Below are 72,089 nucleotides of genomic sequence, written 5' to 3'. Positions count from 1 at the left end.
AGAAGAACCTGAAGACCATTGTGCACATTAATAGCAATGTTGTAATGGTGATCAACTGTGAAAGATGTATCTACTTTAATCAATAAAATGATGCAAGATAATTCAAAAGTACTCATGATGAAAAAAATGCTATCCACCTACAGAGAGAGAACTAGTGAACTCTAGGTGCAAACTGAAGTATAATTTTCTCTCTTTATTTTTCTTGCTTTTTTTGAAAATAATGGCTAGCATGGAAATATATGTTATATGATTTCAAATGTATAAATGATATCATATTTTTGTCTTCTCATTAGGTAGGGAAGCGATGGGAGGGAAAGAGCAAATTTAGAACTCAAAATTTCAAAATAATGTTAAAATAAATAATTTTAAAAATATTTAAAATAATAATTAGACTTCCAATAGAGCAGGTTCTTCAGGGTACAGAATGTATTAAAGTTTATGAGATTTTACAATTTATTAATTATTTGCAAATAACAAGTTATGACTGACCATTTTGACATATTACTTTGAATCTCAAATGCCATAATCATGGAAGTTGAGTTAAAGTTGTTCGGCTTGATATCAGTTTTAGATTAAAATGACATCCTAGATATTTATGAAGCAATGTGGCTACAAAAACTAAAAAAAAATATGACCTCAACAATGGCCAATTAGTATTGTGTTAAGAATATGGTTTGCTTAAGATTCAGGGTTTACATGAAAGTACCATATTTAGAAGATATAGATATTTAATTATATAAAAGCTATTGACAAAAAAGAAACTTTTTAAAAATCCTAAAAGTAAAATAAAATATCTACACAGGAATATAAGATAAGCCATTTGTAATACCAAAATAACTAGCATCTTGTTTTTCATTTGAAGAAAATTTACACCAGTTTCATTTTATTATTTCTTCCCCCAAATAACTCCCCATACACACAGGCCATGCAGAGACATTCTCTGCCATGTAAGAGGAGGTGGGTGTGGAGTCAGATTATGGTAATATGTAATTCATCTATAAGAACCCTTTAATTGACTACTAAGGCCCAAGAGTTGATGAGTAAGGGGACCTAAAAGAGATAGTTTCCTATTCATGGTTTCTTAGCTATGGCTCTACAGAAAGCAAGATGCAGTTCCAATGACTGGGGGAAAAAGATGGTTCTTGTCTATCTTATTTTAAGCATTGGGGAGACAACATTCATACAATTGTGAGATATAACATATAAACAATAGCTAGATGGCACAGTGGATAGAGCATTGGCACTAGAGTCAGGAAGACTAACTTTCCTGAATTCAAATCTGGCCTCAGATACTTACTAGCTGTGTGAACCCAGGCAAATCACTTAAGACTATTTGCCTTAGTTTCCTCACTTGTAAAATGACTTAGAGAAAGAAATGGCAAAGCAGCTAGTATCTTGGCCAAGAAAATCCCAAACGGAGTCTTAAAGTGTAAGACATGACTGAATCAACCGGACAACATCAACAAGATTTAAACAGTCTAAATGGAAGGTAACATAAGAGGAAAGGCATCTAAATGAGGTTTTGGTATTCATACTTTCTATATGTATTTGCATGTATTCTATGCCCTAGTGCACAGTCTATTTTTATGAAGGTACCATCTGGTGCTAAGAAATATTTAACGCTACTATTAAAAACATAAATCTACATGTTCTAAATTTTCCAAAAGTTTTGTTCAGTTCTACATTCTCCCTTTTGTTTATTTTCAATCTGACCACATCTTAGACAAAGACTCTTTTATTAGGAGGTTACTATCTTTTTTAAAATTAAAATTCATTTTTTCCTTTAAGATTTTTTATCTGCCCTTTGGAATAAATATATTTAATATTGATGTTGGCTTCTCATATATGGTTCCTTCTTTTTCTCTATTGGAAATTGTTTTTAAATTTATTCATTTGTAATCTTGCCCTCCTATACCGAATGCAACTGAACAACATAATCTTTCTCTCCCCACCAAATTATCATAATAAATATGTAAAATCCAGCAAAACAAATTTTCACATTGAACATGCTTGAAAACCTGTCTCCCTCAGCATTTCAAAAACATCACCACTCTGGTGCAAAGAGAGAGATGTGCTTCATTTTCAGTCCTTTTGATTTATGGCTTATCATTGCATCAGTCAAAGTACTAAATACTTACAAAAATTTTTCTTATATATGTTTACTATTTTACAAATTGTTTTCCTAGTTCTCATTTAGTGATGCATCAGTTCATAAAGATTTTCCTTGTTTATGTGTTATACAATCACATTTTATTATATTAATCTACTGTAATTGATTCAGCAAATCCCCAATAGCAAGATAATCTCTTCATTTCTAACTTCTGGCTACCATAAAAAGACCTACTATCATTATATTTGGAGATAGAGATCCTTATGCATTTTCTTTAATTTTTTTTAATTCTCATTCTTTTACATCCAATGACTTCATATTATCAACAGTGTTGCATATACAACTTACTGTTTGACTTCTAAAACCTTTCCTAACTAGGCTCTCTCTCACCTTTCCAGTATTCCCTTACTCCCCTCCATCTATTTTATGACTCAATAACACTGGCCTCCTTGCAGATCCTCCCATACAGAACTCCATATTCCAAATATGAGTACTATCCCTGCTGTCCTCCATTCCTAGAGCTCTCTATTCTTCATCTCCAGCTCTGGCTTCCCCTGGCTTCCTTAAGGTATCAGTTCAAGGCATACCTTCTACAAGAAACCGTTCTCACTACTCTTTAATCGTAGAACTTCCCTCTGATTATATGCAATTTGTCTGTTCTTACACAATTGGTTTTTATACAGTTGTTTACATGTTGTCTCCCTCATTAGGGTGTGAGCTCCCTGAGAGTAGAGACTTTGGTTGTTTTGTTTTGTATCTTCACCACCACATCTAACACATAGTAGGTGTGTAATAAATACTTTATTAATGAGTGGCCAATGGAGGAAAGATGCTGAATGAGATGCTTTAAAGATTAGCATTCTCCAATTTTGCCTTCCTGAATTCTTTCAGTGGTTTCAACCGTAACTATTCTATACCTAGAACATAATTCTTATTTGGGTTCTTTTTTTCTTTTTTTTTTAGATAAAGTGTCTAGCCTGACAACTAAAGGTCATTTTATTGACATGCTAGCATAGGTTTATACTAATTGTAACTTTTAATTGTTTATTTAAAAACTTTCAGTGGATTTGTGATATCACTGGTATAAGCACCCTTTCAATAGTTAATGATGACTGCATAACCCTATCTTAATTATTGTCCCTGTCCTTCCAAAACTTCTCTATACTTTACTTTGTAAATATATATATGATGCTCTATAAGTGATAATCATGACCTGTCTACATCAGTCTTATTCCTATGACTTATTCATATTGCTCCATAGATACTGCACAGAAGATATACACAAAATGCAAGAGGACTTTCAATATATGTTTTTGTGTTTTCCCCCATGGGTACTGGTATAGTACAAAAGATGCCCAAATGGTTTCCCTTCTTGCCATACATAAACTCACTCACTTTTTCAATCACCTATGTGCTTGGTTGTACATGAGCAAGCCATTGTTAGTAATTCTAAACCATATTTACTATTTTTTTAATTGTCTTTTGTATCACCTGCAATTTTGTTTTTTCTGACACAGACATCTGGCATAGAAAAGGTTGCAATCTGAATTAGTGTAGTGAATGTGTACATTTAATAAAGCTTAGATTGTTTTTGAGCATTGCAAATACATAGAATATATACCTTAACATTTGGAGGCAGAAGCATATAATGGTGTATCATTTTTTTTAAGATCAATTGATTGTTTAGCTTCTGTCTTATCAGTTTTATATCATTCTGATAGTGCTGCTAGAAAATGTAATTTTTGCTTTTTACAGAAAATTTATAGCAGTGAAGCAAAACAAACATTTGGCTACAGTTTAGTAGACCTTGTAAGGCTATCATATTTTCATTGAAATGTGATTTATGGTATTGATTTTTTTAACCTTGTAGAAGATCTCCTAAAAAATAGATATAATTTTAGTTCAACAAACTACACCAATTATCTGCTTGTCCACAACTGACAAATCTTGTATTTTTCTTGGTTCAATGTGATAGCCAGTAAAATATAAAAATGACTGAGACCATAATCAAAGTGTATTTCTGTATATCATTCAATGACAATCTGAGGCAATTTTCAATTACTCTCAGGACAGATTTTTTGCAATTGACTAGACAGAAAATGGCAAGAAAGATTTAAGAAACATCTTGTATATGCTGAGCTTAGAACTTAGCACCAAATATCATCAATCTGCAACCTAGTGAGACTAAAAGGTTTAGAAAAGAGCTATATTGAACTTTCATAAGTATTGTGTTAGAGAATCAAATGTTGGTTAATGCAACATCCTGAGATTTCTTAAGTTATATATATAGTAAATGGTTTCAGATTTTGACATAGCTTTCATTAACCATCTGCTTCATTAGACCAAAAGCTGATTGCTTAAAGGCAGATACCCTTTTGTCACTTGGCAAAAATGCATTTTAGTCAGTGAAAAGTAGCATTAGAATCCCAAAATCAGAATATCTCTAGCACTGCAAAAATGAGCGTATGTGACAGTGAAGACATAAAATGTAAAATATTTAAATAGCTTATGGACTCACAAACATCACCAATGTTGGGCAAATCTTGGAAAATTCTTCAAATATTACCCACACTTAATTTAGTAGGTTTACTAATACCACTAATTTAAAGATAACTTTGTTGGAATTCAAATGTGAATTATGTTGTTATGTCCTTTGCTTTCATCTTTCTGTTTTACTTGAAAAAGCAGATTGGAGAATATGCTTATTACTAAAATCATTTTCTTTTGACAAAATTATAATGAGTTGGTTATTTCCTTTTCCTAGAAATATGTTTTGTTTTATTTTTGTAAATACTTTCAATCTGTGACAAAACTCTAGTTTCCTACAAAACTACTCAACCAAGTTATCCTCAAGATAACAGACAAAATAATTACTGGTGGTTCAGGGACCTAGAGATATGGAGAATGAGAGAGAACACCAAATGCTATAACTAAAATACTGATTTCTGATTGCACAAATACATGGAATACAGTGGTTAATTTTTAGTTTTAAACAACCACAAACGTTTGCATGTAAGTTCAGAGCCTACTTCATATGAAAATAGAGTAAATGGCCAGTCACGTAGTTTGATCTTAGAGCAAGTATCCCCTGGGCCAAAATATATTTCTTACCTGTCCTCTAAGGCTTGAAATCTTCCTACAATATGACATAAAACATACAAAAATAATGCCCCTGGAAGAAGTAACACAACACTTTTAATTCATACTTATATTTAAATGAAAAATTTAAATTTTCAAGAAAGTGGGTTTTGAAGAAGAGTGATACTAGTAGAATGAGAAGATGCCATTAGTGGGAAAAGGCTATATATACAGGGTGCTGTAATTGTGGTGACAGCAGGTATGCCTTATAAACCTCAATATCCAGGTCTCTTTCATAGAGAAAAAAGGAGGATTTCTGTTTCTTTAGACAAGTTATGGCACAGAGGAAAGAGTATTGGATTTTGAGCCAAAGGACTTAGTTGTGAATCCTGGTTCTGCTACTGAACACCTATGATGCCTTGGCCAACTTATTAACTTCTTCAAGACTCAGTTCCTCATTTGGAAATTAAAGAGATTGGAAGCAATGATTTCTAAATGCTTTTTTTAGTTCTAAATTTATCGTCCTCTGATCCCTGATCCTTGATAATGAAACACCATTTGAAAAATGTTTTTTTTCTTCCTCAGACATTGCATAGTACTCTGTGCTTATCTTATGCACCCCAGTTCTTCTAACTAATTTCCTGGTGAAACTAGAAAAAGGTTAATTTTTCTTTTGCTTTAGCCATTTAAAAAAAAACTTCAACCTACATTACATGGGCTCTTGGTTCACTGAGCAGAGGATAACATATCTCTAATTGTCCTCTCTCAACTCTGTGGCTACTTCTCTTAAACTAACTTACTCTCATTCTTAATGTATAACTTCAGTTGAAGCCACCCCTTGTCTGCCATTATTAGCTATTTCAAGCCAATAGACATGTACAAAGATTACATTTTTAAAAAATTAAACAAGGTTTAGATTCATTTCCTCGTACCAAAGCTTAGTATCCAATCACTTCCTTAACTCAAAAGCATGCATAAGTCAGTGCTAACACAATCCCCAAATCAAACCTTTAAAATCTTCTTCCAAAATTATATCTGGAAAACTACATGTCATTTCAAGTGGTTTTTTTAATTAAATTGCCATATTACTTCATTAGCATAGACTCATCTTGCCCATTCACCTATAAATTAGACAAAGCCACTAAATCGCAGATTGTTAAAGGACAGAGTACCTATTTCATAATATGCACATCTATATGTGTTGTGTGTGTGTATATATATATATATATATATATATATATATATATATATAAAACTGTTTATACATATATAAGAGAGAAACTTGCATTAAATGTCATATGTTTGTATATCTATGTGTGTCTTGAAAAACATTTGTTTATTTATTAACTGTTGACTATGTACAGATTTTTGTGCTGCATAATTTTAAAAATAAGAATAAATGCAGCATAATGATCGCTGTCACATACTTTGTATTTATAATATATAAACAATTTAATATAAGATAGAATCTGATAAAAATATGAAGCAAATACAAAGTAATATATAAAGTCTAAAGAAAATCAGCATTTTCAACATATGCTGTCAGGGAAAGTTTCAATTAATGTGGAATTTCATCTGTGTCTTAAACAATGGGTAAGATGTGTGCAAAACAATGGGTAAGATGAATATCAGGTATTGTATTTTTTTAATTTGCATTGTTAAACAAGTCTAAACAAATTCTCCATCTCTGGTAATATAATTAAATATTTTTCTCTTTTTTTAGTCAATTCTTTCTTCCCTTGGTTTCTGTGGCATTGCTCTCTGTATATTCCTCCTACCTTCTTAAATTTTCCTTCATATAAATGTCTCTTGGCTCTTTATCTTTGCCCTCAAAGCATAGGTAGCCAATAAGAATTCATTGTGGACCCCATTTTTTCTTACTTTCACTGCCTTTATTGGTAATCGAATTTGCTCCCATGAGTTCAATTATCACCTGTACGGAGAGGACTTACAAATATTTATATTGAACTCAAATCTCTTAATTGAACTCTGATGGTACATCACCAGCTGACTGATGAATGTCTTTCCCACTGAAATTTCAAACTAAACCTTTCTAAAATGGTACTCATCTCCTTAATGAAGTTTGTCCCTTCTCTAAATTTCTAAGTTTCTGTTGAGGGCACCACTACTTTATTCATCCCTATTCAAAACCTAAGAATTATCCTCAATTCTTCCTTTCCTTCATTACTCTCCTCCCATGTGATTAGTTGACAATTTTTGTAATTGCATCCACAGAATTATTCAAGTCTCTCCTTATATCTACAGATACAATATCCTCCCTCATTTAGGCCCTCATCATATCTTTCCTGAAATATTATAATAGTTTCACAAATTGTGTCATCACATCTGATCTCTCCCCTCCCCAATTCATATAAGTGACACATGCTTTTGGAGTGGCAACTCACTCCATTTCTATGGGACTGATGATTCCTTGAATGATATGACCCTTCTAAGGGCTGCTAAGCCTGTTTCTCTTCCAGTATCCGTTAAATGGACCTGTTCTCTCTGCTAGATGGGTTACTTTCTTGCTACTTTCATTTCCTATTCCAGGTTTTTTCCTGCTGTATACCTATTCTCTACAGAAGTGAAAATTTTATCTCCATCACATGTAATTTGTGGCTCAGCTGAAATGCTAAGCCATTTCTTCTTCAGGAAAGAATGTGTGCTACCATGCTTTCTTGTCTTAAAGACTATAGGTAGGTTGGTTCATGGAAAGCTATGGTCCATGGATTAACACAGAGTCAGATATGACTGAACAACTGAACAACAAGAGTTGATTGGTAGATGTTAATAGGTATGATTTTTTTTTGCAGTTCTTTTGGAAAAATCTGTGTTGTGTGATTATATATATATATATATATATATATATATATATATATATATATATATATATATATATATATATATATATCACACACACACAGACACACACACACACATACACACATGCACATGCACACATACATATGTGTGTGCGAGTGTGAGTGCATGTGTGTGTGTGTGTGTGTGTGTGTGTGTGTGTATAAAAATGTTGGCCTTCTCTGATAGGGGGTTGGGAGGGAAGAAGGGAGACAACACAGAATTGAAAATGTAAAAAGCAAAAATAAAGAGAAAAAAATTTAAAAAGCATGAAAAATGGCAATTTTCCCCTTTCATACCAATAAGAAGCTTCCTCTGTCTTTTCCTGTAAAAACTATAGTTACTGGCATATCCAGTTTTCTAGCAGAAGATTCTCAAACACAGATTTCAAACCTGTAGAACATCCAAACAAGCAAATGCCCTTAGACCTAGTCCTTTCTTTGCACCCTACTTCCTAATCTAAGGCTTAGGTCTGGATTAAAGTTAGAGACTTTCCATTAATTTGTGGTAATTATTCTAGGTACCTCCCAGTTTCATTCTCTAGAAGTTAGGCTCAAAATCAGGTCAGAGGTTTTTTGTTTTTGTTTTTATTTTTTCCCCTGCTAATTTTCAAGTATTTCTAATGTATTGGGATTTCCCAAATCTTGTAACTTCTCTCATCTAGATAAATGGGTGGAAAATATGCTGAGACTTTAATTAGCTCAGACTCTTTAATGGCTCCTTTTTATACAGGCACAGACAGTCAAAATCTGAAAAATGGGCTTTACCTCAACTCTAACATTTTCCCTTCTATGTATATAGTTGAGGTCTCCAGTGAAAGTGGGGATAGGAAAGCTCCTTGAAGAGCAGAGGTTCCTTTATTTTTCTTTATGCATCCTCAGTGCCTACCAAAGTGCCTCACACATAACACATATTAACCATCTAATACATTTTTGCAGTTGTTACTTTTTTAATGAATTAATATAAGGTAATTTTGTTGTTTCTGTTACCAATTATTGAATAATCTAATTAGGACATTCTCATTTTGGAAACTGAGGTTCCCTAAAAGAAGAAGAAAGAAAAAGAGTAGAAGCAGGAAGAGGAGGAGGAGAAGGAGAAGAAGATGATAATAATGATGATGATTGTGTTCCAGATGCAAATACCCATTAGGTTTAGTTAAAGCAGTATATAATGAACACCATTAAATAGATTGATTTAAGTAATTTGATGTATTACATATTTTAAAATTTTTAAAATGAAGCAGAAAATGGTACATATGGTTTAAGTTGACTTAGTTTTAAAAAAGTAAAGACATGAAGCTAAAGTCTTGTGAATTTCTCTGAGTATTTACCACTTACTGTCTATAATTAATACATGGAAATTGATTCCATAAAGCTATTAAACCACATGCAAATGAGTTCATGAGGCACATGAGGTTCATATGTTAACTGAAAGATACAAAAACAAAAGAAGGAAACTAGTTAGGATAAATCGTTATGACTTATCAAACCAAATGCCTTGCCCTCCTACCAGGAGTTCTTTTCAACTGAAAATCTTGATTAGTAATGTGTTTCCTCCTCAATACTATATTTAAGGTTTAATAATCATTTCAAATCAATAGTGTGGAAGAAAGAAAAACCTGAGAAATTGTGAGAAAAAAAAAACAGAACAGAAAAGGGTTAATGTTCTCTCCCAAGGAACAGCAGAACTGTTCAATTCATTTTGCTTTCTTAACAGAGTTCTGGGTTAAGCAATAAAGAGGGAAATTTAGCCTGAAATGTTAAGTACTTTTAATTTAACTGCAAAGGACAGGTTTCCATCTTGTAGGTTATAGACTGTGGCAGATCACATAGCTCTTGAGTCACACTGACTGTTAGCAAAAGAAGCAGTGAAAGGGAGTGTCTGCATATGTATTTCCTATCCCCATCTACCTCCTCCCAGGTCCTTAAAAATGCTGCAAACTCCTTTAGCAATCCATATTAGAGGTCTGTTTGGTCTATGTCTACTTTCACCTTCAGTGCAGTTCAAAATAGAGTAGCCATCAGAAAAAGATTGGTTCAAAAAGGATAAGGTTTAGTACAACTTCTAGCAATATACGGAAGGAGTCTGTGTGTCCGATATAGAGGCAAAGAAGGAAACAAACAAAAGGATTCTAAATTAAAACTTTTGTACATGCATAATTTGGGTTGAACAGGTTTTCAAAATGTGTTGGAATCTTAACATAATTCTGTCCTTGGGATTAATACAAGGTGACTATCCTATATGTGAAACTGTTTTATGAGATGTTTGGGGAAAATAAACACACTTGAATGGAACTGAGTATAGGCCTACTTGGTGCTAGGGGGTGCTCATAATGACTGAAGCCAAGGTACTTTTATGTTTTTCAAACATCTCCATAGATGAGGGAATATATGTCAAAAGTTCTTTTTTTTCATTAAAAAAGTAACAGGTAGTTTTTTCTCTGCCTTTTACATGCTACCTTCTATTAGGGGAAAACAGGGGAAAAAAGGACAAAGATAGAAAATTAAGACCCCAGTAATAAATTTTCAGAGGCAAGATATAAATCTGTATATTGGCCATGTCCAAAAATGTATGTCTCATGCTGTATCTTGAGTCTTTCCCCTCTTTGACAGGGAGTGGCATGCTTCATAGAGGTCATCTTGAATTTTATTTGATTGTTGGATTGATCAGAGTTCTTAAACCTTTCAAAGATATTTGTGCTTTCAATTTTGTTAATGTATGAATTATTCTTTTTTTTAGGGGTGAGGCAATTGGGGTTAAGAGACTTGCCCAGGGTCACACAACTAGTGAGTGTTTTGTGTCTGAGGCTGGATTTGAACTCAGATCCTCCTGACTCTAGGGCCAGAGTTCTATCGACTGTGCCACCTAGCTGCTCCAATTATTCTCTTTCTTGTCACTTTGTGTCAGTACATACAAATCTTCTCAAGTTTCTCTGAAATTATCCATTTTATCATGTTTGATCATGACACAATCCTCTGATATTCATAATTTATTCATATTTTGTACTCATATTAAAATTGTCTGAAGCGCCATAGTGATTCCTTTGAATCTTTAGAAATTTAGTGAATGTTAAATAAACATTCTAAATTAATTTGTCAGTCTGCTTGAGGGTAAACTTAACTGTCATCAAATTCATCCAATTTACAGCTCTGCAATTCTGTGATCCTGTTGTAATATTGAGCAACCTGGTCCTCCAATGGCTTGAAGACCAAGTGTGTTATATTTTATTTCTCCCCACAGGCTTCTGATACCCTTAAAAGGCTGGGGGCATCTGGCCTCAGTAGGAAAGAGAGCAAAAGAAAGATACTATGACAATCTGGGCAGTTTAAAGAGGTAGCCTGTTCTGGCCTATACAAGCTATGCAGCCAATCAAAGGAAGCAATAGCCATTCACTTTTACATCTACATCTCTGTTTGATGTCAGCTCCACAGAACAAGATAGCCGCTTTTGTTTCCCCTTCATTCCAGCTTCTTTTTGTGTGTTATCTTCCCTGATTAGATTGTAAACTCCATGAGAGCATGGGTTGTCTTTCTTTTTCTCCTTGTATGCACAGAGCTTAGTACAGTGCCTGGCACATAATAGGATTAATGTTTTCAATTGAATTGAATTGAACAGTGGGAGGAGATGTCAATAAGCACTCATTAATCACCTACCACATGATGCTAAGTGTCCTGGATACAACTAGGAATAAAAAGTCTTTGCCCTCAAGGAGGTCACAATTTAATGGAGACAATATATGCATACATACACACACATATACATACATACATGTATATGTATATGTGTGAGTATATGTGTGCACATATGCATACATAAAACATATACATATATAAATGTGTACATAAACACGTGTGTATATATAAGATATATACAAGGGAAGTCGAAAATAATTTAAAAGAGGAAAGACACTAGAAGTAAGAGGGATTGAAAAAGGCTTCTAGTAGATGACAGATTTAAATTTGGGCTTAAAAGAAGTCAGGAAAGACAGTAGGAAGAGATGATAAGGGATAACATTCCAAGCATGGGGAAACTGCCAGAGAAATGGCTACAGTCTAGAGATGGAATGTCTTGTTCAAAGAACCACAAAGAAGCCAGTGGTACTGGAGCATACAGTACCTGGCAGGTATTCAGATGTTAGAGTGGAAAAGTGGGAGTGGGCTAGGTTATTTGAATGCCAACCAGAGGATTTTGCTTTTCATCCAGAAGGTGATAGGGAACCACTGGATTTTATTGAATAACAGGTTCATGTAGTCGAGCCTGCACTCTAAGAAAATTACATTAGTGGCTGAGTAGAAGATGAATTGGATTGAAAAGAGATCTGAGGCACACAGACTCACCAGAAAGCTGTTGTAGTAGTTCAGGTATAAGGGGATGAAGACCTCCACTAGAGTGGTAGCAGCGTCGGAAGAAGGAAGGGAACTATTCAGAAGATGTTGCAAAGCAGAAATTAACTAGCCCTTGCAACAGATTAAATATGGGGGAGGAAAGAGATAGTGAGGAGTTGAGGTTGACACTTGGGTGGTAAGCCTGGTAGACATAAATTAGGAAGGTAGGGGTTTAGGGTGAAAAATAATGAGTTCTACTTTGCACATGGTGAGTTTGGAGGTTGGTAGACAATTTAAGACAATATAAGCTAGATCTGAGAATCATCAGGATAGAAATGACCATTAAAACCATAAATAAAAAGTGCCTCCGTATTAATTGATCTGGGCATTCCCAGACAAGCCTCTTTACACTGTTTCATTGCCCTGGGCGGTACACAGCAGACATTGTTGGATACCTGTGCTGTCCAACAATACAGAAAAGTACTCTCTAATTCTCTAATTGATTCTAGGCATATTTTCAGAATCCATAGTGTTCAAATAAGTAAACAGAATTTTAGTCTTAGTATTGATAGGGAAAATTTTTCATGGGAAAGGTTAACCCCATGAAGCCTGAAGTTGAAGTCAGAAAGTACTAAGATGATATAAGTTGCATGACTACAGGGAAATAATGAAATTCCTAAGCCTCAACTTTCTCATCTTTAGAATATAGATAATAATACCTGTGGTAATTATCTCATATGGCTGTTGTGGAGCTCAGATAAGATATTGTTTGTCTAACACTTGGTCAACCTTAAACTGCTATATAAATGCTAACAATTATTAATCAATTTATTTATCAATATTTATCAACAATATAATATCAATATTTATTAACAATTATTAATCATTGAGACATGGATTAGAAGTCCCATTGATACTCAGTAGCTGTTTGAATTATTTTCAGCTTAGTTTGCAAAACATATCCATAACAAACTACATTTTAAAAAGTTTAATCCCATGTAGACAAACAATAATATTTTTTTCTTTCATAAGGAATGCACTGAATTTTTCACTTAAATGGTTATCTATGTAATAAATGTACATTTTTAAACACATCTCTAATAAACCAAGATTCTATTAGCAAACAATTGTCTAGCAATTAAAACCTACTTTTGAAAATAATTATGCTAAAGTTATAAAAAATAAAACCTCTAGTAGTAGAAGAGTGAATTAATTGGAAATGAAAGGAACATGACAGAGATTCCAGAAATTAACTGAAATAATCTCTAATACTTATGAGTTCAAATCAGATTATCTTCTTTCTATAAGATGTTCCCATAAATTACCACTCTTAGTGATAAGTTTTAAGCACTACCAATAGCCATCTGAAGGACCTGAATTTAAAATGTGTGGTGATTAATGAGATATTTGGGTCTAGATTATGGTATATGAAGGTCAATTTACATAGAGAATTTCAGATTATTTAATTATTCTAATCTAAGATATTAATCTAATTTATAGTTATATTGAATTTAAAAATGAATTATTTTATTTAATGGTCATTTTAATAGTATCCCATTAGTTAAATAAATCAACAACAAAACCTAAAAAAATGCATGACAGTGCAGCCTTCTTACATTACCTTTGTTATACAAAAGGTCTGATTCAATAAGATATTGACCCAATGGCAAACATCCATCTCCTACGATAGTGGGACACTGCAAAGAAGCAGCTTTATCTGAGAAGGCTGAAATTAGTTTGTCAGAATAGTAAAAGGTTTAATGGTTTACTAATTGACAACCCAGACTCTAACCTGTGGTAAGAAAAGTTAAAGTTGGGAATATAATAATTTTATGGTATAAGAAGGATTAGAAAAGACTTATTTTTCAATATGTATAAATATTATTTATATCAACAGATTTGTGTTGTATCATTCATGTAGATTCTGAATAACAAAGTACAAGAGGAAAGACAATAATTTTGGATACAAAAAGTGTAGAAATAAAAATTCACATGTTGGGTCTGGGTTGTTTTACCCTTCTCATCTTTCTCTTTTGTTCTAAATGAGTACAATAGATTTTCCCTCAAAATCCTCATCTATTTGAAAGTTGCAAAGAAGCCTATTTTTCCTTAATTTAAATAAGATATTCTTAACAGTTTGGAACTATCCAAAAGAGGAATGGGTTACCTCAGGAGCTACTGGGTTCCCTCTCTTCACAGGTTTTCAAGCAAAGACAGGACAGCACCTTGAAAAGTATAATGTTGAGGGGTTTCTTGTTTAGATAAAGGTAAGGTTAGAGGGCCTGTAAGGACCTATCAAATTCAGAAATGCTGACTGATTCTGAAGGTTACCCTTGATGCCAACTTTCTGATTTATATAATCTCAAATAATTTAATTTATCTCTCTGAGCTTTCATTTCCTCCCTGTAAAATTAGGAAAGTGAATGAAGTGCTCTATAAGTTCTCCTCTATCTTGAAAATGCTATGATTTTATGGAGTCTACATTATGTTAACATGCTTCAAAAAAGGAGAACATAGAATTTCTCTATTTTTGTCCTCTAAAATATTAAGGAAATCAAAAGTGTTTTTTAAAGCAAATAATGAAACACATATTTATAGTGATATGCAATTGTTATTAATTTTCCTTATAGAAGCTACTATGATTTTAAGGGGACTCTAACATTCAGAGACAAGTGCCTACAGCAGTATTCAAATGTTAATTCATTCATAGAGTTCATGGAGGGTTAGCAGGAGAGGGGGACAGGACCTTAGAGATCATCAAGTCCAATCTATTCATTTTACAGATGAAAAAATTGAGGGCCAAATAGGTTAAATGGCTTCCTGAATGTCACACATTCCCAAAAGATTTGTTTGCCATTTGGGTTACCTTAAAGATCAAAGCAAAAATATTATTCTATTTTTTAAGAAAGTCACATGAGAAAATGGTTATGCTTCATCCTCTATAGAAAATACAATAATATATATTCAAAGAGTGTGTTTAACTAAATTTAAAATATGCATATATTCATTACTAGGATTCTTGAATCCTTAAAAGAAATTTGGTTTTTGATTTGTGATAAAATATTAAATGATTCCTATTTTTTATTTGATTATTAGTAATATTCTCTTCATTTAGTTGCAAGGTTTCTCCCTTTATAACAATTGATAAAAAAAAAAAAACAATCATTAAGAAAATTTCACTAAAATTACTTACTCTTTTTTTGTGATTCTCCACATATCCCTTAAATTATCAACACATGAATTATTTCGATTTAAGATACGAATAATTTTGGTGATTGTCCAGATTGTCACATATCATTTAACAATTTCCCCACTTACTTTCTGAACCTATTCAGGAGCATGCTAAGACCTAGTGCATTAGTAGGAGTGCATTAGTAAATAATTACTAAAGATAAGGGTGGTTCCCAGAAAGGGATTGCTAGCAGCTGTGGGTGATTTGAGTAATTTCAGTGAAAAGCTTAAACAGAGTAAATTGGGGGGAAATTGGGGTGATTTGTCAGCTGTTGCACAAATGGGATTGTGTCTGCCATTTGGCTATGGTGCCTGAACCTGAAGTTTGTGACAAACCTTTATTAGCTTGGAACAGAACAAGGAAAGTGATCTTCAGAAAGTTGACACCTATGGAGTAGATGCCAAGAACCGTATCACAAGAAATATTGATATTTTAGAGACAAAGAACCTAAGAGGAGCCAAGATGGCAGAAAAAAGCCAGGAAATTGCTTGAGTTCTCCCCACTTTCCCTCAGAAACAAAGTTCAATGAAGTCTCTAAATGGATTCTGGGTAACACAGCCTATGAAAAGATGGAGTGAAATAATTTTTCAGCTTAAGATAACTTAGGTGGATGTCAGGAAAGGTTTCTCTTAATTAGGCAGCAAAGGAGTACAGACTAGTGCAGATGGTGTCTGGGCAAGCCAGTGGGAGGCTTTTAGCCACAGCCCAGATAAGCAAGTGAAGCCCTGTGGTTCTGGCTCAGCAAGCCAGTGGCACAGAAGGTCAGCTGTGAGGTCTCCAACCACAGTGTAGAAGGCACATGGCCAGGCTCAGAACCCAGGGAACAACAAGCATGACCAGCCAAAGCAAAAACAAAAATGGATCTAATCAAAAGAGATAAGGAAGGAAGCTGAATCTAGCTAAACAGACAGTGAAGTTATATCAATACTAAACATATATGTACCAAGTGGTATATCATCCAAATTCTTAGAGAAATTAAGTGAATTACAGGAAAAAATAGAAGGCAAAACTATACTGGTGGGAGGCTTCAATCTTTTCCTCTCAGAACTAGATAAATCTAACCACAAAATAAACAAGAAAGAATTTAAGTAGGTGAACAGAAGTTTTAAAAAGCTAGATATAGCAGACCTCTGGAGGAAACTGAATGGGGATAGAAATGAATATACCTTTTTCTGAGCAGTAAATCCCACCTATAAACAACTATAAATGAAGGGATAAAAACCTCACAATCAAATGTAGAAAGGCATAAATATTAAATGCATTCCTTTCAGATAATGATGCAGTAAAAATTGCATATAATAAATTGCCCAGATTAACAGAAAAAGAAATAAAATATTTAACCCCATTATAGAAAAAAAATGAACAAGCCATAAATGAACTCCTAGAATGTCAGGCCTCAATCAGGCCTTTTTTCTCTCTGTTGTAGACAGTTTGCCAGAACCCATCTGTATATATATATATATATTTTTTTTTCTTTATTTTATTTTATTTTTTGCTTTTAGGCAATTGGGGTTAAGTGACTTGTCCAGGGTCACACAGCTAGTAAGTGTTAAGTGTTTGGTCTGAGGCCGGATTTGAACTCAGGTCCTCCTGACTTCAGGGCCGGTGCTCTGTCCACTGCACCACCTAGCTGCCCCTGTATGTAATTTCCTTAGAGGCCAAGTGACCTTGATGGCAGGTACCATCTTGGAGCCTATTTGTCTCATGTTAATTCTTTTCAGTGACTGGAAGCTGAGCCCCTGTTCTTCTCCTTTTAAAACCCAGAGCTAATTTTTTGAGCATTCACTAATTTTGTTTTTGTCTAAGGGCTGTTTGCAATACTTACCTTATTCTCTGTGTAAAGAAGAGTGAAACTTCTGTGTCCTATGAATGACTAAGGCTATCTTAGTTCAAGTTACCATTTCCTTGGGTTTTCTTTGGAGATTTACGCTTTCATTTATATTTTGCATAAGGATTGAACTAGGTGAACTCTCACGTCACCTTGAAATTTGGTGACTGGTTTTTCAGTATCCAATTGCAATCCCAAGACATCTCAAACATGCAATAGGAACACATGAAGCACCTGTGTGATGTCATCAGCAAGGCAAACTCCCTCTACCAGCAGACTATCACCTGTAATTCCCTTAAGAATTAAATAACTTGCTTAGGACATAGCAGATAAACCTGAAGGAGTTTCCAAAGCCACACAGTGAAGAAGGGTATGAGTCGGATGTGAAGCCAGGTCTTTCTGACCACAAGCCCAGTAAAGAATATTGATTCAAAAATTTTAAATAAAATATTAGAAAATATCAATTTATCATGAAGATGATACACCATAAACAGGTGTGATTTATTCCAGGAATGCAGGGCTGGTTCAATATTAAAAAAAAAACCTATCAGCCTAATTGACCATATCAGTAACAGAAATCATATTATCTCAATATAAGCTGAAAAATCTTTTTTATGAAATACAGTATCCATTCCTATTAAAAACACTATAGAACATAGGAATAAATGGAGTTTTCCCTAAAATAAGTACTATCTATCTAAAATCATCTGTAAACATTATATGAAAAGGGAATAAGCTAGAAGCTTTCCCAATAAGATCAGGGGTGAAAGACTGATACACATGATCACCTCTATTATTCAATATTGTGCTAGAAATTTTAGCTTTAGCAATAAAAGTTAAAAAAATTGAAAGAATTAGAATGGGCAATAAGGAAACAAAATTATCACTCTTTGAAGATGATATGATAGTATACTTAGGGAATCCTAGAAAAGAACTAAAAAAAAATTACTTGAAGTAATTAACAACTTTAGCTAAGTTGCAGGATATAAAATAAACCCACATAAATCAACAGCATTTCTATACATTACCAAAAAGCCCAGCAGCAAGAGATAGAAACAGAAATTCCATTTAAAATAATTGTAGATCATATAAACTATTTGGAAGTCTTACCTGCCAAGACAAACCCAGGAACTACATAAACACAATTACAAAACAATTTTTTCACAAATATAGTCAGATCTAAACAATTGGAAAAATATCAATTGCTCATGGGTAGACCAAGCTAACATAATAAAATGAAAATTCTACCTAAATTAATGTACTTATTCAGCACCACACCAATTAAACAACCAAAAATATTTTATAGACCTAGAAAAAAAATTAACAAAATTGATCTGGAAGAAAAAAATAAAGGTCAACAATATCAAGGGGATTAACAAAAAAAAAAAATCAAAGGAAGGAGGCCTAGCTGTACTTATCTAAAACTATATTTTAAAATGGAAATCGTCAAAACCTTTTGGTACTGGCTAAGAAATACAGTGGTGGATCAGTGGAATTAATTAGGTACATAAGACACAGTAGTCAAAGACTGTATTACTGTACTGTGTTATAAACCCAAAGACTCCAGCTTCTGGGATAAGAACTCACTATTTAAAAAAATGCTGGGAAAATAGTATGGCAGAAACTAGACATAGACCAACATCTCACACCATGTACCAAGATAAATTTGAAATGGGCACATAATTTAGATATAAAGGATGATGCCATAAGCAAATTAGGAGAGCAAGAAATAGTTTACCCACCAGATCTATGGAGAAGGGAAGGAGTCTTGACCAGATAAAAAATAGAGAACATCATAAAATGCCAAATGGACAATTTTGCTTACATTAAATTAAAAAGGTTTTGCACAAAGTCGGTGTGATGAAGATTAGAAGGAAAGCAGAAAGCTAGGAAGCAATTTTCATTGCCAGTGTTTCTGAAAAAGTCCTAATTTCTAAAATATGTAGAGAACTGAGTAAAATTTAGAAGAATAAGTCATTCCCCAATTGAAAATTGATCAAAGGATATAAACAGGTACTTTTCAGATTAAGAAACTAAAACTATCTATAGTCATATGAAAAATTTTCAAAATTACTATCGATTAGAGAAATGCAAATTAAACCAACTCTGAGGTACTACCTCATACCTATCAGATTGCTTAATATGACAAAAAAAGGGAAATAATAAATGTTGGAGAATATGTGGGAAAATTGGAACAGTAGTGCATTGTTGGTGGAGTTGTGAACTGATCCAACTATTCTGGAGATCAAATTGGAACTATGCCCAAAGCAAATTGTGTATACCATTTGACCCAGCAATACCACTACTAAGTCTGTATCCCACATGATCATAAAAAAGAAAAAGGGATGTACACAAACAAAAATATTTATAGCATTCCTTTTCTCAGTGACAAAAAAATTGAAAATTGAGGGGGTGCCCATCAACTTGGGATTGTCTGAACAAGTTGTGATATAACAAATTAATGTAAATGATGAGCAAATGGACTTCAGTAAAACCCAGATTTTTATGAACTGATGTTGAGTGAAGTGAGCAGAACCATAAGAATGTTGGACACAGTAACAGCAACACTATGTGATGATAAACTATGATAGACTTAACTCTTCTCAGCAATACAATCTTCTGACAGAATTCCAAAAGACTAATGCTGGAAAATGCTGTCTTCATCCAGAGAAGCAACTACAAAGTCTGAATGCAAATCGAGGCATATTATTTTCACTTTTTATTTTTATTTTTTTGCTTTTTGGTGAGGCAACCTGGGTCAAGTGACTTACTCAGGGTCACACAATTAGTTAGTGCCAAGTATCTGAGGCCACATTTGAACTCAGGTCCTCCTGCCTTCAAGGCCAGACTTCTATCCACTGTGCCACTTAGCTACCCTTTTCACTTTTTTTGTTTTTTTTCTTTTTCGTGGTTTTTCCCTTTTGTTCTTTTTCTTCTTTCACAACATGAATAATGTGGAAATATATTTAATACGATTCTATATGTATAACCCATATCAGAGTGCTTCCTGTCTTGGGGAAGGGGGTTGGGAGGGAGATAGAAAAAATTGGAATTCAAAATCTTATAAAAGTGAATGCTGAAAACTATTTTTACATGAAAATGGACAAAATAAAATACTTTTAAGTGGAAAAATACATAAAAAGAAATAAATAAAAAGAAAGTAAGGCCTGGGGAAGCTATATGACTTGTTCAAGGTCATATAGGTGATTAGAAGTAGTACAAGGATTTAAACCTTGATCCTCTGGCTCAAAATACATTTAACTTTACATGGCATTATGTCCTCTGATGTGTCATTATACTATGTCACTCCCATGATACAGTAGATGAAGAGTTTTAACTCCAAGCACAGAATAACTATTGAGTTTGTTTTCCTTACTTGGTGGAATGAAAGTTTATACATACATACATACATACATACATACATACATACATACATACATACATACATATATGGATATGTATGTAGCATGTGCCCTCTGCTCACTTTTCCAACTACCACTCATGCCGGCACAGTCCCAAGTAGATGGCAGATTAGTTCTGTCAAAAGGGTTCACGATCAAGTCCAAAGATGCTTAAGGCATTTGCAACCAAATAAAGGAAAAGAGAGGAAAGGACTGAGTATTTACATTACGAGAGAGAGAGAGAGAGAGAGAGAGAGAGAGAGAGAGAGAGAGAGAGAGAGAGAGAGAGAGAGAGAGAGAGAGAGAGAGAGAGACAGAGAGAGAGACAGAGAGAGAGAGAGAGAGACAGAGAGACAGAGAGAGAGAGAGAGAGAGAGAGGGAGAATTAAAAAGAACTAAAGTAGGTCATTTGTTAATGACAGTTCTCTTCTTTTAATTTTAGATGGACTTAGTTTTTTTTTTTAAATGTTAATGCAAGTGAACTTCCAACAAATAACTGAAGGAAGTAGCTTTCTATCTCTTTATTCAGCATGTAATTAAAATTGTAGGAGCTGATCTGGAATATATGTGTTGCAGAGATTATACTTGAATCATTTCTCTCTGAATTAACTTTGAAAATGTTACACCATGCTGAGCATGCCCTGCCAACCTGGACTACCTAATAATGCTGAGTTTGTTCTAGCAGTCATCTTGGATTTTTATTCTTTGTGTCTCAGGGTACCTGATGGAGTTTTTTTAGAAGAACATCAGTGGTGATCCTACTTTGAAATGATTCCAGCCCATATATATACATCCTAACATAGTTCTGTATGATTATGAAAAGGATGGCTGACCCTAGTTTAAAAGCAATTTCTAATATGAATTCCAGCTACTGTCAGATTTCAATTTAGAGACGCTGTTATTTTTGTTGGTCAAACACAAAAAAAATACTCATCTTTCTTTATTCTTCCTTTCCTCTGCCCCTTACTTCTTAAATCAGTAGGGTAGCTTTTTTTTCTTCTAAACAATCACATTATGTCTTTATTTGATGTGTTTTTTATATCTCTTTATGTGGCTGAACGTTTTGCAAAAAGCAATAGTCAAATGATTTACAAAAAGGATTATGTTGGGGAAAATGTACCTTATTTCCAATTTATTATTGAAAAATATACTTTAAACCAATGTGGGGAAGTCACACATACATGCTTATACATACAAACATAGATATACATATACTCACACACATTGTAATATATGTATATTAAACATACATGTGTGTGTTTGTATAATTATAGACGAAATTATAAATTAAGCAAAGTTCACTTTCAGGCTTCTGTCATTCATACTTAACTACAATCATCTTATATCTGTGGCATTTCCCCAGCTCCATTTATTCATCTTCTCAGGACTATTTCTCCATTGTGTTCTTGTACCTTGCACTCACAAAAAATGTCATATACCCTGTTTCTCATCCTGCTTAAGACTGTTCTTTGCATATTGACAACTGAACAGAAACCCTTAAAATAATCCAGATTACTGTGCTGTGGAAGACCATAACAGATTACATGATTTCTTTAACAAGATAAAATGCACATGTTTCTAGGAGATATTAATGAATGGCTTTAACTGTGAATATTAAAGGCCTGATGGCAAGATGTGAAAAAAAAATTTTGGAGGAAATCGACTTTTTATGAAACCCCAAGTGTGGAATGTGTCTCTTTTGATAAATTTCAAGTAGGTCAGCATTTTTAAATCACAGAATGTATAGAAGTGGGAAAGATGTGACACTACTGGAAAAGGTAGAAGAGGGTCATCAAATCAAGATGTTAGATTTCAAAGTGAATTTGTATTTCATGATTCTGGATGTAATTGTCAGTCACTGGAGCTTACTGATTAGGTGATTGATATGGTTACATCTAATATGTGTATATGTGTGTGTGTATGCATGCATATATGTATGTATGTATGAGTATATAGGTAGGTATGCATATGAGACAAATAAGCAGAGAAGCAATTGGAGTGGTGACACATTTGAGGTTAAGAGATTATTTAAAAGGCTATTGCAATAACACAGGAAAGAGGTGATGAGGGTCTGTAATCATCTTGCAGCTGGATGAGTGGAGAGCTGAGATTGGGATATTTAAGACAGATGCTGTCAAAGAAGAAAGACAAGATTTGCCAAAAAATTTGAAAAGGAGGATGACTAAGACTGAAGAGTCAATGATGACTAACGGTTATGAGCCTAAGTATTTGGAAGATGACAATTCCTCTATGGGAATAGCTCAAAACAGGTGAAGGCTTGGCAGAGAAAATATGTTCTGTTTTGGACACAATGAATTTGAGATGCCTATAGAGAATCCTGTTTTAGATGTCTAGAAGTCTATTCAATGATACAGGACTGTAGCTAATAGAAGAGGCCAGTGCTGTATATGCAGATTTGTAATCATTTGTATAGAGATTATAATTGAACCCATGAGATCCAAGAGAAAATTTTGCAGTCAGATATAGTATAGAGAGTATAATGATAATTTAAAAGATGAAAAGAGAATAGAGTCCAGGACAGAATGTAATGTACTTCCATGATTCTTGGGAATGCAATGGATGAAGAAACAACAAGAAAAACTGAGGAATGATTGGAAAGGTAAGAGAACACGGAGACAGAAATGTCATAAAAACTTAAAGAGGAGGATGAATCCAGGGTTGAAAGTGTGAAATGCTAAATAAAGTCCAAGGATGATGACTTTTATTTGTTTGTTTGTTTTTTTGTTTGTTTGTTTTCGGGGGGGTTAGGCAATGGGATTAAGTGACTTGCCCAAGATCACACAGCTAGTAAGTGTTATGTGTCTGAGGTCAGATTTGAACTCATGTCCTCCTGAATCTAGGGGCGGTCCTCTATCTACTTGTGCCACCTAGCTGCCCCTGAGTTTTCTGTTTTTTAAGGCCACTATATTTGGCAATTAAGAGATGACTGACTTAGAAAACTTAGAAAATATGAAAGCTTCAATTGAATGATAAGGTAATTTCTCTCTCTCTCTCTCTCTCTCTCTCTCTCTCTCTCTCTCTCTCTCTCTCTCCCCTTATTTTCACTTGCTCCACCTCCCTCCAGATTTATAGATAGATAGATAGATAGATAGATAGATATAGATATATAGATATAGATATAGGTATAGATATATACAGGTATATGTGTGTGTATATGTTATTTCACTCCCTATATCTTAATTTATACCTAATATAAATCATCTATATGATAGATTACAAAGATTCACTTTCACTCCATATAGATAGAGATAAATAGAGATAGATTATAGCACTGTATCTTTATGTGATATAGATTTTTTCTTCATCTACAGACAATATAGTGAGAGATGAAAGAGACAGAGATGATAGAAATGGAGTAAAAGAAATATATATATATATATATATATATACATACGTATGTATATATATATATATACATGTACATATATATATATATACACACACACAGATAGTAATCTGTATTAAGAGAAAGAGTAATAAAAGTAGAGAAAAGAGATAGAAAGAAAAATATGAGAAGATATATACACAGATAGATGACAGAAAGACAGATAGACACAGACAAACATACACAGACACAGACAAAGAGACAGACATGAAGAATATGAGCTCTCATGTTCTCTCCTACAACCAGGACTCTATATCTTCTCCCAAGGGTTCTAGGCTAGCCTGAAGGTTTATAGATTGTGTCTCCTTAATGTCATTGGCTTGGCCTACCCAAATGTGCTCACCCAAATGTGCTCCCCTCTGCCCCATTCCTTAGTGGCCTATGACAAGCTTACCAGTTCCGTTTAAATCAGGTAGCTTTCACAAAGTGACATTTACTTCAAAGATATAATAAGAAAAATGTACAAACTTTTACCAGAATACATTTGGGGTACATGACCCTGTTACTGCTGCAATATCTAGGGGAAAGTACACTTAAATTATCTCAATCCCTATATAAAATTGGTCCCATTACAAGCCTATTGATATGTACCATCTTGACTGAAAGAGTCCTCTTCTTAGCTTCCAGTGAGAAGTATACCCAAAGGTTATTTCTTGCTCCTTAGAGAATATAAACTTTTGAAATTCCCAAGGTCAGAAATTCCACTCTTTTCATTTAGAAGAGAAGAGATTTGCAGAAGCCTAGGCCTGAGGATTATTTTGCAGATCATGTGGCCTCATAAGGGAGGCTGCCACATAGCTTCTGCACTTGCATCACTGCCTCTCGCTGGATGTTATAAATCAAGAAGTGACCATATAAAGTAAAAATAGGCAAAAATGAAGATACCAAAACATGCTTCTGAAGCCAATCAAAAAGGCTCTTTTCAACATGTGGTTAGCAGACCAGAATCAGTTATAGAAAATTTTGCATGTTCCACAGTCTCTCCTGAAAGAAAGCTCCCTAGCCACTTCATGTGGAAAGATGTCATCCCAAGCACTTTACATCTGAACCAGATCCTCATAAAGTACATGTATGTTATGTACAAGCAGATGTATCTCAGAGGCAGGAGGAAGTGTTACAAGGAGAATGCAATGGGAACAAATGTGGCTGCTGATGGTGAACATTAATAGGAGGTCAACTTGCCCATGATTTTGCCCTATTGTTGTTGTTCAGAGTGGGACCAGGGGAACAATGTAGTTCCTAAATGTTTGAACAAAATTGAAAGGAAAGATGTCATAGCATCTAAAGGACAAGGCAAAAACAGCGTTGGAGCCCAAAGACTCATTCTTAGAGCTCTTCATATTATAACTTGATTCTTTCATCAAAAATTAACAATTCTATACCATGTGAAGTAATTGCTGTACCACAGGAAATGATGGAATAGATAGAGGAAACTGGGAAAAACTCTATGAATTGTTTCAGAGTGAGATGTGAAGAAATTTAAAAAGGAAATTAGGTAATGACAATAATATAAAGAAAAATAGCTTGCAAAACTCTAGAATTTTGGTCAGTAAAATGACAAATCTTAATTTCAGAGGACTAAAGATGAAAGCCATTACTCACTGTACACTGGAGAGATGATGAACTTAAAATGAAGAATAAGAATTACCTCCTTGGATATGTCCAAAGGAGGAATTTGTTTTACTTGAATGTGCACATTTATAAGGAAGATTTAGGATTTTTTATTTAATTTATTCAAGGTAAAGTGGGCTTGAGTAGAAATAAAATAAATACTTGTTAATTGGAAAATAAAATAAAATTTAAAAAAGGAATTGATATACTTGGGATTAGATTTAAGAGAAAGGGAAGAAGGAAGGAAATAAGTATTTATTAAATGCTTACTAGGTGCCAGGCACTACGCTAAGGACATTGTAAATAGTATTTCATTTGATCTTCAAATCTTCCCTGGGAAGTAGGTAATATTACTATCCTTATTTTAATAAATATATGAACTCAGCCCACATCTTCTTAAGCATAGCGCCAATATTCTATCCACTGAGCCCTCTGGCTCTGCTTTGAGGGAGTTGAAATCCTTCAGTTCCCAGATTTGGAGTCTTTTCTTACTTAAGAGAGTACTCTAGAAGGAGATAGAAAATTGGAATTAAAATATTTCTTGGGGGAGCCATGAGTTAAAATTTTAATATTAAAATTCTTGTCAGAATAATGAAATAATAAGGGGAGATCAGGAGGGTTAAAACAATATCTTCATGTCAGATGAGAGGAGAGAGACAAAGACAGACAGAAACAGAGACAGACAGAGACAGAAAGACAAAGACACAGGCAGAGAAAGAGATGGACTCGGTGAGAATTACAATTAGGTATGTGACCCATAGACCAACTAAAACTACAAGAAGCTATCCCTTAGTAAAACCAATCTACGAATATGAGTCAGAAGGGCCAGTTCCTGGGGTTGTGCTGAGGAATGGCTATGGAGAGCAAAACAGTTTGCAAAGAACTGAGTGATCACTTAAAATAGGAAACATACATATATACACAAAATATTCATAGACACACCCACATTTTTTAAATTCATGGATGCATTTAAAGATTTTTAAAAAGTATAATTTTGATCCTAAATATGAATAAATTAAGCTTCTTAATAGGAAAGGAAAGAGAATGAAGAGGTGCCAAAAAAATGCATGAAAAAGAAACCCATTTTAAACATATAGGTACAACTTGAACATGGAGCATGGAAAATGGATTTTCATTATTTGAGCCATTATAAAAATAAATAGTTACCATCCCTATTTTAGATAAGGCAACATTCAGTTTTCACAATGTTCATAGAGACAAGTAGAGAAATTGTATTATTTTAAGTAAGGTGGATTTTAGTGTAAGGAGGACTTTTGTTATTCTTTTTAGATAATAGGTCCCAGGATCCATGGCCAAAATAGATATTATTTCCCACAAATTATGGTTGAAAACAACTTCCATCATGACTGTGCAGTGAGATATAGGGGTGACATAATATGTTCCTGCACAATGCTAGGTCCTGATGATACTCTTAAAGTTAACCTGTGAGCTTCATGTTGGCAAATTGCCTCTTTGTGTGCTTCTCCATAAATCAAGAGAGCGATGGTCATCAGGTGAGAATTTGGGAATGCATAGGGAAATGCATCTGTGTCTGCCTCAACTGGCCCCCCTTGAGACTTGGAGGACTTAGGGGAGGGCACAAGCTGGAATGCTGTGCCTGTCTCAATTGGACCCCATTGAGACATAGGGGTTATTGCCCCCCCTTCTCTCCAGCCCCTGAGAGAAGGGTGATTAGGGGATCCTGTAATATAGTTGGTGCTCCCTTTATCAGGAACCCATGGAGAAGACTTGACTAGAATAAAGTAAGCTTATTTAAGCTCTCTAAGGTGGTCTTCCTGTCCTTCTGGCTGCCCAGATCAAGAGTGAATCTGTTAGATACTGGAATCCCAAAAGACTCCAGTGCCTCCTCTATTGTTATTTGCCTTATAATTATGTTGAAAGACATTAAAGTATTTGAAAAATAATAGTATTATACTTATACACACACACGCACACACACACACACACACACACACACACCCCCTAATAACACTGATGCTAGCTTCTTAAAAAAAGGGCTAAAGTTCTAAATACTTCTAAGGTCCTTTTGTGAATTGGAAAAATCAGATATTGATAAAAAACCAAAACCAGTAAAGCACTTTAAAATTCTTTTATCAATATGATAAGTCCAAAAGAAATATAAACAATAAGAAAATGTAGAGCTGAAGAGATTGTTGAAAAAAAATAAACTAGTTGAACATTCGATTAATATTTGTCAACATTTAAGTAAGAATATTTCAAAATAAACAAATTTCTCAGTATCTTATGGTACTTTTACAAAAATGATTACGTTCCAAGCCATAAAATAACTAACTAATTAATTAATTAATTAAGGAAAGACACTCATTAAAGGTCACAATACAAAAGCTATTCAATAGTTACTGAAATATGAGCAAAAATTTGGATTAAAATCTATATTAATTTATGACATTGAATAATGAGTGAGAAAAAAGAATAAATGATTGACATAGTGATTATATTATAGAGATTGATGTCAATGATACATAGAAAAACATAGGAGAACAACTAAATACTTCCTTAGGAAAAATGTATATGTCTAAAATTTGAATTAGCAATATAGAAAAAGAATTATCAAATTGAGTATCTGATTTTTTTTAAAGTTAGAAAATAAACAAAATAAGAGGCATATAAAAAGAAGAGGAATATAAAACCAATCTTGAAAATAAGAAGACAAATAGAAAAATTTAAAAATAGTATGATACATATATGGCAAATCTTGGAGCTTTTTTGAAGGTTAACATTATCAAGAAGAAAAGAAAAGAAAATCACCAATTTTTTTTAAACTAATAAACCTAATGCATAAGAAACAAAGAGTGAGCAAAGTGAATTATCAGAAAATAATACACACAACTACTTAACAACAAAAATGAAAATTCAAAGGACATATATGAGTAAAAATTACAACATATGCAAAACTAACAAAAGATAAAGATTTTAAACAACTCAGCCTTAAAAAAAAAAAAGGGAGGGGCAGCTAGGTGGCACCCTGGATAGAGCTCTGGCCTTGGAGTCAGGAGGACCACAGTTCAAATTAGGCCTCAGACACTTGACACTTATTAGCTGTGTGACCCTCCATAAGTTATTTAACCCCTACTGCCTCACCAAGAAGAAAAAAAAAAGCAGTGACTGAATTATAAATGAACTGACAAATAATCAAGACCCAAAAAGTTTGAAGGAATGAAAGGAGGGGAAGAGAACAAAATTCTCTCACTTTTGCTACAAAGAAAAGGAGAAAAGGTGAAGAATGAATTCTCAAGATTTCTGTCCTTCTTCACAGCTGGTTATGATTGCCCATTTTATGCAGATTTTCCCATTATTCCTGTTTTCCTGCATAAACTACATAAACACCAAGGCAATCCATGCTTAGGAGACAAGTCCATTGTTTTTGGCAGGCCTTACAGCTAAATTCTCTATTTCATATGCAAATATAATTACTCAAAATTGGACACTCTTGAACTACAAATGGGACAGGTAAAGTCTGACAAGGGTAATGTCTGAAAGAGGTTTTGTCCAACACTTTTACATATGTTTATTGACCAACTGACATAAAATTAAGATTGAGAAATTTTTTGACATGTAACAGATGTACAACTAAATGAAATATTTTGTGTTGAAAGAAACACAGAAATATGGAAAATTTATTATAGAAAAGATAAGTTTAAAAATTCATATCATATACATGTATGTTTTATGACATCATTGGGGGCACATAAAGATGATATATGGAGTATATGGGGGGAAAAAAACAGCAATCTCTGATTTGTAAAACAAATTTCCTTTAATCATAGCCCAAGATAGTTGTTTGTGTTTACACATCAATTTAGAAGTCTTTTCTAATGAAAGGACAGTAAACAATCAGGTATTCTACCAACAACACATTCAACTGTATTCTAAGTTGTTCATAAGTGTTTGAATCAGCCCATGATTTATGTTGTGAATTTTTTTAATATGCACAGTAGAGAAGGCACTTCTATGTAATTATTGGCACTCTCTCACTGTGACACAACTACCTTAAAATACAAAAAAAAAAAATAAATACATGGTATAATCGTATCTGGTCTTTGCCTCTGATGATGCACCTGGATTTTCCAATCCTAGAATAAGCCTTTTAATGCAAGGTGAATCATTGTAATCAGCTTAACACAAGGAATTTTCTTCCCATGAACTTATTGTACTCTTAATTGTATTTAAAAAATAAAGATGTTTAATTATACTATATTTGGCCATTCTAAACCCATAAGAGTGACAGTTATCTAGCTAAAATGAGCAGTGCTTTTTTAATAACCATGGCTGCTGAGAAGTAAAAAGCAAAAGCTATTCTCAAATACTCTTCAATGAAAACTTAAGGAGGAAAGGGGAACATCTGTCATTTAAGTAAAGAATAAAGTTATTGTTTAACTCTTTTTAAAGCATCACCTTTTACATTGGCGATGGCTGCCAGAAATTACTTCAGTTACCTCTCTGATTAAGTGAACTTCCAAAAATGTTTTTGAAACTTCAAAATATTTGACATAAAGGGAACATTCTCAGAATGCACAAGTTTTACATAAGTGCTGGACCATTAATAAGGCAGCACTGAGTTGAACTATTTTTTTTTTGAAAAATAGGTCCTTCAATGAAACATTCTGATCATGAGCTAAAGGTTCAGTTCACCTGCTTTTAAGCTCACTTATTTTTTTTCAAATTTAGAATTAGCATCTTGGCTGAATAGAATTTCTGGAGAAGACAGGCTTCAAAGACACACTCAAGAAGCAAGAATTACTAGGATTGTGAATAGTAGAGGTTGGGATAGTAGCCACCAAAATTAAAACAAGCAAAGGGGTTTGCCTGGTGTTAAGGAAGTGTGTTAATCCATGCATGGTGACTGTGGATACGGTGCAAATGAAATTCAAAAAGCCTTTCACAAAGAATACATGTGAAGAGCAAACTTATATTTGCTTCAACAATTACTTAACACAAATGACAGAATTGTGAAAATATACTGAAAATATCAAAATATGATATTACAAGATAGCATTATTACAGCATAAGAATGAAACAAAGTTGTTCCTGGCTAATTTAAATCATTTACAACTACTTTTTAAATGATATGATTGATTGTGAGCATTTCATTTGCAATTTAGACCAAATGAAATAATGTATGTAAAGTGCCTTGCAAATCTTAAATTATTATTTGAAGGTTAAATCATTACATAAAAGTTTCTTAAATTTTTTGAGGGTGCAATGGACTATTTTGGTCATAAAACCTATGGAGCTCTTCTCAGAATGATGTTTTAAGTGAATTAAATAAAACTAATATGATTAGAAAGATGATAATTATTTTGCAATATATTATCAAAATTTCTTAAATAGTTCACAACTATCAGGTTAATATCCCATAGAAAATGTCAGTTATATTTTGACTCTTCAAAAAATTCATGCTTCAAAATTTCTTCAAAGCTTTTATTCAAAATTCCAATCATTTTATATTAAAACCTAGTTTTTCTTATATTGTCAGTACAAATCAATTAGCATGTGTTAAGTGTTTATTTTATGCCAGAACCTGAAGATACAAAGACAGATATGCCATGATCAAAAGATGACAATGAAGTGAAACATCAAGAAAACAATCAAGGCATTTTTTTGTTCTTTTTTTCTTCTCCTTTATGATAAGTAATTTATCTGATAGATTGAAAACATGTACATATACATAAAAATCTGTTGATTGGCTGTTTTTTACTGTTAAATTATGGTAACTTATGGTTTTGATCACTGCATGGACACACGATGAGTACGTGAGCACAGACCTTTCATGTTTTCCATATTTCCTCTAAACTTTTTAATGAAGTAGTTGGTTTCTATGTTAAATAATACAGCTGAATTTATGTACAGATATTTCAGGGGGTTTTTTGGGGGGAGGGTATACTATACTTGCTTTTAAGTCTTTTTAATTTACCAAAAGCAATATGATCCTGATTTTTTCCCAGAAATTTCTTTGATCTTTTACAATATTCTGACATCAGGTATCCAGAACAGTGACTGACATTTCACACTTTTAGCTTAATTTAGCTGCACAACTTCCCATCCATTCATCTTTGACAGGCAAATATGTCTTTATAAATCCTTTGGATGACTCTTTCTTAGATGTTCTTCATTCTAATCATTGTTATGTCACTTACTATTCATGTCAATGTGGAAATATATAACCGTAAAATTAAAACCTGTCCATCCTCCCCTCTTAGGAATATTAAGTTGCTATAAAAATAAAATTAATATGACTCCATACAAAATTTAGAATGTTGTGAGTCATCCTTTCCTCGTTGCTTGGGAAACAAGCAGAATGTTAACTTCTGGCCTTCGATGAAGAAACAATAAATAGTTCTATTCATTTCATAAGATGTGCTTCCTAATATCTTTTCTTACCAAATAAAATTGCTTCTTAGATTCCATTCTCCATCCCTCTTTTTAAGAAAGTTGAATATATATGCATCTACTTTGAAACTCCCCCCAAATTGGAAAGAAGCAAAAGAAATAATAAGAAATAAGAGAAAGCTTCAGAAGTTTTTTGGTTTTTTGTTTTTTCTCCCCAATGCTTTCTGTATCAGAGCAAGGAGCATATCTGCAATGAAAGAGGGAAGTTTTCCACTTTGAACAGCTATTTCTTTAGGCTACAGAATTCCAAGAACTGGATTGTAGCAAAATAAATGGAATTGAATCTAATCACCTAAATAAGAAATACATTGCAGCAATATTGACAGTGGTGGATCTCCTGATGGCCTTGAAGATAATGAAGGAGTTGAAAAGAATGATAAGCCCTGGCCTATACTCAAATACTAGGGTTTAAATGTATCTTAATTTACACTGACATTTGTATGAAGTAAAAAGAAAACCACATACTTACAAAATACTTTTAATAGCTGAGTGACTAGAACAGAGAGTAGAGAATCCATGTATCAGAATTACTATTAACTGGCAGAACAGGTTTTATTAACTTTTTGAAACCTACTCTTAAAAGCTCATGCCATTCTGAGACTCATGTCATATTTGCTTGGTGTAGACAAAACACCTTGATGTGTGAAAAATTATTACAAAAAACTGGTTTATTTTTAACCATCTTATACAAAATAATTAATTTAATTATTTATAGGGGTGATGGATCTAGTGTTAGACAAAACATGCTGAGCAATTTTGGGAGACGGGATTCTTTTGGTGTAACGTAGAAATAGTTATTGTGAATTCTCAGGAAATCCAACATGAAAATGCTTTCTCCAAAACTACTCAAAATCTTGAAAAACATTTATTGGGTTACTGGAAATTTATGAGGACTTCTCTTACTGAAATGTCTAATAGTAGCTAGCATTTATGCAATACTTTAAGATTTACAAAGTACAATTTATATTTGATCTCATTTGATTGCCACAACCTTGAGAGTTAGTTGATATTTTTATCCCATTTCAGAGATGAGGAGACTGAGGCTTAGAAAGATTAAGTGACTTGTCCAGAGTCACATTTTTAGTAAGTATATGTTAGGATTTGAATTTAAATCCCCTTGGCTACAAATAAAGCGCTATACTATGTCACTTGGCAGCTTTACACTAAAATCAATCTAGTCTCTATTGTTGCTTTGTGAAATTGGACAGTTTGATTAATAAAGGGATAGATAGATTGATAGATATTGAGAGAGAAAGAGAAAGAGAATGCTTTCCATATATTTATTTATGTATGTATATTATATATGTTTGTGTGTGTATATTTGCATATGGAATGCTAACCCCCCCCAAAGAAAAACACTTCTAAAAATAAATAAAAGTTTTAAAAAACATAATTCCAATTACTTGAAGGGCTTTCATCTTCAAAGATTAATTTGTTCTATTTGATCCCAGAAGCTAGAAATAGTAACAATGTTCATAAGATACAAGAGATTGATATAGGTAAAAACATCCTATAATTAGAGCCATCCAGAAAAGCAGTGGTCTGTGTTAGGAAGTCCCTAGTAACCCTAAGTGGGAATATTTTAAGCAAAGACTTATGGTCACTAAGACAGATAATTATATTGGACATTTTTTTGGATATAGGGGCTAAACTGGACCGTCTCAAAGGTTCTTTTCAACTGAAATCTGTGATTCTGTTATTTTGCTAAAGAATCATATAAAAACATTGCTATTTAAGAAATGGAAATAAAATTATATGTCATTCACAATCTACAATATGAATGAAGTAAAATGATAAAAAATGAAGCACATATAGATGTGTGTATAACTATATATATTTTAAGTATGCATTAGGTATAATAAATTGTTTTTCCTAAGAGTATGTATGGTTTATGTTTGAGATTTTCGGTTCTCTCTCTCCACACCCACTATTTAGCACATTTTCTTGATTGCATTTTTTACATGTTATTATTATTTTTCTTACTGTCAGTAATAATTGCTAAAATATTTATTTATTTGTTAATGATTCCATATTAGCCTGTAAACATTTTTAAAAAGCAAAAAATAATAAAGCAATAATCATATATGATGCTATAATTCAGTGGTAGCTAAGATACCAAAATGTCCACTTTCAAGTGTGATTGGTTTTACTGAGATAATTACTCTCCAGCCACTTTCAAGAGTCAGGTTTGGCCAGATGTTTAATTTCCTTTCCCTTGGTCACTTCCCACATACGTTCTCAGATTTACTACTTAAATTGGTTAGTGTCAAGAAATTATTTTGGGAGGGTGGAGCCAAGATGGCAGAAAGAAAGTAGTGACTTGCCTGAGCTCTCCCCCAAACCCTCCAAATACCTATTAAAAATGGCTCTAAACAAATTCTAAAGCAGCAGAATACACAAAGACAGAGTGAAACAAATTTCCAGCCCAAAACAACCTGGATGGTTGATAAGAAAGGAATGTCACTCTAGGCTGAGAGAGGAGTGCAATGCAGCATGAACACGCAGGCTGCAGGGAACCTGGAGCAGACCTCAGAGGACTGAATCGCAGGCAGCTGTGGCAGTTTCCACACTTCTCAACCCTTGCATGCCAAAGACAATTTAGAAGGTCAGTGGCAAAAGTCTTTTTCTGCTTTGAAAGAAAGAAGGAAGGTGGTTTCAGCTCCAGTCTCTGAGTTTGCCCCAGGGTGGCAGCTACCTCCTGAGCTTCTGGGCCACAGACTGAGGGGGAATTAGGTGACTGATTAGAGGGGGATTGCAGGAATCTCTTTGCCAGTGCTGAGACAGGAATGTCTTGCTTTGCCCGTGCTTGGATCTGGGTCATTGTTCTGAGGGGTGGTCCTGGGGCAAGGAGGAGCTCTGGCATGGTGGAGCTTGTAGTGGCTGTACAGAAACAATCCTCCTCATAGTTCCAGGACAGAAAAGAGTGCTTGTGATCACTAATAGACCAGAGCACAGGCCAAGAAAGGAGTAAACATATCAACCTTGATCATACCACTTTGGAAGAACTAAAAATTTACAGGTCCTTACAAGTATCACTGAAAAGAGCTATACAAACCCCTGAAGCTTGGGACAGTACATTTTCCACATTGGAAGTAGACCTCTACCTTAACAAAAAATTTGTAACTAAAGTAATTGGCTGGGATCATAACCAAACCTGAAAAAAAGAGTCAGGCCATAGGTAACAAAGAAGATCAAAACATACAACCAGAAGAAGACAACAAAGCCAAAGCTCCTACATCCAAAGCCTCCAAGAAAAATATGTACCTGTTCCTGATATTGGAAGAGCTCAAAAAATATTTTGAGAAGTAAGAGAAGTAGAAGAAAAACTGGGAAGAGAGATGAGAGTAATGCAAGAAAATCATGAAAAACAAGTCAACAGCTTGCTAAGGGAAACCCAAATTAATACTGAAGAAAATAACACCTTAAAAAATAGCCTAACCCAAATGGCAAAAAAGGTCCAAAAATCCAATGAGAAGAAGAATGTTCTAAAAAGAAAAATTGGCCAAATGGGAAAGGAAGTCCAAAGGCTTACTGAAGAAAATACTTCCTTAAAAATTAGAATAGAATATTTGGAAGCTGGTGACTTTATGAGAAATCAAGACACTGTAAAACAAATACAAAAGAATGAAAAATTAGGAAACAATGTGAAATACCTCATTGGAAAAACAACTGACCTGGAAAATAGGTCCAGGAGAGAAAATTTAAAAATTATTGGACTATCTGAAAGCCATGATCAAAAAAAAAAAATAGCCTAGACATCATCTTTCAAGAAATTATCAAGGAAAACCCCTGATATTTTAGAAGAGGGCAAAATAGAAATTGAAAGAATCCAGATCTCCCCTGAAAGAGATCCCAAAGGAAAACTCTAGAATATTGTAGCCAAATTCCAGAGTTCCCAGGTCAAGGAGAAAATATTAAGCAGCCAGAAAGAAACAATTCAAGTATTGTGGAAACACAATCAGAATAGCACAAGATTTAGCAGCTTCTACATTAAGGGACTGCAGGACATGGAATGTAACATTCTGGAGGGCAAAGGAGATAGGATTACAACCAAGAATCACCTATCCAGCAAAACTGAGTATAATCCTTCAGAAAAATGGTCATTCAGTGAAATAGAGGACTTTCAAGCATTCTTGATGAAAAGACCAGAGCTGAGTAGAACATCTGACTTTCAACTACAAGACTCAAGTGGAACATGAAAAGGTAAACAGGAAAGAGAAATCATAAGAGACTTATTAAGGTTGAACTGTTTACATTCCTGCATGGAAAGATGATATTTGTAACTCATAAGATCTTTGTCAGTATTAGGGTAGTTGGAAGAAAAAAATTATAGATGATGATAGATAGATAGATAGATAGATAGATAGATAGATAGATAGATAGAAGGTACAGAGTGAGTTGAAGATGGAGGTGTTATCTGAATAATAAAATTAAGGGAGAGAGGATTATACTAGGAGAAGGATAAAGGGAGAGATAGAATGGGGTACATTATCTCACAAAAAAAGCAAGAAAAGTTTTACGTGGAGAAACAGGGGAAGGTGAGAGGAAATGAGGGAATCTTATTCTCATAGGATTTGGCTTAAGGAGGAAATAACATACACACTCAATTGGGTATGGAAATCTGTCTTACCCTACTGGAAAATAGGTGGGGAAGGGGACAAGAGAGCAGGGGGATGATAGAGAGAAGGGCAGACTGGGAAAGGGGTAATCAGAAGGAAATACTTCTGAGGAGGAACAGGTTCAAAAGAAAGAATAGAATAAATGGGGGGGGAGACAGTATAGGATTAAGGAAATAGAGTTAGTTTTTCACAACATGACAACTATGTTTTGCACACATATAGCCTGTATTGAGTTGCTTGCCTTTTCAATGAGGGTGGGTGTGGAGGGATGAAGGGAAAAAATGTGGAATCCAAAGATTTAAAAACACATGTTAAAAAAACATGGATACTATGGCCGTGTTTTGCGTAACTGCACATGTACAACCTATGTTGAGTTGCTTGCCTTTTCAATGAGGGTGGGTGGGGAGGGAGGAAGACAGAAAATTTGAAACCTAAAGTTTTAAAAAAGTATGTTTAAAAAAAGTGTTTTCACATGCTACTGGGAAATGAGAAATACAGGAAATGGGGTACAGAAGTCTGTCCTGCCCTACAGGAAAATAGAAGGGGAAGGGGATAACAGAAGGGGGGAAGAGATAGAAGAGAGGACAGACTAGGGGAAGGGGTATTCAGAATGCATACCATCTTGGAGTGGAAGGAGGGGTGAGATGGTTTAGAATTAGAGGGCAAAACAGAAATTGAAAGAATCCACTGACCTCCTCTTGAAAGAGATCACCAAAGGAAAACTCCTAGCAATATTGTAGCCAAATTGCAGAGCTCCCAGGTCAAGGAGAAAATGTTGCAAGCAGCCAAAAGAAACAATTCAAGTATTGTGGAAACACAATCAGGATAGAATTCAAAAATTTGTGGAAGTGAATGTTGAAAAGTAAAAATAAACAAATTTATATTTTAAAAAATGTGGAAATAAGAAATAAAGGAAATAGGGCACAGAAATCTATACTGCCCTACAGGAAAATAGAAGGAGAAGGGAATAAGAGAAGGGGGGAAGAGACAGAAGGGAGGGCAGACTAGGGGAAGGGGTATTCAGAATGCATACCATCTTGGAGTAGAAGGAGGGGTGAGGTGGTGTGAAATTCAGAACTCAAAATTTTGTGGAAGTAAAAATTAAGAAAAACAGAAAAATAAAAAATGAAAAATATTTTAAAAAAGAAGGAAGGAAGTGATGAAGATGGAATTCATCACATTGGGGCCTCCCTGAAGATCATAACAATCATAATCTTACAGTGACCCATAAGTGTTATTCTTCTTGTATTTATAGCTTTCAATATCAATCTGTGGGTATTATTTATCTATTTTTAATTGATTTGTTTGAATCCTCAGTAAATTCTTTTGAGGAAAAAAAGAAAAGAAAGAAGAAATTATTTTTTTAGAGGAATAATGCAAAACTAAATACTATACAATCTCCACTAGGGAAATCTTCGGTAATAATAATATAAGCCTATCAGTTCAGTTAACTGTTCATGGCAGTTCCACATTAAATTTAGGTCAGAAGATATTAATAGTAACTAGCACAGACTGTTGACTAATATAAGTGTTTTCTCTCTAACTTTAAAAAAAATCATCCACATGATTACAAATGAAAGAAATACAAATATATGTATATATACATACTTGTGTATATATATATATATATATACACACATATATACACATGCTCATATATGTGCTTGAGCACATTGTACTCTCTCTCTCTCTCTAGATATATATGTACATGTATGTATATTTGTTTTTAAAGGCTACTCACACTTGCTGTATCATTGTTTTGCCTTTCTAATTTAGAATAAAAGTCTCATGCACAATAAAAATATTACTGTAGGGAAGAGGTTTTGTTTATTAATGTGTTTGTTTCACAGAAGAAATAAGTATATATGTATGTGTTTATATATATATGTATGTATAATGTATGTGTACACAGACATATGTATATACATGTATATGTTTGTATATGCATTAATATATGATGCACACATATCAATGGTATATCATCAAGCATCTAGACAGCCTCAGGCTCATCTAGTGAAAATTTTATTCAACATAATCTTAGCTGATCTTCCAGAAACACTGAAGACAATTACTTACCAGGTATAATACATTCATCTTGGTACAACCCATTTCAGCTTTTGTTCCACTGGCAGAGTCTTTGAGAATCTACAATCATATGTAATCTATATAGATTTTTCTTACAGTTCTATGCTCTCAAAATTGGTCTATTTTCTATAGTAATCCTTTATTAAAATGAATAATTTTCTAGAAGCTCCTTAGCATTATCTTTATTGGAAAACCAATTTCTTTAGTGACCTACCTCTCATTTGGATTACAATTTGGATATATTTGAAGTGATATTCCCGAGGATTTGAGAATGATTTTTTTTTCAAATTGAACTAGCTCAATCTTTCATATTTTTCCCCAGAAAATTCTTAAGCTGCTACAAAAATGTCCTATGGAGACATTCTAAAACTGCATATGGAGGTAACAAAATGAGAATTCTGAGTAAAAGTGAAATTTTTGAGGTAGCATATTTGAAATGACATTCAGAAAAGTATTTAGAATGATGACTTTTCACTACTTATTTTCCAAGTTGAATTGCACAGAAGGATGGAAACAGGAAAAAATACAATACAAATGAAGTCCTGATTTATGCTTTCAGTCTTCAAATTTGTCTGTATCATTTTTGTTATTTTTAAAAGTAAGAAAAAAACTTCCAAATGCCTTTGAAGTATTGAATTTCATTTGAAACATCATAAGATAATAATCTCACATTGTCCACATGGTGCTAAGAAAAACTAGAATCCAGAAAATTGTCTCTATAAATGAAAAGATGGGAATTGAATCAATTCTATTTGCAGAAATAGAAGCTATAATCTTTCTAGCTTTCATTAACTATGCCTAAATGTGAAAACATCGTGACTCAAATGATTCCTTATATCAGGCAAATAAGTTAGTTATGTTGAAGGAGATGATTATCTGATAAGGTTAGTATGGGTGTTGGGGGGATATGAATCTTTACCTTGGGTATCAGTGGATTTGATAACCTTCGTAAGCCCTTCCAAAAGGGTGCATATTTTGTTGATTTAATTGACCATAAAAAAAATTAAGATAATTTAGTAAGAAGCCAATGATTTATATTCCTTTAGGAATTGTGACAATTATTTCTTTAAATTACAAATATCCTTCTCTTCCCCATCTTTCTAAAAAGTAAAATGTGTTGTATTAAACATTTTTGACCCAGTGGCAATTTGTTTTACTTTGTCAGGTTCATGAAACACTTTGAGATAATTAGAGATATACAAGTTTGTCACAAAACTACAGTGGGAAATACTGTAAAATGAATCCAGAATGCAGGAAAGTATTTATGGGATTTCTGATGAATCCTTACCATATGTATGTATGGAGGATGTCTTGCAGTGCTTTAAAATATTAAAAAGACATATAATTTAAGACTATCAAAATGCACATGTAAAAAGAAATGAAGACTGACACACTGATGATGGTGAGCTAATGTCAAGAGTACAAAATGAAAACTCAAAAGACTTACAGATAGGGATATTATCCATTAACTGTTTCTAATACAATGCTCCATTCCTTTGATTTATCCTATTTGGGGACTGTTTTGTACATGATTGTAGAATAAGGAAAAAATTAAGAAACTTTCTTCCAAGGATCTGCCATATAAATTAAAAGGAGGCACTGATAAATTTCATATCAAAATAGACAGGCATTATGGCTGACAAAATATCAAAAATGGGACCAGAAAAAAGGGGAAAATATTTTCTTTCTATAAGGAATTGAGGAAAACATATACTGCAATATCTAAAAATAGTAATGACAAGTGTCATCATCAGTTGAGCCTTGTGCTAGAGCTGTCATTGTGGGATGGTATGTATTTTTATCCTTAATATTTGTGTCATAATGAGCACACACCACAGTAGCAAGCAAAGGCAGGGGAAAAGCCTGCATGAAAAAATATTTAGCAAGATTTGTTAAATAATTAGGTCAGTAATGCATGCTAAACTTGGAAGCAAAGTCCATGAGGTGATAATTATTTAATTTTGTTTTAGTTATTTATTGTAAAAGGTCACAACTTAAAAAATTAACAAGTAATCAAAATGACTTGGGTTGTTGTGAAAATATGTTTAAAAGTCTTCTGAACTTAACTGAAACAAGTTTTCCCCTCAGTTCTGAGTGGCACAACATTATTTGAGGATGAAAATGTCTTTTCATTTTTCACTATTTCTAGCTAGCTGCTATAAATATACATTCATTGAACATTTTAACCAAGAAGTGCATGTTGTAATAAATAATGCATGATAGACAATTTTAAATGACATTTTAAAAGTTATGTCAAAGAGGTGAAGGTATTAAGATATAAACAGATTGACATTATGAAAGTATCTCACTACAAAAAGGAAATTAAATACCTTCAGAAAACTCTAAAGGGTAAAGAAAGAGAGAGGATTTAAAATTGTCTTGAAATTTTTAAAAAAATTATAATTATAATGGCTTATGATAATTTTACTCAGGCTGGAAAAATAGAAGGAAATGTTCTTTCTGAGAAAATAACTCAAGATGAAAAGATTAGACTCATTCCTGCATTTCATGAATTCTTTATTGGAGGAAGAGAAAGGAAAGACATAGAGAAACAAAGATCAGCATATGATTCTAAATGAACACTATAGTAACATTGTGAATATCTGTCTCTTTTTAAGAAGAAATGTGAATTTGCAAAAAAAAAAAAAGTAAAAAAAGTAAACCCTATATGTTATAGGCTTCCCCTCCACAGAGGTGGAAAAAAGCCTGAATTCACTCATTGTAACCTAAAATTGACTAGCTATGCCTGATTTATCACAAAAATATTTCTCAGGTTTATTTCAAAAGAAAATAGCTGCCGAGTGTTGCCTCTTTGACATTTCTTCACACTTTTCTTTTGTAATTAAAAAAATCAATATCTATCATAGTCCCCAATGTTCATAAAAAGTTACTGCTTTTCCCGTGGTGCTCTTTAGAAAGTCCCACTAAATATGGGTCATTTACCTGAGTTAATTTTTGATACAAGAGGGAGCCTTAAAGTTGTCATACCCTCTATCAATAGGAGAAAAGTCTTCATGAAGACAACATAAAAAGTTTCCTTGATAGAATTCCCCAGAATGTTTATTAGTAAAAACTAAGTCTAACAATAACACACTGTGAGTGGATTTGTGAATTGGTTCAACATTTCTGGAAAACAATTCGGCTATATGTGAGAAAAGAGAATAAATTGCACTTACTATTTAACTCAAAGATCCTGTCCCAAGATATGTATCTCATCAAGGTTTGAGACAAAAGAGACTCCAAGTACAGCAAAGTTCTCCTTGGAGAATTTTTTTTAGCAAAGAATCAAAAACAAAATAGGAGCATCATGATTAGGGAATAATTGAACAGACTGCAGCATAAGAATATGGTGGAATATTTTGCTAATAGAAATAATACAAATATGAAGAATTCAGAAAAAAACTTAAAGTAAAACAACAATGATATCACTAATAATAAAAATAACTAACATTTCTATAGCACGTTAAGGTTTTAGAAAATGTTTTAGAAATGCATTTTTAGCACCATGATTCTGGGAGTTAGGTGCTGTTATTATCTCCACTTACAGATGAGGAAACTGACATAGACAAAGGTCAAGTATCTTGCCCAGGGACACGGATAGTAAGAGGCTGAAGATGATTTGATGAGAAACAAAAACCAAGAACAACACCAATACACACAATGAGTAGAGCAATGTAAATAAATATAGATCAATAAAATGATGCAGTGTAATTATTACAGTTGTATAGAGTAATTATTGTGTAATTATAGTGACGAATATTGCTGGGAGAAGAACTGAAGAAAGAAAACACCATCCTTTCCTTATAGAGGGGGATACTAAGAGTACGGTATGGTACATATGTTGGTATAAGATGTTTCCACATAATTTTTTTGGCTTAATTTACTTTGCTAGAAGGTAATGCTTCAAGGAGCGAGAAGATGGGAACTGAAGTGTTCTATCCAGAAATTCTTTTTATGTGAAAGCAAAATCTGCCAATGAATATTTTTTTTAAAATCTCAGGACTCCATGACCATTTATTTTGAGACATTTTTTCAGATAATAATCATTCAGGTAGAGATTGAATTAGATGACAGTAGAGGTTTCTTCAATTCTCATATTATTTGATTCATTTGTGGAATGAATAGTCAGTGGTTCTAGCTAGGCCAACAAATGTGTCATTAGTAATTCTGAGGATGTACACTGTACACACATATGTGTATTATGTACACACATATATATAAAACCTCCTTAGAATAACAATAATAGAATAATAGTAATAACACATGCTAAACACATACCACAATTTGGAACTATGCCCTAAGGGCTGTACAAATGTGTATACCCCTTTACCCAACAATACCACAATTAGCTCTATATTTCAAATAGATAAAAGGAAAAAGACCTAAATGTGCAAAACTATTTATACCTGCTTTTTTTGTGGCAAAAAAAATGAAAATTAAGGAGATGCCCATCAATTGGGGAATGACTGAATAAGTTGTGGTATTATCATTTGCCCTCCATTTTTGAAGAGGACTAGTGACATCATGAGGGTGATGTCTTGACTTATATATGAACTGGATTTACATGAGGCAGAGTTGTGAAGACTCATCAGTCTTCCACTGTGTTCAAGAGTCATTGAAGTCCAGTGGCAAGACAAAAATTGAGACAACCGGTGTTGGCGCTGGATACAATGGATGACCTTGGCATCTTTGATGTCTGACCAAGCTCTAAGTACTCCATAACCCCTGTTTCAGCCAGTTTCATGGCTCTTGGAAACAAATTGTTCTCCTTTGCCTATTCCATGGGTGATCTTCTTGGGATAGAATTATCCCTAAATCATTGATGGTTTGGAAGCTGGTCAGTTACCTTCAACTTAGTTTAACTCATCTGACAAGAAGTTTTTACCAGGATGTGGTGACTGTGCATGCTACAGCTTCTTGGAGCCATAGATGAAAGCTGGGTAACAGGTGGACAGCAAAAGTGAATGAGCCACCCTGAAAAGGGCTCAGTAAGCCTTCACACCTGAAGTGCTAGTCCTCTCTAACCACCATACAAACCATATGTGCCATATGATTGTGATGGAATACTATTGTACTATAACAAATGATGAGCAGGATAATTTCAGAAGAACCTGGGAAGACATACATGAACTAATACAAAGTGAAGTAAGCAGAACTGAGAACACTGTATGCAGTAATAGCAAAAGTTGAAGATGATGAATTGTAAATGACTCAGCTATTCTGATCAATGTAATTATCTAAGGCAACTGTGAAGGACTTGTGAAGAAAAATGCAGTCCACCTCCAGTGAAAGAACTGATGGAGTCTGAATACAGATTGAAGCATATTTTTTAATTTATTTTTGTCTTCTTTTTGGTTTTGTTTTTGGTCTGTGTTTTCTTTTGCAACATGGCTAATATGTTTTGCATGACTACATATGTATAATCTATATCAAATTGCTTGCCTTCTCATGGAAAAGGGGAAGGGAAGAATGGAAAATATAAAACAATTTTTTTAATGTTAAATTTTTTACATGTAGTTATGAATATGCATACATAATTTGAAAATTTATTGACATCCATATTACTTCTTTATAATTGTCAATGAAAATATATTCAAATAATTTCATTATATGTGTCACTATTTGCCTCTAAATATTTTTAGCTACATTTAGAAACAATGCCAATGGGATCTGGAGCATAAAAAAAAGAGTCAGAGGAGACAATGTAACTGGGTTTTTAAGCCTGTTATCATATTCCTTGAGCCAAAGGGCAATGGCAGTACACTAGCAGTGTTATACAGAGGGGGAAGAAAAGATCTTTCCCTTTAGAAGTCCTTTATAACAATATGTCAAAATGAGATTTAAAGAGTGTATGGAGAGTGTTGGGGAGAGCAGAAGTTCAAAAATGCTCCACCCATTTCCCAAGAACCCTTAGCATGAAAAATTTAAATGAGTAACTTTTAAGGGTTTTTAAAAAATATTTGACATCTAATGTTTCTGATATAAATTCTCACATTTATAAATGTATGCCTTTTATACTGAATAAATAAACAATCTTCTATCTCAGCTTTATTGCTGCCATGAAATCTCACTTTCTAACTCTATTTCTTTACTTTCCTTTGATAAAAGAGAAGTCTGCTGTTGACCTTGAAATTCAACCCACTTTTCTTTCATTCTGTGTGTGCCTGAAGGAATGTTTGTAGATATTTGACCTTGCCTTTCTCAGACATTCCCTTAGTCCCCATATATATTAACTAAAGTTATTCCTATGATGGAGGACAATGTGTTTTCTTTTTCATGTAATGGGTCTTAGGCCTGAAATATTTCTCCAGGGGGGGTAAAAAGATATAAGCTTGGCAGCTCATATCTAGGCCCTGTTTTTCCCAAGGGTCAACAGAGACATTTACTCATAGACTATATTTCACTCTAGAAAAAATACACACACACACACACACACACACACACACACACACACAAGCATACGCACTTGGAGAATATATAATAAAATAGCACTTCAATTTAAAAAATATATATATATATAAACACATATTTTAGTAGCCTTTATTTGCAATGTTTTCCATAGTACTTTCTTTTCATTTGTAATATTTGGTAAACATAAAACCTTTACAAAATTATTTATATGAACTTAAGACATTTCTTTTCTATTGGTTGCATCTACTTTATAATCCTAAAAAACTCTTACTAAATTAAATAAGTTGCCATTATTTCACTTCCAATAAATCAATATATATTTACTTCACAAAGTCAGCATGATGAAATATGCCCTTTGATTTGGGTAGTATGACCTGGTTTTAATTTGGACTGATGACCTGGTTTAATCTTGGGTGATCCACTTCATCTCTCTAAGTCTCACATGCCTTAGATGTAAAATAGAGGCAATCATAATTACTATGTCTACCATAGCTAATCACTATAAAGTATAATAGCAATCTGAGCTTTTAGTATTTATTTCATGTTTTTTATTTATAAAATATACTATGAGCTATGAGTACTATGTACTATGAGTACAGAAAAAATAGTATAAATCTAGATGTCTGCCTTCATTGTTATAGAGCTAACAATGGTGGCATAGTGTAAACTCCCTGGCCTGCAAGACTATAATTCAGGTCCTAGATCTGCAATTAATTGGTTTTTCCATCTTGCAGAAGTAATTTCAGCTGTATAGGTCTGAGTGCTTTCATCAAAACATGATGAAGGGGCACTTTCTATTATTGTTGTTGTTGAGTCATTCAGTAGTGTTTGACGTTCTGTGGACCTATGGACCATAGCACACCAATACTGTCCATGGGGTTTTCTTGGCAAAATTACTGGAGTAGTTTGCCATTTCCTTTTCCAGTGCATTATGGCAAAAGGAAGTCAAGTGACTTGCCCAGTGTCACACAGCTAGTTAAGTGACTGAGGCTGGATTTGAATGCATTTCTTCCTGACCCCAAGCAGCACTCTATCCACCTTTTCCATCTAGCCTCCTTTCCACCCTACCTCCTGATACTAAGAGCAGCTCCAGATATCCAATGACTCTACACCCTTAGGACTGTTCTTCCAATAGGACTTAAGATGCAAAGGTAAGAAAGGAGGGACAGGAGAATGGGAAGTGGGGAGAAGAAAATAATCCTCAGGGAAGAGAAGAATCCACAATGGAATAAAAATGTAAAATAACTAATGGGCAGCCTTCCTGCAAATATCCCAATAAATTGTTAATCCTAGCCTCTTAATTGATTGTAATTTTCCTAGGAATATTTACTGCTTAGCATTCCCTTTCCTGTATGGGAATAAAGCTGCCTATGCCAAGCCTCCACAACCTGTGGTCCTCAGGCTGCTTATGGCTGGCAGACACAAGAAAGGATTTCTGGCAGCCCATAAAAAATGTAAAGGATGTTTTTCTACATGTTTTTTCATGGGCTTCCTGAAATTCTTTGGCATGCTACAGGGCTACAGGTTCTGCAGGGCCTGGCCTATGCCATACTTGACTCATGCATGTACTCTTGCAACCCTTTTTTAAAATAATTCTTACCCACCTCCATCCATTCTCCACCCCCTGCTGCACAGTCCCTCTTAGAATAGAGTAAAAAATAGAATTGTTCCTCATGAATCTAAATAACTAGGATCCTACTCCTCTTATTAAGGAGAGAAGTAACCCCAGAGCAATGAACCTGGGGCAAACCGGGGCAATGGGTAAAGGCATGGGATTAGTCAAGTTTACAAAACCTATGGCTTCAATTATGCTATACCTGGCCAACTGTGGCACCAGATATAAAACTAAAGACTTAGGGCACAGGATCTCTAAGGTAACTCATAGATCCAAAACTCTCTGAATACATGACACATAGACATAAAAAAGCTCACTAACAATGCAACATTTTCAGACAGAAAAAAAAACAACAAAGGACCTATTTGATGATTAATGCATTAAGATTTAAGAATCTGCAGGGAAGGGTGGTATCAGTGTGGATTTGGAGTATTCACATATAGTTACATTAATTTGGTAGTAATTAAGATGCCCAAAACATTTTTACCAAAAACTATGTGACGAAAAAATGTTTGGACAACATTTTCTATTTATTTTAATTTCCCAAACGTTGGTTTAAATACTTCATTTCCTTAGAAGTAATTGGCAGAAGCTTCACAATAATGTGGCTGTGAAAATACAGAATTTATCCTCAAACCAATTCTTTAAAAAAATGCTGCTTGCTTTTTGTCACAGACTTAAAACATGTGGCTGGAGGGCAGTCAGGATGGGGAAAAGCCTAGAGATTGGGCCACATGTGGATCATTTAAAGAAACTGATAATGATTAGTCTGAAGAAAAGAAGACTATGGGGAAACATATAGCTTTCTGGAGGTATTTTAAAGGCTGTCATGAAGAAGAGGAATTAGATTTATTCTGTTCAGTCCCAATGTGCTTAACTTAGATGTGAGTACAAGCTCTTACAGGAGCAGGTTACAGCTCAACGTAACGGGAAGAAAAATCCCAATAATTAGAACCATCCCAAAACAGAATGGATGGTCATTAGGAAGCAGTGGATACCTCTCACAGGAAATCTTTAAGCTAAATCTACATAAGCATTTATGTTAGTATGTTAGTAGGAGTTTTTTATATTTTAATTGGATGAGGATGCCTCGATATACATCTAACTCTAAGATTCTATGATTATTTTGTCAGCTTTTGGAGAATGAAAAGAAAATGATGGAAGTGGGAGGTCAGTTATTCAAATGCTGCCATAATACAGGTAAGAATTAATAAGGCAAAAGATGTTAGCAGAATTATGTTCTATCTGCATCTCAAGTGCCCATCATAATGTCTTGCATATAGAAGCTGCTTAATAAATGTTTGTTGAATTTGGTTGGAGAAGCATTCCAAAAGCTCAATGAAACTATGAGGAGAATTGCTAGTCTGGGCCTAATTTTGACTAGCTACTAACCCATAGGAATGGTTAACTGAAGCATTAATGACTAAAAACATTGTAATACAGAGGAACTCACTAATGACTTCTCATTTTTTAAAAGACATGTATAGAGCACTGAAGCAAAGCCCCAAAGCAAAACTTCTGGAGACAGAATTCAGAAGAATACTATGATCCTTGAAGAATGATGAAAGGAAAGATAAGGGTCAGAATTATGGTGAATGAATGCTAAGGAAATTTTTTAAAAGGTGTTTGTTTTAATTTTGTTGGGAATGAAAGGATGAGATTACTGTTCATGGATAATGATAATGGATAATGGTGAAACAACAAAAGTCGTCATCTCATTATGATTCCATTTTTTTCTTTAAGAGGAAATGATTGTTAAGCCATGAAAGAGAAGAGTAAAATTAACAAGGAATTTATAGAACAAAAAAAAGTAAATAAGAAATACTAACAGGGCACCTAATTGCCCTCACTGAGTTCAAATCACCAGATCCAGCAATGTCACAATCTACTGCATAGAAAAAATTTGACAATTTTGTTATAGTGTCAGATTGTTGGTAATTAAAAGACTGAGAAGTGAATAAATGGTTCAAATAAGCCCTGATACATGCAGAGAAAGATGGATTTATATTATCATATCAGTGAATGTGATATCTTTTTATAGCAAACATCACAATTATAAAGGGATTGCTTGTGAACTAATTAAAATGGAAGAAATGATCATGCCACCAAATTTTATTTTTCTTTTAAACTTGGATGGGAAAAATATCTTTATTTTCATTAGCCTCTGTTTGTTTTTATAATTGATTGATTATATTTTATACATGTGGGAGTTAGAGGGTGGAAGAGAAGGGAATAAGCTTTTACATGGTATCTTTAAGTGTCAGTCATTGTGCAAGTGCTTTTAGAATATTATCTCATTTGATTCTCACAAAAATATTGAGTTATTAACCTTATTTTATGTTGAGAAAATTAGGCCAAAGTTAAGGGACTTACCAAGGTCACATAGCAAGTAAATGTCTGAGGTTGAATTCAGGTATTCCTGACTCCAGGCCTAGTGTTTTATTTATGCCACCAAACTGCCTTTAAAAAACATTATCCTGACAAGAGGCCCAGATGCTTCAAAAGATTAGCTAAGGGATCCATGACTCAAAAAGTAAAAGTCAGGAAGAGTTCCTTCTCTCAGACTTCTGAGGTGCAGCCAAGATGGCAAAGGAGAAAAAGCCCAAAGCCCAGTTTTCCCATTTCCCTACAAACAACTTTAAAATAATGTCTCAAATAGAATTCCTGAGTTGCAGAATAAAAAAAGGTCAGAGTGGGATGTTATTTCAGCCCAAGAAAATTCAGGAGAAAAGAAAGAGCAATCTGTGACACAGGGGTAAAGGCTGCCCACTCAGATAAAACATCAGTGATGCCCCTAGGTGGTGGCAACTTCAGCAGCTTCAGAAGATCTCAAGCTAGAGATAATGGGATCTGAGAACTGATCAGAAAGCGATTAGATAGGATACTTGTGCCAGTACTGTATGGGAGACTAGACCATTTATGGAAGATTATTTTCCTATGCCCCCTTCAGAGCCATAATTCAAAGCCACAGAGGAGCATTTTCAATCAAGAGGGGGAATGAACCTTGAGAATCAATATCACTTTTGGCTACAAGGGATGAAGGACCCTGAGGAATAATATTTCCAGCTCCAAGGGATAAAAACTCCTGAGGAACAGTATCACTTCCACCCCAAAGGGAACAAATACCCTGAGGAAGAGTACTAATTGCAATCCCAAAGTATCAAAGGCCCTTCTTGGGTAAGGACTACAGTGCAGCCCTGAAGAAAGTAACCACACTTCTCCCAAGATCACACAACCTTGGAAGCACTGAAAACTATCAAACCCACAGAACTAGTCCTTAAAATTGCATTTTGAAATAGCCTGAAGCTTGAGACAGTGCCCATCCCTCTCCATACAGGCAAGAAAGCCCAATTTTAAAGTAAAAGTTCAAAATGAAGAAATAGAGTGAAAAAATAACCAAAGAACAATAAAAAACCTAACAATAAAACTGTAGTATGATAACATGGAAGATTAAGAAGCAAACTCGGAAGACCACAATGCAGTAAAAATATCTAAAAGTAAAGCCTCAAAGAAAAAAAATGCATTGGATACAAGCCCTACAAGAAATCCTGGAAGAGCTAATAAATTATTTCCAAAATAAATAATTGTGTGACAGGAAAAAATTTTGGTAATGAGTGAAACAATGTAAACAATGTGAGATCTCTCAGATGGACTGAGTGTAACAATTTTGTAGACTGTTACAAACTCAAGATTGGTTACACTAGCCTGAATAGGCCTAAGTTTCAGGTTCCTAGAAAACACATGATTTGTACTCTTACATCAGCATTAGGTAATGGCTAATGCTAAAAAACGACAAAATAGCTAGGACTGGTAGTATTATAATGAGATTCCTTGTTTCTGGGGTAGATTTTCGCATTTTAGATGGTAAGGCTGAAATTCCTGTCCAATAGGAATTTAACACCAGTGGTGGGTGGGTAACTCTGCGTTAGGACTATATAACCTTTGTTCTGGCCTTTGTGCCTTGCCTCGCTTCCCTCGGACTGCCGGACAAAGCAGACACCCACTCCTCGCGAGAATGTAATAAATCTTTCACTTTATACCTACAAAATCTCTGAGTGTTATTTTGGGGTAGCTGTAGCACACAGTAAGGAAATGAAAGCAAAGAAAATAATGAAAAGACAATCAACAATTTGTTTTTTAAAAAGGCACAACAATACTGAAGAAAAAAATATCTTAAAAAGCAGAATTGGCCAAATGGAAAAACAGGTAAAAAAAGAAAATTCAATGATGAAAGTAACTTCTTAAAAATGAGAATTTGCCAAATGAAAAAAGAGATTCAAAAGCTCACTGAAGAAAATAATTTCTTAAAATTTAGAATTGGACTAATAACTAACTTACTGTCAAAAATCAACAAAGTCAAAAGAATGAAAAAAAATTGAAGAAAAATATGAAATATCTCACCAGACAAACAATTCACCAAGAAAATAGATAGAGGAGAGATAATTTAAGAATTTTTGCACTACCTGCATGTTGTGATTAAAGAAAGAGCCCAGAGTTCCTCTTCCAGGAGCCAAGATGGCTGAGTGAAAAATAGTGGATCTTACTCTCCCCTGTCAACCTCTGAAAACTCAGAAAATATCACACCAGGAAAAACAAAACAGGAACAGCTGAACTGGAAGAAAGACCGGGAGCAGTAGTACAGCAGATCAGCAAATGGGTCTCTCAGTGCATCAACAAAAATAGGGGAAGCAGCACTTCAGGGGGAGCCAGGCAGATAAGCAACCTGCAGCATTCATCTGAAAGGAGAGGAAGGAAGCAACCGAAAGTCTTTATAAAGCCCCAGCCTTGCTGATTCCAGCCCAGCACCCGGTAAGCTGTCAGAACACCAGGAAGAGATCCTGAAGCCCAGGTGGAAGAGCGGACAAGCACCAACACCTGAACCTCCAGGTGCCTCAGTGAAGGTGGGGGAAATGGTAGAGGCTGGCTCAGAAAGCCACCAGGTGCCTCCACACTCTACCACAAAGGAATCTCCCAGTCATTTAGCAGAAACAAAGGAGGCAGCATTACAAGGGGCACCAGGCAGATAAAAACCCTGCAACACCCATCTAAAAGGAGCTGAAGAAAGCTAAAGGAAAGGAAAAGCAGGCAACCTAGAATTGCCTGAAAGTTCCAGCCTTGCTGATTCCATGCCAACACCAGGTGAGATGCCAGAAACCTACAGCCTCCAATTGCCAACATAAGAGGCCCCAGCACAAAAAACCAGTGACCAAGACCTAAGCATCCAACACAAGAAGCTTGGGTCAGTGCCCCCTGTTCCCCAGCAGGAGAACTCAATCTCTTTGAAGTTCAGGGAATAAACAAAAACCATCAGTAAAAAGAAATGTACCACAGATTCACATTATGAGAAGAGTGAAAATCAAGACAGAAATTCTGAAGAGGACAACATTGTCAACAAACCCACATCTGCAAACAAAAGGGAATATGAACTGGTCTGAAGCCCAAAAAGCCTTCTTAGAAGAGCTCAAGAAGGATTTTAATAGTCAAATGAGAGAGGTAGAAGAGTCCTTCAAAAATACAATTGGCCAATTGGAAAAAAAATACACTGAAGAAAACAAGTCCCTAAAAAACACAATTGGCCAATTGAAGAAGGAAGTACAAAAACCAACAGAAGAAAACAATCTGTTAAAAACTAGAATTGGACAAATGGAAACTAATGACTCTATGAGAGAGCAAGAATCAGTCAAACAGAAACAAAAAAATGAAAAAATAGATGAAAACATAAAATACCTCATCAGTAAAACAACCGACCTGGAAAATCGATTCAGGAGAGACAATTTAAAAATTATTGGACTACCTGAAAATCATGTGAAAAAAAAAAGAGCCTGGACAGTATCTTTCAGGAAATCATAAAGGAAAACTGCCCTAATGTCCTAGAACCAGGAAGTAAAACAACCATAGAAAGAATACTCTCACCACCTGAAAGAGATCCCAAATTGACAACACCAAGGAATATAATAGCAAAATTCCAAAATTACCAGATGAAAGAGAAGGTGCTGCAAGCAGCCAGAAAGAAACAATTTAAATATCATGGAACCACAGTCAGGATTACACAGGACCTTGCAGCTTCTACATTAAAAGACTGCAGGGTGTGAACATGATATTCCATAAGGCAAAGGAGCTTGGAATGCAGCCAAGGATCAACTACCCAGCAAAAATGAGCATCATTTTTCAAGGGAGGAGATGGATATTCAATGAAATAGGGACTTCCAAACTTTCCTGATAAAAACACCAGAGCTCAACAAAAAATTTGATCTTCAAGTACAGGACTCAAGAAGGACATAAAAAGGTAAATGGGACAGAAAGATACAATATGTTGTTAATAAAGGGGGAGGGCTGTTTACACCCCTACAAGGGAATATGAAAGCTCCATCTCTTGAGAACTGTATGTTATTATGCCATGTTAAAGGAGTATACATAAAGAGGGTGGATATTATTTGACTTTGATGTAATGATAAAAAAAATCTAATCAAGTGGGTTAAATGGATCCAAATAAGTGGATCAATCTGATCTTAGAAAATGTAATGAGAAAGAGGAGGCAAACAAGGGTAAATTACATTACAGGAAAAGACACAAAATCCTATTACAGCAGAGGGAAAGAAGGGAGGGGGGGAGCATTGTTTGAACCTTACTCTCATCAGATTTGGCTCAAGAAGGGCATAACATAATCAGTTAGGTATAGAAATCTAACTTGCCCTATAGGCAGTAGGAGGGAAAAAGGGAAAGAAAAGGAAGGGGGGAAAGAAAAGGGGCTGGGAAAGGGAGGGAAGAAGCAGTAAGAGTAAAGGGGAAGAAAAGGGAAAGGGATAATAAAAGGGAGGAGGGACTGAAGGAGGCGGTGGTCAAAAGCAAAACACTAGTGAAGGGGGAAAGGAAAAAGGAGAAAGAAAAGCATAAATGGGGGAAAGGATGGAGAAAAAGACACAGATAGTAATCATAACTGTGAATGTGAATGGGATGAACTCTCCCATAAAACAGAAATGGATTGCAGAATGGATTAAAAACCATAATCCTACAATATGTTGTTTACAGGAAACACATTTGAAAAAGAGTGACACATACAGGGTAAAGGTAAAAGGCTGGAGCAGAATATATTATGCTTCAGCTGAAGAAAAAAAAGCAGGGTAGCAATCCTGATCTCAGACAAAGCAAAAGCAAAAATAGATCTAATCAAAAGAGATAAGGAAGGAAACTACATCCTGCTAAAAGGCACCATAGACAATGAAGTAATATCATTACTAAACATATATGCACCAAATGGTATAGCATCCAAATTCTTAGAGGAGAAGTTCAGGGAGTTACAGGAAGAAATAGACAGCAAAACTATACTAGTGTGGGACCTGAACCTCCCCTCTCTGCACTAGATAAATCTAACCACAAAATAAACAAGAAAGAAGTTAAGTAGGTGAATAGAACATTAGAAAAGTTAGGTATGATAGACCTCTGGAGAAAACTGAATGGGGATAAAAAGGAATATACTTTTTTCTCGCAGTACATGGCACATAAACAAAAACTGACCATGTACTAGGGCATAAAAACCTCACAATCCAATGCAGAAAGGCAGAAATATTAAATGCATCCTTTTCAGATCATGATGCAATAAAAATTATATGTAATAAAGGGCCATGGAAAGATAGACTAAAAAATAATTGGAAACTAAATAATCTAATCCTAAAAAATGATTGGGTCAAACAACAAATCATAGAAACAATCAATAATTTCATTCAAGAGAATGACAATAATGAGACAACATACCAAAACTATGGGATGCAGGAAAGCAGTTCTTAGGGGAAGTTTTATATCTCTAAATGCTTACATAAATAAAATAGAAAAAGAGGAGATTAATGAATTGGGCATACAACTAAAAAAACTAGAAAAAGAACAAATTAAAAATCCTCAACTAAACACCAAATTAGAAATATTGAAAACCAAAGGAAAAATTAATAAAATTGAAATTAAGAAAACTATTGAACTAATAAATAAAACTAAGAGCTGGTTTTATGAAAAAACAATAAAATAGATAAACCTTTGGTTAATTTAATTTAAAAAAAAGAAAGAAGAAAACCAAATTACTAGTATCAAGAATGAAAAGGGTGAAGCTACCACCAAGGAAGAGGAAATTAAAACAATAATTAGGAATTATTTTGCCCAACTATATGCCAACAAATTTGACAATCTTAGTGAAATGGATACATATTTACAAAAATATAAATTGCCCAGATTAACAAGAGGAAGTAAAATACTTAAATAACCCCATCTCAGAAAAAGAAATTGAACAAGCCATTGATGAACTCCCTAGGAAAAAATCTCCAGGGCCAGATGGATTTACATGAATTCTATCAAACATTTAAAGAACAATTAATTCCAATACTATATAGACTATTTGGGAAAATAGGTGAAGAAGGAGTCTTACCAAATTCTTTTTATGATACAAATATGTGTTGATACCTAAACCAGGAAGAGTCAAAATAGAGAAAGAAAATTATAGACCAATTTCTCTAATGAATATAGATGCAAAAATTTTAAACAAAATACTAGCAAATAGATTGCAGCAACTTATCACAAGAATAATACACTATGACCAGGTAGGATTTATACCAGGAATGCAGGGTTGGTTCAATATTAGGAAAACTATCAGCATCATTGAGCATATCAACCAAAACCAACAGAAACCACATGATCATCTCAATAGATGCAGAAAAAGCTTTTGATAAAATACAACACCCATTCCTATTAAAAACACTAGAAAGCATAGGTATAAATGGAGTCTTCCTTAAAATAATAAATAGCATATATCTAAAACCTTCAGCAAGCATTATATGTAATGGGGACAGGCTAGAAGCATTTCCAATAAGATCGGGGGTGAAACAAGGATGTCCATTATCACCACTGTTATTCAATATTGTACTGGAAACTTAGCTTTAGCAATAAGAGAAGAAAAAGAAATTGAAGGCATTAGAATAGGCAAAGAAGAAAAAAGCTATCACTCTTTGCAGATGACATGATGATATACTTAGAGAATCCTAGAGAATCAAGTAAAAAACTACTTGAAATAATAAACAACTTTAGCAAAGTTGCAGGCTATAAAATAAACCCACATAAATCATCAGCATTTCTATATATTACCAACAAAGCCCAACAGCAAGAGATAGAAAGAGAAATCCCATTTAAACTTACTGTAGACATTATAAAGTATTTAGGAGTCTACCCCGAAACAAACCCAGGAACTCTATGAACACAATTACAAAACACTTTTCACACAAATAAAATCAGATCTAAATAATTGGAAAAACATCAGTTGCTCATGGGTAGGCCGAGCTAATATAATAAAAATGACAATCCTACCTAAGCTAATTTACTTATTCAGTGCCATACCAATCAAACTACCAAAAAATTATTTTATAGAGTTAGAAAAAATAATAACAAGATTCATTTGGAAAAACAAAAGGTCCAGAATATCAAAGGAACTAATGAAAAGAAATGCAGGGGAAGGTGGCCTAGCAATTCCAGATCTTAAATTGTATTATAAAGCAGCAATCATCAAAACTGCTTGGTACTGGCTAAGAAATAGGGAGGTGGATCAGTGGAATAGGTTAAATATGCAAGACACAGTAGTCAATGACTATAGTAATCTATTATTTGATAAACCCAAAGACCCCAGCTTCTGGGATAAGAACCCACTCTTTAAAAAAAACTGCTGGGAAAACTGGAAAAGAGTATGGCAGAAACTAGGCATAGACCCAAATCTCACACCATATACCAAAATAAAGTCAAAATGGGTTCATGACTTAGATATAAAGGCTGATACCATAAGTAAACTGGGAGAACAAGGAATAGTTTACCTATCAGATCTATGGAGAACAGAAGAATTCATGACCAAACAGGAGATAGAGAACATTATGAAAAGCAAAATGGATAATTTTGATTACATTAAATTGAAAAGTTTTTGCACAAACAAAGCCAATGCAACTAAGATTAGAAGGAAGGTAGAAAATTGGGAAAGAATTTTTACAACCAGTCTCTCTGATAAAGGCCTCATTTCTAAAATATATAGAGAATTAAGACAAATTTATAAGAACACAAGCCATTCCCCAATTGATAAATGGTCAAAGGATATGAACAGACAGTTCTCAGATGAAGAAATTAAAGCCATCTATAGTCATATGAAAAAATGCTCTAAATCATTATTGATCAGAGAAATGCAAATCGAAACAACTCTGAGATACCACAGCACACCTATGAGATTGGCAAACGTGACAAAACAGGAAAATGATAAATGTTGGAGAAGATGTGGGAAAATTGGAACTAATACATTGTTGGTGGAGTTGTGAAATGATCCAACCATTTTGGAGAACAATTTGGAACTATGCCCAAAGGCTACAAAATGTGCATACCCTTTGATCCAGCAATAGCACTTCTAGGGCTATATCCCAAAGAGATCAAACAAATGGGAAAAGGACCCACATGTACAAAAATATTCATAGCAGCTCTTTTTGTGGTGGCAAAGAATTACTGGAATCAATAGAATTTTAAAAAATAGATAAAATAGAACTCTGGAGAAAATTGAATAGGAATAAAAAGGATGTAATTTTTTTCTGCTATACATTGGGCCTTCCTAAAATTTGACTTTGATTAGGTCATAAAAACCTTAGAATAAAATGCAGAAAAGTAGAAATATTGAATGTACCCTTTTCAGATTACAATGCAATAAAAATATATTCAATAAAGGGCTGTGGAATCACATATTATAATGAATTGGAAACTAAATAATCTAATCCTAAAGAATAAGTGGGTCAAAAATAAATTGTAGAAACAAACAGTAATTTTATTTGAGAATGTCAACAATGATACAACTTACTAAAATCTGTGATACAGACAAAGCAGGCAGGGGAAAATATATAGTTCTAAACATATATATCAAGTAAAAGGGAGAAAAGTCAGAACAATTGAGGATGTAACTTTAAAAATTATAAAAAGAACAAGTTAAAATCTCCAATTAAATGCCAAATTGAACATTCTGAAAATCAAGGAGAAATTAATACAATTGAAAGTAAAAAAAAACTAAACTAACAAATAAAACTAGTAGCTACTTTTCTGAAGAAAAGCAATAAGATACATAAATCATTAGTTAATTTGATTTTTTAAAAAAAGAAAAAATCAAATTATTTTTAACTAAAATGAGCAAGATAAATGCATCACCAAAGATGATTAAGTTAAAGCAAGTATTATAATTTATGTTCCCAATGGTATGCCAGTAAAACCAATAATCTAAGAGACGTGGATGAATATTTACAAACTATCAATTGTCCAGATTAAAAGAAGAGGAGATAGAATATTTTAGTAACCCTATTTTACAAAAAGAAATTGCAGGGCAGTTAGATGGCACAGTGGAAAGAGCACTGGTCCTGGATTCAAGAAGACTTGAGTTCAAATCTGACCCTGGGCAAGTCAATTCACTACATTGCTTTGCAGGGAAAAAAAATTGAACCAGCAATCAATGAGCTCCCTAAGGAAAAACAAAACAAAACAAAACAAGACACCAGGATGAGATAGACTTGCAAGTGAATTCTAAAAAAATTTGTAAGGAAAAAGTAATCCTAAAACCATATAAACTATTAGAACAAATAAATAAATAAAGGAGTCCTGCCAAATTCATTTTATAACACAAATATGACCTTTTATGACCTAAGCCAGGGAAAACAAATAAGAGAAAGAAAACTATAGATTAATTTCCTTAATTAATATTGATGCAAACATTTTAAATAAAACACTAGCAAGGAGATTACAGCAATATGTCACAAAGATCATATAGTACAACCAGGTGGTATTTATATCAGGAATGCAAGGTTGGTTCAATATTAGGAAAACTATCAACATAATTGACCATATCAATAACAAAATCAAAAGAAATCATATTATTATTTCAATAAATGCAAAAGAAAAAGCTTTTAATAAAATATAGTACCCATTCCTATTAAAGAACAAAAAACAACCCTGGAGAACATAGGAATAAATGGAAATTCCTTATAAAATCATAAATAGTCTCTACCTAAAACCATCAGCAGGCATTATCTGCAATGGCAATAAGATAAAAGCCTTCCTTCCCAAAAGATCAGGAGTGAAAGAAAGATGGCCATTATCACCACTATTACTCACTATAGTACTAAAAAAGTTAACTATAACAATAAGAGAAGAAAAATAAATTGAAGGAATTAAATAATGAGGAAACAAAACTGTCACTCTTTTCGGGTGATAGGATGTTAGAGAATTCTAGAGAATCAAATTAAAAAAACACTAGCTTAAATAATTCAGAATTTAACCAAAGCTCAAGATGTGAAATAAACCCACATAAGTCATCTAAGAGGGAAGATATAGAAAGTGAAATGGCATTTAAAATAACTGTGCACAATACAAAATACTTGGATGTCTATTTATCAGATGAACCCAGAGATTATATGAACACAGTTATAAAGCACTTTTCACACAAATGACAGGTTTAAACAACTGAAAAATATTGATCATTGGTCAAGCCAATATAAAGAAAATGACAATTATAACTAAGTTAATTTACTTATTCAGTTCCATTACCAACAAATCTACCAAAGAATTATTTTATAAAGCTAGAAGAATAATTACAAATTCATCTTAAAGGACAAAAGGTTAAGATTATCAAGGGAATCAATGGGGAAAATATGGAGCAAAAGGCCTGGCAGTACCACATTGCTAGCTTGAAATATTACAAATTGTTATCATCAAAGCAATCTTGTACTGGCCAAAAAAATAGAGTAATCACTCTGTGGAACAGATTAGTTAGACAATACACAGTAGTAAATGACCATATTAATCTAGTGTTAGATAAATTCAATGGTCAAGTTTTGGGGACTAACTCAGCATGTAACAAAATTTCTGGGATACTGGAAAAGCAGTTTGGCAGAAACTAGGCATAGACCAACATCTCATATATCTATGAAGATAAGGTCAAAATTGACAAATGATTTAGATATAAAGAATGATATCATAAGTAAATTATGGAATCATGGGGAAATATGCCTGTCAGATATGTGGATAAAGGAAGACTTTATGACAAACAAGAGCTAGAGATAATTACAAGGAATAAAGCAGATAATTTTGATTGCATTAAATGAAAAAGTTTTTTCAGGAACAAAACCAATGCAGCAACAAATTAAAGGGAAAATATGAAACAGGAGAAAATTTAAAACAAATTTAACTAACAAAGGACTCATTTCTCAAATATACTGAGAACAGAATCAAATTTATAAATATGAGACTTTCTCTAATTGATAAATGATCAAAGGATACGAATGGGCAGTTTTTAGAAGAAATCAAAGCTATTAATAACCACAAAAGAAAGTGTTCCAAATATTGATTAGAGAAATGCAAATTTTAACAAAAGGCCTGGGAGATGCTGTCTCTCATCCATCAGATTGGCTAATATGGCAGAAAAGGAATGACAAATGCTGGAGAGATATGGAAAAATTGGGATACTAAAACACAATTGTGAATTGCTTCAATCATTCTGCAGAACAATTAGGAACTATGCCTGAGGGCTATAAAACTGTGCATACTCTTCAACCAGCAAATTCCAGTACTAGGTCTGCATCCCAAAAGGTTAAAAGTGAAAGAGATATTTTCAAACAAAATATTAAAAAATAGTTCTTTTATGGTGGCAAAGAGTTAGAAATTAAAAAGATGTCTATCAACTGAGAAAAGGTTTAAAAAAAAGTTGTGGTATGTGATGGTGATGGAACATTATTATGCTGTAAGAAATGACAAGTGAGATGGTTTTAGAAAAACCCAGGAATACTTATTTGAACTAATGCAAAGTGAAGTAAGCAGAAGTAACAGAAAATCATAAGGATGACCAATTGTGAAAACAGCTACTTAGATGAAGTCACCGATGCAAGAAAATTCAAAGTGCCCATGATGAAAAATTTCTTCCTCCAGACAGAACTGAAGGAGTTAGGATGAAGATCAAAACATAATTTTTAAATTTTCTTTATTTTTCTTGTGTTTTTTGTTTTTGTGTTTTCCTTTGCAACAGCTAATATGAAAATGTTTTATATGACTTTGCATTATATAATTAATATAATATTATTTGCCTTCTTATCAAAGAGAGTGATAGGAGAGATAGTCAGAGAGAGAATTGAGAACTCAAACTTTAAAAAAAGGTTAGATATTTACATGTAATTGGGGAATATTTAAAGAAATAAATAAAACATACTTTTTAAAAGTTCAACTCATAGAGCACTTATTTATACTGTCACAATTTAGTTTTATGTGCTTTTATTATACCCAAACATTATCAAATGACATATGCTGTAATCTCAAACATATGTGAAAAGATTATGTGAGTAATTACGGATACATTGGAGAATCACATGAGATCAGAACAATAGAGAATAGTAACCAGATGGAAAAAAATACCAAGCTCAAATGTCTGCTTACATTAGTGAAGTATTGAATATAATTCTAGATGTTATCCTTAATATAGTATATTCTTTTATAATATGCAATATGCATTAAAGACATTTTTCAGGAAAGTATATTTATATTATGCCATGCCATCAATAGCAATATTAAAAGTGCCAAATCCACCTACTTATCTTGATACTACTCTGTGTTTAATGTATGTATTGCTAAATATTGGAAACATTCAAGATTTTGCATCAGCAATTAAATATTGTTCTCTACTATGACATACTTTTCTTCACTTATCATCTCTGAATATCATCATCATCACCACAACCACTGCTTAGTAGAATGGATATTTCCCCATTTCTATCAGTAAGCAAATTTCCTTAGACCTTATCTTTTTTTCCCAACCAAATAAGAAAATTGATCAAAATGAACATTGAATTCATTTTTATATTGCCCATAAGCTCAATAATGATACATACTGGAGACTCAGATTGCCAAAATCCACAAGGATTTGTTTTCCAAGTAGAAATAGTATGTAATTATCACTGCTATTGCTATTATTGCTACCTTATTCTGATTATTTTACTACCAGAGAGTTATTTGCTATCCTAGATTCTATCATTTACCAAATTGTGCTATGTAATAAGGGAAGACAAAAATATTAGATGATTAAGGAAAAATGAGTATTGCTATATATGGAAAATTTCAGCAATATATGATAAAATGGAATTCAAAGTTGTGATTTACCTTGATCATCATTGAACACCAGCTTAAGACCATAACCATATGAAAATACCATTTGAGAAATTGTAACTATTGGCATTTGGCTAATTACATTTCTAGAGCCAGCTTCAGCTCTCTTCATAATCCTACCAATTTATTGTCTGGTATCAGTGTGACTGAAATTAGATATTAATTGCTGAACTACTATTTGGTAACCATTATCTATTAAAGAAAAAAATGTTTTCTCCTATGTTACCCATTCAGTATGATCAAATGAATGACAGCAATTTATAAGGAAATATGGAAGAATGGAAATAGTATTAATATTGCAGGCTGGGAGTTAAGCTGAAATTAAAGCTCTGCTACTTAATACATTGGTGATCTCAAATGAGTTACTTAAGCATTCTGGTCTCAAGTACCTTCCAGTTCTAAATTTCTGGTTCATTCTTTGATCGAAACACTATTTTACTTATTCTGTCTGTGACTATAATGACCCCATTTATTTTCTCTCTACATTCACTATTATGGTACAGTAGAAAGAACAATAAATTAGGAGTCAGAAGATCTTAGTTCTAGCTTTATCTCCATAACTAGGAAATTGTGCAGCTTTGGCAAGGTCACTTGACCTATTTGAGACGTTCCTTATCTGTAAAATGTTCAGAATATAATCTGTCATAACTCATTCAAAGGTGTGGCTGAGCATTTGACAAATCAAACCAATAGAGATAAACAACATAGGAATTTAGCATAGAAGAGAGACTGAGGTTAAATATATAACTCTTATTTGTGACCTAACTGGTTTCTAATCTAAGTCATGGGAGTTTGGGGACTGATCAGAATAAAAAGTACTGTGACAAAGGCTAAAGATTGCAATTGGTGGGAGAAAGCAGTAGAACTACTGAAGGATACCAAGATAGAGGAGTCAGAGAAATGGTGAAAGGGAAGAGTGCCTTAGAAATTTCCTGTGTTGTAGTTAAGGTCATGAAGGATGGGGAGTTAAGAAAGGCTTATTGACAAATGGCCTGAAAAATGAGTGGTTGGTGATAAGGAGCCTGTTATTTCTAGAAGGCAAGGAAGGGGGCAAATCTATATTGAAGGTGGGAATGTAAAAGGATGGTGTTGCTAAGTTAAAGAATGATCATTAGATTGAGGTTCTTATAAGATAAAGTAGATTTGATCAAGAATAAAAATAGGTGTCAGGCTTTTCATGGAGGTGTGTCTTATCCCTCCTTTTGGACAGGGCAGGAAATAGGCAGAGGAAATTCTGGGTTAAGAAGAATCAAACAACGTACTTTAATCTCACTAAAGTGTCATGCATTGTCATCTGCTAATGGGTGAATTGAGAAATTGAGAAAAATGATTAGAAGTTATATTGGGGATAGCATGATGGCTGTAAGATATATGGGAAGGAAGTGGATATATAAATATGTATTATGTATGTATGTATGTATTATACACACATATATATATATGTATATATATATATATGGATGTACATACATACATACATACATATAATCTATATTGTGTTGAACCTATGGCTAAGCAAACAAAAATTTTTTAAAAATTGACTAAAATATTTGTAATAAGAAATCAATACAAATAGAGCTATCTTCCCCCCAAAAAAAAAAAAAACTTCCCTCCCTCAAGGATCAGAACCACAAAAATATGGTAGAGTATTTGGCTCCAGTCACTGTAGACTCAAAGGTCTTGGTTTCCAGGAGAGAGAACTTTCAAATACTATTACACTGGAGTCCACTCAACCTTTTTAACATAGACAATATTGTCTGCCTCTTTCTTTCTATCCTCATCTCTCTCTCTTTCTGTCTTTCTGTCTCTGTCTCTGTCATGTAGGTCCATTGAGAATACCAGTAGAATGGAAGGAGTATACCCAGTTTTTGACCATTGAAACAGACATTGTTGGATGGACACTAGGGAAATTATAGGCCTCTATTTTTGCCACCAGGTAGGTGGAGTAAAGAAAGGATGTTACAAAAGATCAAGGCTAAAGTTGAGTTTCTCAGCGATAATGGAAGGCACTGTGAAAGGGATATGAAGAAGTTGATAAAGAGGGGGAATGAGTAGACAGGAGTTGAATAATGGAGAGAACAGCAGTAAGAAAAATGGATTTTGTTTGGTAGTTGGTATTCTCAGTGATATGGTTTATAAGAATAATAGGTAGTAGTATTAAGAAAGATAGAGGCATAGACTTGCCAAAGAGCAAGTACAATCATAAGATTAAGAATAAAAGAAGAAAGAACAAATATACAATTCAACATCAATGAAAACCCTATTTTATAGGTTAGAGAAACAAACTTAAGGAGAAAGAAATAGAATTACCAATGAAAGGGCATAGAAAATTCCTCATTATGTCTATTGACAGAAGGAGCTTGGACTCTCAAAAGGTACACATATTTGCATATTTGAAACAAATATGAAATGAATGCCTAAAGTAGGAAGAGTAAAAACAGAAAAAAGAAAATTATTGATGCAAGAATTAGGATGCAAAATCCTAAACAAAATACTAACTAAAGATTACAGATAGATAAAAAAGTAGACATAAAATGTATAGCAGCAAATAAACTTAATAACCTTGTACTTGCCAAGTGTAAAGACTTAAATTTGAAGATAAGAATTAATTATTTGGTAAAAATCTTTGGGAAAACCAAAAAGCAGCATGGCAGAAACTGTGTAAGGGTCAATATCTCACACCATTTACCAAGATATGGTCAATATTGACACATGACCTAGATATAAAGAGAGATTTTACAAGAAAATTAGAAGAACATATTAGTTATCAGACTTATGGATAAGAAAACAATTTATGAATAAACAAATGACCAGTTGTAAAATGGATAATTTCATTCACATTAAATTAAATTTTTGTTCAAATAAAACAAATGTAGTCAGTCAGGAGAGCAAAAAATTGAGGAAACATTTTAAATTATATGACTGTTTATCAGTTAAAAGTCTCATATCTAAAAAAATATAAAGAACTTTGTCAAATCTATAAGAATACAAGTCATTCACTAATTGATGAATGATCAGAGAATATGAACAAGCAGTTTTCCAGTGAATAAATGAAACCAGTTTTTAGCCATATAAAAAATGCTCTAAATCATTACTGATTAGAGAAATGCAGATTAAAACATCCTTGAGATACCTGTTTACACCTAGTAGGCTGGCTACAGTGCTAGAAAGGGAAAGTAACAAATGTTGCAGATGGGATGGAATTGTTAACTGATCCAACTATTTTGGGAAGCAATCTGGAATTATGCCCAAACTACTTATACCCTTTGACCCTACAATACCACTACTTGGTCTATTTCCAAAGATGATTAAGGAAAAAAGGCAAAGAACCTATATGTTCTAAAATGTCTATAGTAGCTCTCTTTGTTGTGGCAAAGAGCTGGAAACTACAGGGATTCCCACGGATTGGGGAATAGCTGAATGAGTTATGGTATATGATTGTGATGGAATACTACTGTGCTATAAGAAATTATGATCTCAATGATTTTAGAAAAAAAAACATGGAAAGATTTGCACAAAATAATGGAGAATGAAATGAACAGAACCAAGAGAAGATTGGATACAGTAACAACAATATTGTTTTAAGAAGGACTTTGATTGAATAAGTTATTTTGTCTATTATAATTACCTAAATTAACTATAAAGGACATATGAAGTAAGATGCTATCTGCATCCAGAAAAAGAACTGATAGATATATAGAATACATACACAAACATACATATGCACACATATATGTGTGTACATATGTACATACCTTCATATATACCTATTTTTTGTCTAATGGTAGCCATCTCTAGGTTAGGGGGGAAGAAAGAAAAAAGAAGGAAAAAAGGAGGAAAAATGGAATTTACATGATACTTTTGCTATATATTGTAAATGCAAGTTGTGCATAGCAGTTCTGTAGTGTCACATGCAATCTTTTTTTTATTGTACTATGTTATGGAAATGTTTGTTTTAATCCATAAATTAAAAATAAAATAAATTAAAAGAAAAAAGTTACACATACAAATTATAAATTCTCTAGGAAGTTCTATGAAGCTATGATCACACTATGAGACTGTTGTACAAGGACCAGAGTTGGGAGGAAAGTGCTCCTTAAGCACTTTTCTTTTCTATTGTGGTGATGAATTTGGCTATAACTAATGAACATTTACTAAAGCATAAATGAGTTGTACCCTTTATTTTAGAGGGATGAAATCAAATAGACGAAACCATATAACTGTGCAAATATTAAGACATATTATTTAAAAAACATATATAACAATTGTGGCCTGAAATGAATAAAATAAATTTTAAAAGGATTCTGGAATCACCCACCCACAATTCAATCTTTTGAGTTCAGTGTATTCAATATATCCCTATTCAGTATGTATTAAGACTTGCTCTACATTTTCAAGGTGCTTATTTTTGTTTGTTGGTTGGTGGCAGTGGTGGTTTCTTTGCTTAAAATATACTCAAAAAAATCTACTAAACTTTGATCCAGTGCAAAAAAGATGGCTCAATAGTACCACATCAGATGTGCCTATTGAGAGTATTTGTGCTTTGTATGAATTACATTTTGCTAAATGTTTTAAGAAAGCATGTTTCTTCCTCTTTGTTGAAGGAGGTATGCAGTATATTCCAAGTTTTATTTTCTATTTTCATTCTATATTATTTCCCTTTACCATTAGTGTTATAAGTAATAACAGTAAAACTGAGCTAGTTCTCTATAAGATTTAATTTGTAAAGAATTTCTGCTTTAATCAAAGCACATCTCTTGTGCATGTTTCACAAAGACTCTAATTCTAAATGTGTGCTTTTATTTTGCTAAAAACAGCACTGTTACTACTTTGTAATTTCCTTAAATAATGCATTATATCTTAGAAAATACATTAAAGTGGGGGAAAATGATCTTCAGAGAACTACAGAGTTTCAGAGTTGGAAGACCCCTCAAGAGTCCCACCTGAACAAAGTCCTCAATACCTATGACATACTTGAAAAATAATTAATCACTCTTGTGGAAAACACACTGAGAGCCACATTGTCATAGAGGGCTTTGGCCAACACATTCAGGTAGTTCATTTTCTCGGGCCCGGGCCCTGCCGGGAGCAGGGAGAAGGCTGCTCGGTCAGGGCGGCCCCGGCTCCAGGCCCCGCTCCTAGCGCATCGCCACCGCCGCCGCGCGCCCGGCTCCCGAGGCGCAGCTCGGCGCTCGCACACTGGCGCGGGCCGCCCAGGAGCCCTTTTTTTTCTTTTATATAATTATATAATTCTTTTTTCTTTAACGTAATTTAATGTATATGAACACACTTTAGTCAATTTTGGCCATAATTTAGAATTATATGTCTTTGAAATGACTGTGACATGTATTTTAATATTTAAAAGTAATTTTCCAGCTGTGTGCTTATCATACAGTACTCTAGTCTGTATCACATAGAAAAAGTTCACTTGCCAGTTTGCAAGGTCATCCTCATTTTGTGAAAACCCAAAAGTCATAATAATCTTTAAACTCTATCTTATATTCTCTATGAATACATGAGTTAGAGCTCTATGAGTTATGGTCTATATTCTCAGCCTCTCATTTAGCAAGTAGGTATCTTTTTCTTGACAGTTGCCAAAAATCAAACAAAATAATGAAAGCCTGGTCACATGTAGCCTACCATACAAGGAGGTCTTTAATATAATTAATGTAATATGAACACACTGCAGTCCATTGTGGTGATAATTTAGAAATATATGTCTTTGAAATGACTGTGATGTGTATTTTAACATTTAAAGTAATTTTCCAGCTGTGTACTTTCATACATCTCTAGGAGCACTGATTTCCACTCTCAGACAATTCTAGCTATCTGGAAGTTATTATGTTTTATTTTGTTTTATTTGTTTATCCCCTTTACATCAAATGTACGTTTGCCATCTTGCATCACCAATCAATTGTTCCTACTTCTGACTTGAGAGACACAATGGAGTGTCATCTTCTACATTACAAACTTTCAATATTTTAGGTCAGTCATGATTATATGAAGATAATACATGAAATATTCTCATTTTGAGGCTAAACTTCCAAAGTTGCTTCAACTGTTCTTCATATGAACACAGACTGAAGGCCATCTAACATCCTTGCTTTACACTTCTGAACAATCCTCAGTGTGTCACTTTGCTTTAAACTGTGCTAGCCACAACTGAAAAAATACCACATAGTCTGGATCAGGACAAAGTGCAACAGCCTTAAACTATAAGCCAATTTGATTTAATTTGATATGAGAATATTCAAGGGATGGGTATGTATACCCAAGAAAGTGAAATATTAAGGATGTTATTTGTTCATTTGATCTTCAATGAATCAAAAATCATCCCTTTTTTTCTAGAGTCATTTTAGATTTTCTCTAATGACCACCAATCAGGAAAGACAGAACTTGTTTGCTAAACAGATCAAAAATGATCAGTAAAAAGAGACTTACCGTACTAATAAATCATAGAGTGAAATCAAGGTGAATTGAGCCTTGACTTCAAATCAAATAAAGATATTTCTAGACAACATGAAATCAAAGGAAATGAGTTCAAAATCTGACTGTCTTCTTTACTCAGTACTTTGGTGATAACACTTCACTATTTTGGGTCTCCATTTTCCACATCTGTAAATTGAAGCCATTTTATTTAATGAGCTTTAAATTACCTTCTTGATATACATCTATAATTCCACTATGGGTAATCCTTATGTTAAACTTAAATCTGCTTTCTGGAACTTCCATTCATTCCTGTGACAGAAACTCAGTCAATTATTTCAATTCAAAAAAGTCATTGATGTTGTTGTTTAATGCTAAAGATGTGGTGTACTGTGGAATACACTTGTAAACACATACTAGTCACCTTCTACCCCTTCATTCAGGATGCTTTCAATTTGTGTACAGATAATTCTTGTATAAATTGAATACAAGCACATAAGACAACTATGTTTAGAATAGATAAAGTGCTCGGCTTGGAATCAAGAAGATCTGAGTTTGAGTCTTGCCTAGAAATTTATTAATTATGTGACCCTGTGCAAGTCATTTAACTATTTTCAGCCACAGTTTCTTCATCTATAAATGAGGATAATAATAGTAACTCCCCTTCCATGGTTATTATGAAATCAAATGAGATAATATTAAAACATTTTACAGGTCCTTTTATGTAAATTCAAGTTATTATCATGATTATTATCATTATTATTATCATTACTAATATTACTACCAGCCTGTAATTGGTCACATGTTTTCATTCAAACTCATTTATTAAAAGACCAGTAAGGATAGAAAGTTTGCATAAAAAGTAGTCACAAATATAGTGGGGAACTGGTTTTGGTCTTACATGTAGTAGTCAAAGATATGAACAATGAAAAAAGAGAGGAAAAGAAGAATGGCAGACTACTAATAATTAAAAGAACTAGTATTCAGCATCATTAATTATAAGAGTATTTCAAATAAAATTATCCTTACATTTCACCTCAACATAGGAATCTAGCCAAAATTACAAAGATGGAATAACTAATGTTAGGGGAATCATGAGAAGATAGGTACACTAATACCCTGTTGGTATATCTGTGAATTATTACAGCTATTTTTGGAAAGCAATTAGGAATTATGGAAATAAAGTGACTAAACTGCACAGACACTTTGACCCAGAGATTCCATTACTAAGGATGATGATTATGATGATGATGACTATGATAACTTGAATTCATATTCCATTTTAAGGTTTGCAAAGCACTTTAAAAATATTACCTCATTTATCTTTACAAAACCCACCTAAGTTAAGTTATATTATTACGAAATTTTTGGATATAAAGAAACTGAAGCAGCAGAGATTAAGGGACCCAAACTAGTAAGTGTCTGATATAAGTTTAAAGTCAGAAATTTCTGAATCCAGGTCCCAAACTCTAACCAATATGCCACTTACCATATGCTTTAAGAGGTCTTTGAAAGAAGAAAGGCCCCATGTACACCAAAATATACACAGCACCACTTTGTGTTTGTGTGTGTGTGTGGTGTGTGTGTGCACAGCACACTACCAAAGATCTGGAAATAAAAACAGATTTCTACTTATCAATGTGAGTAATGTTAAATTACAAAAAAAAAAATACAAGGTTCCAAAAATACATATAAGAAGTCACTTACCTCCACTTCTTTCAGTGGTGGGAGTTCAAGGGTGTGCAACACTGCAGATTCCTCCTGACTTTGTCCAGTGGTTAATTTATTGATCAATAGTAATTTGTGAAGCCAAAGAAAGCTAACACAATTTTAGGCAACATTTTAATAAAAGTATACAGCAAAGATGATGACAGCCCTATTACACTCTGTTTTGTTCACATCACATATTGAATATTGTGCTCAATTTTGTATACCATAATTTTACACAGACACTGAAAAGCTATATAACTTCCTGAGGGGAATGAACAGAATGGTAAGGAGACTAGAAACCCAGTCATTCAAAGATCAATTGAAGGAATTAGGAATGTGTTTAACCTGGAGAAAAGAAGATAGGGACACAAAGGGTTGAAGGAAGGAGTTGAAAATTTTGGAGGAGATAATTGCAACAGCAACAGTTAGCAACAACACCTTCTGCAGTTAAAGTTGACCAAACCAGAAATGACCAGATTTCCATGTCACAGAAGGCATTCTTAATGGTCTTCAATTGGAGTCTAAAAGATCATGTGTGGTTATTGTTGTTGTTCAGTCATTTTCAGCAATGTTTGACTCTTTGTGATCCTATTTGGGGTTTTCTTGACAAAGATACTGGAGTGGTTTGTCATTTCTGTCCCAGCTCATATTATAGATGAGAAAACTGAACCAAACAAGGCTAAGTGACTTGCCTGGGGTCAACCATAGTAGGTCTCCAAGGGCAGATATGAACTGAAGAAGATGAGTCTTCTTGATTCTAGGCACCAACATTCTATCCACAGTGGCCCTTAGCTGTGACTGTTGTAGAAGAATTAATTATCTGAGTCAATGTTGTAATGAATGTTAGCCTCAAATTGTATATATCTGATTCTATGGGACATTTATATTTTCCCATTATGCTCTCTTCTTTCCTCCTCAAAGTTAACTATTTCTACTTATTTTTCCTATTTTAAGTACTAGTAATTTTAAGAACTTAGAGAAATAATTATACATAACCATGAATTTGTGAAATTTAATCAAATCAGAAAACTGTGGTATTATACTCAATTACATACCAAAATGGAACACAAAGGGTTAGGAAGAAAAATAATTACCACAAGGAAGTGTGTTTATGCAAAGCTGTTTAATAAATAACTGAAAGAACAATCCTCCTGGTTATTGCCTGCCCTGAAAGGGAGCTTTGTGCCTAGAGGGAAATATATGCATTCTGGTAATTTGGATCTAATTCAATATAAATTAAATGTGCTTACCTCCATAAAGCTATTGATTAAGAGTTATCAACTATAACAGTTTCCTATCAAGATATAAAATGATTGATGGGAAGTAAAGTACTGCAATTATTGGATGGGATAAAGAAGCATTCAAATGAATCACAATGTAAAGCTAATAACATCTCTCCCTCACACACAGCTTCAGAATTTACTGGAAGTGCTTTAGATTGTTGACTGAGTTGTGAAATGTCCTTGTAGCAACTTAAAAAAAAATTTCCTTAAATTTTACTTTAAATTATGGCAGTATCATGAAGCAGAAAGGCCAGACATTTTCAGGTTTTATCCAAGCATGACCACTTACAGTACTAAATCCATGACCTTTGTAAGTCCCTTAACCTCTCTTAGCTCTATTTCTACTGGTCCACAAAATGAGGATAATTATAGGATGTTATTCACAGGGCTAGTGTGAGAATCAAATATATAAATATATGTAATTTAACAAGATATAGGATCATATATTCTGAATTAGAGGGAACCTTAG

This window comes from Phascolarctos cinereus, unplaced genomic scaffold (genome assembly GCF_003287225.1).
Source record: "Phascolarctos cinereus isolate Bilbo 61053 unplaced genomic scaffold, phaCin_HiC Scaffold_5;HRSCAF=322, whole genome shotgun sequence".
Classification (NCBI taxonomy): domain Eukaryota; kingdom Metazoa; phylum Chordata; class Mammalia; order Diprotodontia; family Phascolarctidae; genus Phascolarctos; species Phascolarctos cinereus.
The sequence above is the reverse complement of the archived record's forward strand: the minus strand, read 5'-3'. Positions refer to the sequence as shown.